Raw genomic sequence first — 71,325 nt, 5'->3', positions numbered from 1 at the left:
CTCTGGTTAGTTTGTAAGCTCCTTGAAGGCATGTACTGTTTTTGTCTAACACAGGCATAATAGAACCTAAGAAATCCTAGCAAATGCTTGACTGATTGCCATTAATGGCCCTTCCAACCTTAAACTCCTGTACAACTTGTGATTTCATCTAAGAAGGAAAAAGTAAGTGGTATTATAATGCCGTTTGGGATGAGTGGATTAACTCCAATGCTGAGGAAGAAAACCAAATTCTTTTTTAGCTTGCAGAGAAAATGCCAGCCAGAAATGTGGAATTCAGTAAGGTGTTACATTCCATAGACTGGTTAAACTTCTTTCCAAAGTGAAATCATATGTAGCCAGATTGGAACAATTAAGTCTAGACAAGTTACATAATCAGAATCTTAAGTCAACTTGTATGATCATTATCACTATATTAAGGAGGAAATAGAAATTTCCTTTTAAGGATGAGAGAAAAGGCATTGGTGTTTCAGAAAGAGGCGACACATTAAACCTAACTCATTTGTGACCTGCTGAGCAATATCCTGGCTGTGGGTAAACAGGGTGATCATAGGTGGTCAGCTTCTGGGTTGTTATTATGTTATTATGTACCGACTCATATTTTCATTGTAATAAAACAGCTCAGGAATAGTTATTGAAACTATACAGTCACCTCTCCAGTCTCAACTTCTCCCTATGCATCCTGATTTGATTAGATTCCAAGGCTCTTTATTTTAGGTCTGACCTGGCATATTTGCCTAACTAGCTTAAAATGATGACAAACTTTATGATTGCAAAGTACTTTGCATATACTATTCTCACTAGTCCCTTAAATCCCTGGTTGTAGAGTGGGGCATGCTTATGACCTTGCTCCTGACCTCCAATCTTGAATCTCCAACAGCCCATGGCCCATCTTGAACTGCATTATTCTGCAAACATTAAACTTAATATGTCCAAAATAGAAATCATTATTTTCCCACGTAAAACCTTCCTTCTTTCTAATTTTCCCATCACTATTATTTTCTATTACCATCTTCCCAGTCACTCAGGTTCAAAACCTAGATGCTATCTTTGATTTTTCATTTTTTCATACCATACTCAATCTATTGCCAAGTCCTTCACAATATCTCTTAAGAACTCTCCTTCCTCTCACACTGCTACCACCCTGGTGCAGGCCTTCAGTATCCTGCACCTAGATTATCACAATAGGTTGCTAGTTGGTCTTCCCTGTTTCAAATCTTTGCTCACTCCAATTGATCTTCCTAAAGAGCAAGTCTGATCATATCACCTCTTCTCAGTCCTTTAACAAACTCTAGTGGCATGTACAAAAAAAATATTTATAGCAGCTCTTTTTGTAGTGAAAAGAATTGGAAATTGAGGGGATACCCATCAATTGGGGAATGGTTGAACAAATTGTGGCATATAAATGTGATGGAACCCTTTGTTCTATAAAACGTCATGAGGAATGGGACTTCAGAATAGTCTGGAAAGATTTATATAAGCTGAAGCTGAGTAGAATGACCAGAACCAGAAGAACATTGTATATACTAACAGCAGCATTGGGTGATAATCATGACTTTTTCATTCCAGCAGTACGATAATCAAAGAGAACTCTAAAAGACTTGTGATGGTTAATACTATCCATAGCCAGAGAAGGATCTGTGGAGTTTAAATGGTGACCAAAGCTTGCTATCTTCAATTTTTAAAAGTTGTCTTATGTATTTTTTCTCCTAATTTTTTCCACTTAAACTTGATTCTTCTTTTACTACATGAGTAATATGCACCTATAATTAGCATGGTTATACCTGTCTAGCCTATATTAGATTGCCTTCTGTTGGGGGCAGGGGAAGGGAAGGGAAGGGAGAGAGGGAGAAAAATGAGAAACTCAAAACCTTGCCAAAAAAAAATGGTTGTTGAAAACTGCTATTGCATGTAATTGGAAAAAATAAAAAAAACCAACTCTGGTGACTTCCTATTACCTCCAGAATCAAATACATATATGCCCTTCAGAATCCTTACACAACTTATTCACTTTCATGTCTCTGTAATCCAGTGATACTGGCCACCCTGCTATTTCTTGAGCAAGATACTCCATCTATCTTGAATATTTTCACTCGTTATCCCTCATACTTGCAATTCTCTCTCTCTCTCTCTCTCTCTCTCTCTCTCTCTCTCTCTCTCTCTCTCTCTCTCTCTCTCTCAATATATATCCACCTCCTAGGTTCTCTGGCTTCTTTAGAGTTTCTGCTGAAGTCCTACCTTTTTATAAGAAGTCTTTTCCTGCCCTTTCTTCTGAGATTATCTTCAGCTTGTCTTATATATATCTTGTTTGCACATAGTTCTTTGCATTTTGTTTTTCCCATTAAACTTTCAACTCCTTGATAGTGAAGACTTTTGCTGTTCTTTGTATCCTCAACTCTTAGGGATAAATTCAACATCCATTTTTAGTTTCAGAAATTCAACTGCACAAAAACAAGATGGGGGAGTCATGTCTAAACAACAGTCCATATGTAAGGTCTGGAAGAAAAATTAAATATGAGGCAAGAATGTAACATGGCAGCCAAAAATGCTAATATGATTTTAGGCTGCATCAATAGAAGCACAATATTCAGAGATAATATAGTATATTGGTAAGAGTGAAAAATTTAGAGTCTGAAAACTTGCATTCAGAGGAAGAAAATAAGCACTTATTAGGTACCTACTAAATGCCAGAAACTTTACTAAGCTAGGCACTTTACGAGTTAATACACTGATCTCACAACCACCCTGAGATCGATTTACAGTTGAGAAAACTGAGGCAGAAGTTAAACCACCAGCCCAAGGCAACACAGCTAGTGTTTGAGGCTGGATTTGAACTCAGGTCTACCTGACTTCTTTCTCACTTACTACTATCTCCATGACTGAGGGTAAGTAGCGATTCTCTGACATAACTCTGGATTTTATTTTTGTAAGGCAAATGGGGTAAAGTGGCTTGCCCAAAGCCACACAGCTAGGTAATTATTAAGTGTCTGAGACCGGATTTGAACCCATGTACTCCTGACTCCAGGGCCGGTGCTTTATCCACTGTGCCACCTAGCCTCCCTGTCTAGATATTCTAAGATGAGGAACCTAGTCTAGGTGCAGGTGTCAACAGACCATAAATAAAGCTATATGTGATTTTCTTTTTTCTTTTTTTAATATTTTCTTTTTCCTTAATTATGTGAAAAATCATTTTAATATTTAAAAAAATTTTGAGTTCCAAATTCTCTCCCATTCCCTGCCCAGAGAAGATTGCTTACTCAACATATTAGTTATATATGTGCAATCATGCAAAATGTATTCCTGTATTAGTCATATTGTGAACAAAATACAGACCAAAAACCCATCATGAAAAAAATAAAGTGAACTGTATGCTATGATCTGCATTCTGACTCCCACTAGTTCTTTCTTTGGAAATGCATAGCATTTTTTCATTATGAGTCCTTTGGAATTGTCTTGGATTATTGTGTTGCTGAGAATCACTAAGTCATTCATAGTTCTTCATTGTACAGTATTACAGGACAGCTAGATGGCACAGTGGATAGAGCACTGACCTTGGAATCAGGAGGATGGGAGTTCTAATCCAGCCTCTGTGTGACCTTGGGCAAGTCACTTAACCCTTGATTGCCTCACATCCAGGGTTATCTCCAGTGGTCCTGATTCATATCTGGCCACTAAACCCAGAGGACTCTGGAGGAGAAAGTGAAACTGGTGACTTAGCATAGCACTCCCTCACTCAAATCTAATTCATATCCTTGTCAAGGCATCACCTCTTTGATATTGTGTTCTTCTTCAAGAAAGAAGGACACACATATATGTACAATATTGCTGTTACTATATACAATGTTTTCCTTGTTCTGCTTACTTCACTTTGCATCAGTTCAATTAAATATTCTAGGATTTTCTGAAATCATTTTATTCATTTCTTAGAGCTAATATTGATTTTATAATTCTATGCAGCTGGCAGGGATGTTTATATATGGTTTAATGACCCCTGTCCATGAATTGGATCTAAGGAAACCCAAGATGCCCTGATGTTTTCACAGCACTCTGCCCCTGTCAAAACATATCTGGAATATTATGTTTAGTTCTGTGTGGGAATGTGCTTGACAAATTGGAACATATGTAGTAGAGTTTTCAGAATCATATCATTAAAAAGTTGAAGAAATTGAAGGTATTCAAACTGGAAAAGACTTAGGAAGAACATGATGATAATATTCTAATATTTGAATGAAAGTCTTCTAAAAGAGATTGGATTTGGTTTTCTTAACTCCTTAGGGAAGTATCAGAATCCCAGGATGGAACTTCTGGACAGATTCCAAATTGATATGAAAAACTTCCTAACCATTAGAACATTTCAAAAATTAAAATGGGCTTTCAACATAGTGAGTTCTCCATCACTGAATCTTTTCAGGTGAAAACTAGATGTCCTATTGTTCATTCCTGTTGAAATTGTTAAAATTCCAGTTGAGTTGGACTAGATCACTCTGCTGAGATTTTGTGATTTATTCTAAAATTATATCCTGAGGGGGCGGCTAGGTGGCGCAGTGGATAAAGCACTGGCCCTGGAGTCATGAGTGCCTGGGTTCAAATCTGGTCTCAGACACTTAATAATTACCTAGCCGTGTGGCCTTGGGCAAGCCACTTAACTCCCCCATTGCCTTACAAAAACCTAAAAAAAAAAAGTATATCCTGAGAGAGGGCAAAAGGAAATCTTCAAAGTCCTCCATTAGTTCCTAGGTTACAGAAAGGCCTAGAAAAAATGCTTTGTACAGATTAAATATTTGGTATTTCTATTACATTGTAATAATTTGTGTGTAAATAGCAATTGTTTCTATTTTGGCCAGAAACCCTGAGAGTCTTCCCCTCCCAGATTGAGTTTTTTAAAGGTCATTCTTTGCCTCATTTCTTTCTTAGCCCTATTCTCTGAATGGGTATTGCCTCAGTCAAACTAAGAGCTAGGAAAGACCTTAGCTTAAAAAGGCCAAGGTGTCCCACTGCATCCTGGGCTGTCTTCAGTGGTCCTGATCTATATGATACCACTGAACCCAGAAGACTTTTGTAAGTCCCCACATCATCTTCCTAATATCATGATTCTCTTTGAGAATGAAGCAAGGACAATAACTTGTTTGAATAAAACAAAATAATAAGAATATATGTATATCAAAAAGATGAGGCTAATGAAAAATTTATGTCAGTATTAAAAGTATACATATGGAATACATGCAGCACCTTGAGCATGTGACAATGACAAATTACAGTTCTCCTTTAAAAGAATGCTGATTGCAGGGACAGACAAAAATGAGAGACTGAATGAGATGATCCTAGGAATAAGATCACTGAGAAAGGAATGAGTATTGTAGGTTTGGAGAACACTAAGAAGACCAACTGTACTGTAGTGGGTATACCTTTTCTGAGCATTGGTAGATAAGATTGGAAACAGTCTATAGGGGGTAGTGATTGAGGACCTGAACATCAGTGAGGAGGGGGAGTGACCCCATAAAAATAATGTTTTAGGAAGATGACTCTATAGGGTAGATCAGAAGAGGTGAGAGTGGAGGCAGGATAGACAGGTAGGAAGCACCACCTTGGGAGCAGCTAGGTGGTGCAGTGGATAGAGTACTGACCCTGAAGTTAGGAGGACCTGAGTTCAAATTTGACCTGAGATACTTAATAATTACCTAGCTGTGTGGCCTTCAGCAAGTCACTTAACCCCATTGCCTTGCAAAAATAAAAAAAAAGAAAAAAAAGAAGCACTACCTCAACATGTTGACATGAGTTGGGACTGAAGTACTAACATTGGTGGATAATGTTTATCCTTCAGTCTTGAAGAAGACCAAGACATCAGGGAGGTGATGCCATGACAAGTACATGAATTGGATTTGAGTGAGGGGGTGCTGGGCTGTCACCAGCCTCACTTTCTTCTCCAGAGCCATCTGGGTCCAGTTGCCAGATAGGAATCAGGACCACTGAAGATGACTGTGGATTCAAGGCAATCAGGATTAAGTGACTTGCCCAAGGTCACACAGCTAGTAAGTATCAAGTGTCTGAAACTGGATTCAAATTCCCATCCTCCTAACTCCAAGATGAGTGATTTATCCACTGCACTATCTAGCCCTAACAGCTATGGAAATGAAGGAAGGAAAATGCCTGGTCATTCTTTTTGTTACACCATGTGGTGGTAGAGGGGCAGGGTTCCAGTAAAGCTTCTGATATTGTGTCATTGGATAAACTATTTGACTGCTAAATTTTCATTTTCACTTCCTCAGTTAACATATCTTACATCTGTCCTCTTTTCTCCACTTTCACAGCTACCGCCCCTTGGTTCACACTTTTGACACCTTTCTCCTGGAAAATTTAAATAACTTCTTAATTGACGTATTTGCAATCCATTCTCCAATCTGTCTTCTACATAGCTGCCAATTTAACATTCCTAAAACACACGCATGTCATCATTCCCCTGCTCAAGAATCTTAAGGGTTGGCCTGTTGCCTTCAGGACATTTAAACTTCCTCAGGTTGATATTTAAAGACCTTCATAGTTTGGCTCTAGCATATCTTTGCTGATTAACTTCACATTATCCCCTTCATGCATTCCTCATCCAAATTAAAATTGATCTACTTCCTGTTCTGATCACTTGTACCTGTTTTTGCCTCCATTCTCTTCCACAGGTTGTGGAAGAGTTGAAATGAGCTGCAAGTTTAAATGACCTTCTTTCCTTCAAGGTTTAGCTACTGTTCCATCTCTTACAAAAATCTTTTTTAATTTGTTTGCTTTGCTTTGCTTCTGTTTTTGCAAAGCTATGGAGTTAAGGGATTTGCCAATGTCACACAGCTACTAAGTATCAAGTAAGACAGGATTTGAACCAAGGTCCTCCTGATTCCAGGGTCCTTGCTCTATCCACTGCACTACCTAGCTGTCCCAAGATTTTCTTTTTACTTTTTTTAAAATAAATTTATTTATATTCATCTATATGTACATGCATATTTCCAAGTTACAAAATCCCCCCCCCCAAGCAGGGAACAGTCAGGTTGGCATTTTACATACATATTTTGTTAAATGTGTTTACAAATTAGTCATTTTTGACATGACGAATTAGGATTAAGGGAGATACATAAGAGATAATTTTTATAAAATGTTCATCAGATTCAGAAGGGTTTTTTCCTTAGTGTTTTATTATGTTTAGTTTTTCTTCCTCTGGTTGGGGATAATATATCCATCTCTGAACTGTTGAGAGGAGCTGCTTCCATCAAGGGTGATCATCTCATAGTATTTTTGTTTTGTTCTCTTGGTTCTACTCCCTTTGTTCAACATCAGATCCCATAAGTCAGTCCAGGCTTCTCTAGAGTACAACCCTTCACGGTTTCTTATAGAACAATAGAATTCTATAGTATTCATGTACCATAACTTGTTTAGCCAATCCCCAATTGATGGGCATACCCTCAATCTCCAATTCTTTGCCACTACAAAAAGAGCTGCTGTAATATTTTGGAACATGTAGGATTTTCCCCCTTTTTTATTATTCCTTTTGGATATAGACTTAGAATTGGAATTTCTGGGTCAAAAGGTATGAACAGTATTATAGTTCTTTGGGCATAGTTCCATATTGCTTTCCAGAAAGGTTATATCCGCTCACAACTCCACCAGCAATGCATCAATGTTCCAATCCTCCCACAATCTCTCCAACATTGATCATCTTTCCTTTTTCTCATCTTGGTTAATCTAATAGGTGTGAGATGATACTCATTGTTTTAATTTACATTTCTCTAATCAATAGTGATTTGGAATATTTTTTCATATGATTATGTGAGGGGCAAAAATACTGACTTTTCAGAAACATAGTGCTAAATTAGTCTAAGCCATAGGCTTCAGTTTCTATTTCTCAAGAATCAGGTGAGCATGAGAACCTGGATCTCCAGCTAGAAAAATTATGTCACCCTAACCATATAAGGTGTAAACAAAGATAGACTCTTCTGGGAAGGCTTAGGTACACCCCCCTTCTCTTCGGACCATCACGTTTGACCAATTGTTGTAAGGGTCAGCAGAAAAGAGGAGGGGAAATGGGTTGTGGTTTTTGTGGTTTTTTTAACTCTGCTTCAGGTTCTGTAATTCAGCTTTTCCTGCTCTCTCTCTCTCTCTCTCTCTCTCTCTCTCTCTGAGTTAGGAACTGCCCCACCTCTTGCAAGAACCGAATTAAATTTCAACTCTTTTTTTTTTTTTGCAAGGAAAATGGGTTAAGTGGCTTGCCCAAAGCCACACAGCTAGATAATCATTAAGTGTCTGAGGCTGGATTTGAACTCAGGTATTTCTGACTCCAGGGCTGGTGCTCTATCCATTGCGCCACCTAGCCTCCCCATTGAGAGTGTCCCAAAAGCTCAGGAAGCACCCCCCAAAACAGGCTTAGTCTGGGAAAATGAGCAAGCAGAGAAAAAAGAGAAACACCATTGAGAAATATTTTGCATATGAGCCCAAGAAGGATCAAAACACTCAGTCTGAAGATAAAGAAGTACAAGCTCCTGCATCTAAAGACTCCAAGAAAAACAGAAATTGGGCTCAGGCTATGACAGAGCTCAAAAAAGACTTTGAAAATCAAATGAGGGAGTTAGAAGCAAAACTGGGAAAAGAAATGAGAGAGATGTAGGAAAAACATGAAAATGAAGTCAGCAGCTTAGTCTAGGAAATCCAAAAAAATGCTGAAGAAAATAGCATGCCAAAAACCAGCTTAGGTCAAATGGATAAAACAGTTCAAAAAGTTATTGAGGAGAAGAATGCTTTCAAAAGCAGAATTGGCCAGATGGAAAAAGAGATAAGAAAGCTCTCTGAGGAAAACAAATCCTTCAGACAAAGAATAGAACTCAGGGAGATTGATGAATTTAGGTGAAATCAGGACTCAATACTTCAAAACCAAAAGAATGAAAAATTAGAAGAAAATGTGAAATATCTCATTGAACAAAACAACTGATATGGAAAACAAATTTAGAAAAGACAATTTAAAAATTATTGGAATACCTGAAAGTCATGATCAGGAAAAGAGCCTTGACATCATTTTCAAAGAATTACTACAGGAAAATTGCCTTGATATTCTAGAATCAGAGGGCAAAATAGAAATGGAGAGAATCCATCGATCCCCCCAAGAAAGAGATTCCCCAAAAAACCAACCCCCAGGAATATTATAGCCAAGTTCCAGAACTCCCAAGTCAAAGAGAGAATATTACAAGCATCCAGAAGGACACAGTTCAAATATCGTGGAGCTGCAGTCGGGATCTCACAGGACTTAGCAGCAACTACATTAAAAGATCATAGGGCTTGGAATATAACATACTGGAAGGCAAAAGAGCTTAGAATGCAACCAAGAATCAACTACCCAGCAAAGCTGAATGTTCTCTTCCAGGGAAAAAGATGGACTTTCAATGAACCAGGGGAATTTCAAAGGTTCCTTTTGGAATGGCCAGAGCTGAACAGAAGGTTTGATCTTCAGATACAGGACTCAGGTGAAGCATGGAGATTGGAGGAGAGGGGGGAAATATGAGGGACATAATGAGTATGAACTGCATGTATTCCTGCATAGAAAAATGACACTGATAATACTCATATGAACCTTCTCAGTTAATAGAGCAGGTAGAGAGAGCTTTTATAGTTGAAGCACAGGAGAAAGCTGAATTTGAAGATAAAATATGGTGTAAAAATGGAATCAATAGAAAAAAAGGGAAATGGAAGGGGAGAAAGAAAAAGGAGAGGGGGAATAGTCCAAGATATTTCACATAAGATTTTTTTTATTACAATGAGCTATTGCAATGATATGGAAGGGGGGAGGCAAGGGGGAATGAGGGAAACTTTGCTCTCATCAGAGATGGCTAGGAGAGGAAACAGCAAATATACTCAATGGGGTATAGACATCTGGAGTAAGAAGGAGGGGGGGAGCAGGGGGAAGGGGTGGGGATGTGAATAAAGGAGGAGAGGATGGACCATGGGGGGAGAGTGGCCAGATATAACATATTTTCTTTCTTACTTCTTGCAAGGGGCTGGGAATGGAAGGCCTGCCCAGAATCACAGGGCCAGGTGGATGCTGGGCCTAAGGGGTGGTATGGAGGCTTGGGGCCTCTTGGACCCAGGACCAGGGATCTGTCAGCTGCACCACTCAGCTACCCTACAGCAGAGTCAGTGAAAGGAGAGAGAAAATATAGCACATAGTAGTGGAGAAATATGTAAGGAGGGAGTTGCAATCAGTAATGGCAATGGTGGAAAAATATGGAAATAACTTTTGTGATGGATTTATCATAAAGAATGAGATCCACCCATGACAGAGTTGTTGGTGTTGGAACAAAGACTCAAGCACATTTTTTGTTATTATTATTTGGGGGAGGGTGCAGGGCAAGTAGGGCTGGATGGCCTGCCTGGGGCCACATAGCAGGGTGATCTTTGGGTGTCTGGGGCCGGCTTTGGACCCAGGTGTTCCTGGCTCAAGGGCCAATGCTCTGTCTGCCACCCAGCCACCCCTACTATTATTACTATTTTATTTTATTTTGGGTCTTTCTTTCTTTCTTTTTTTTTTTGGTTTTTGCAGGGCAGTGGGGATCGATCGGGTGGCTTGCATGTCACACGGCTGGGTGATTGTTGGGTTTACGAGGCTGGATGTGGACTTGGGTGCTCGTGGCTCCAGGGCTGTTGCTTTGTCCACTGCGCCACCTGGCCATACCCACAATTATTACTATTATTATTTTTTTATTTTAATTTTTTTCCTCTCCCCTTTACTTTTTTTGCCCACACAAGTCTATCTATATTCATGGGGGAGGAGGGGTATTTTGTTTACTTGTAAACAAGAATATTTTATTAATGTAAAAAAACATTTGTACAAAATGAGAATAAAAAATAAATTTAAGATAAAAAAAAAACTCCTGTTGTGAACAATGTCTCCCAGCTTTCTGCTTTTCTTAGAATTTTGCAGCATTGATTTTTTTTTTTTAGTTTTTGCAAGACAATGGGGTTAAGGGCCTTGCCCAAGGCCACACAGCTAGGTAATTATTAAGTGTCTAAGGCCAGATTTGAAGTGACTCCAGGGCCAGTGCTCTATCCACTACGCCATCTAGCTGCCCCAAAAGCATTGACTTTTATTAGTGAAAAAACTTTTTAATTTAATGTAGTCAAAATCATTCATTTTGCACTTTATAATGTACTCTAATTCTTGTATGGTCATAAATTTATCCCTTTTCCATAGATCAGATAAGAGTATTTTTTGGTCTATTAATTTATCTATGGTATCGCTCTTTATGTCTAAATCCTGTACCCATTTTGACCTCATTTTAGTATAGGGTGTGAGATGTGGACCTATGCCTATGTTTTGCTATATTATTTTTCAGTTTTCTCAATAATTTTTGTCAGATAGTTTGTTCTTATCCTAGAGCCTGATGCCTTTAGATTTGTCAAATAGATTACTGTAGTCATTTACTGCAATTTCTTTTGAATCTATCCTAATTCATTCATCCATTACTCTATTTCTTTTATTTTTTTAAATTTATTTTTAATTTTACAATTTTCCCCCTAATCTTGCTTCTCTCCTCCCACCTCCCACAGAAGGCAGTCTGTTAGTCTTTACATTGTTTCCATGGTATACATTGATCTAAGTTGAATGTGATGAGAGAGAAATCATATCCTTAAAGGAAGAAAAATAAAGTATAAAAGATATCAAAATTGCATAATAAGATAATTTTTTTTTAAATTAAAGGTAATAGTCTTTGATTTTTGTTTAAACTCCACATTTCTTTCTCTGGATACAGATGGTATTCTACATCGCAGATACCCCCAAATTGTGCCTGATTGTTGCACTGATGGAATGAGTAAGTCCATCAAGGTTGATCATCACCCCCATGTTGCTGTTTTGGTGTACAATGTTCTTCTGGTTCTGCTCATCTCACTCAGCATCAGTTCATGCTAATCCTTCCAGGCTTCCCTGAATTCCCATCCCTCCTGGTTTCTAATAGAACAATAGTGTTCCACCACATACATATATCAGTTTATTAAGCTATTCCCCAGTTGATGGACATTCACTCGATTTCTAATTCTTTGCCATCACAAAGAGGGCTGCTATGAATATTTTTGTGCAAGTGATGTTTTTTACCCTTTTTCATAATCTCTTGGGGGTATAGACACAGTAATGGTATTCCTGTATCAAAGCGTATGCACATTTTTTTGTTGCCCTTTGGGCATTACTCTATTTCTTAACCAGTACCAGGCAGTTTTGATGACTACTGCTTTATAGTATAGTTTTAGATCTGGTAGAGCTAGGCCACCTTCCTTTACATTTTTTTCCCCATCAGTTCCCTTGCTATTCTTGCCCTTTTGTTCTCTAGATGAATTTTGCTATTTTTTCTAGCTTGGTAAAGTAGTTATTTGATAATTTGATTGGTATGGCACTGATTAAGTAATTTAATTCGGGTAGAACTGTCATTTTTATTATATTAGCTCAACCTAACCATGATCATTTAACATTTTCCCAATTTTTTTTTTAGGTTTTTGCAAGGCAAATGGGGTTAAGTGGCTTGCCCAAGGCCACACAGCTAGGTAATTATTAAGTGTCTGAGAACGTATTTGAACCCAGGTGTTTTCTCAATTATTTAGATCTGTCTTTATTTGGGTAAGGAGTGCTTTATAATTATGTTCCTACAGTTTTTAGGTTTGTCTTGGGAGAGAGATTCCCAAGTATTTAATGTTGTCTACAGTTATTTTTAATGGAATTTCTCTTCCTATCTCTTGCTCTTGGGCTTTGTTGTTCATATATATATATATATATATATATATATATATATATATATATATATATATATATACTGATGATTTATATGAGTTTATTTCATTACCTGCTACTTTGCTGAATTTGTTAATTGTTTCAAGGAGTTTTATAATTTTCTCTGGTTTTCTAGGTTTACCATCATATCTTTGGCAATGAATTAAATTTTTGCATCCTCGTTGCCAATTCTGACTCCTTCAATTTCTTTTTCTTCTATTATTGCTACTGCTAGCATTTCTAATACTATATTTAATAGTAATGGTGAAAATGGGCATCCTTGTTTCACCCGTTTTTATTGGAAATGCTTCAAGTTTATTCCCATTAAATGTAATATTTTTTGATTTTAGATACTAATTATTTTAAGGAAAACTACTTTTATGCCTAGACTTTCTAGTGTTTTAAATAGGAATGGATGTTGTATTTTATCAAAGGATTTTTCAGCATCTATTGAGACAATCATGATTTCTGTTGATTTTGCTATTGATATGTTCAATTGAGCGTGTTCCTAATGTTGAACCATCCCTGTCTCCCTGGTATAAATCCAGCCTGATCATGGTGTATTATCCTAGTAATTAACTTGTTGTAGTCTCTTTGCTAAAATTTTATTTAAGATTTTAAGAAATTAGTCTGTAATTTTCTTAGTTTTGGTATTTAGGTATTAGGCACCTGATTTAGGTATTAGGCACTATGTTGATGTCATAAAAGTAGTTTGGCAGAATTCCTCCCTCTCCTGTTTTTAAAATTATGTAGAATAAGAATTGTTCATTAAATGTTTGGTAGAATTCTCTTGTGAATCCATCTGGACATGGAGACCTTTTCTTAGGGAGTTTATTGATGGTTTCTTCAATTTCTTTTTCTGAAATGGGGTTAAGTAATTTATTTCCTCTCTTGTTAATCTGGGAAGTTTGTATTTATGTAAATATTCACCCATTTCAATCATTATCCAATTTATTGGTATATAATTTGGCAAAGTAGCTCTGAATTATTTTTCTCCTCACTGGTGGTTAGTTCACTCTTTTCATTTTTGATACTGGTAATTTGGTTAACTTTTCTTTTTTAAAATGAGATTAACCAAAGGTTTATCTATTTTATTGACTTTTTCATAAAACCAACTCTTACTTTTGAGATCAATGGTTTTCTTGCTTTCAATTTTATTAATCTATCCCTTGATTTTCAGAATTTGGTATTAATTTGGTATTTAATTGGAGATATTTAATTTATTCTTTTTCTAGCTTTTTTAGTTGCATACCCAATTCATTGATCTCTTTTATTCATATTAGAGATAAAATGTTTCCTCTCAAAACTGCCTTGGCTGCATCCCATAAAATTTGGTATTATGTCTCGTAATTATCATTTTCTTGGATATAATTATTTCTATTATTTGCTGTTTGATCCACCCATTATTTAAGATAAAGTCATTTAATTTCCAATTAGTTCTTGATTTCTTTCCCTGACCCTTTATTACATGTAATTTTTATTGTATCATGGTCTGAGAAGTGTGTCATTATTTCTGCCTTTCTGCATTTGATTATAAGGCTTTTGTGCCTTAGTACATGGTCAGTTTTGGTGAAGGTTCCATGTACTGCTGAGAAAAAGGTATATTCTTTTCTATCCCCATTAAGTTTTCTCCAGAGGTCTATAGTCTCTAAGTTTTCTAAGATTTCATTCACCTTCTTAACTTCCCTCTTGATTATTTTGTTGTTAGTTCTGAGAGAGGGAGATTGAGGTCTCCCATTGTTAAAGTTTTCCTATGTCCCCTTGTAATTCACTCAGCTTTTCCTCTAGGAATCTGGATGCTATGCTACTGGGTTCATATATGTTTAGTGGTGATATAACTTCATTAACAATGTTGCCTTTTAAGATGTAGTTTCCATCCTTATCCCTTTTAATGAGATTGATTTTTGCTTTTACTTTGTCTGAGATTAGGATTGCTACCCAGATTTTTTTACTTCCAGCTGAGGCATAATATATTTTGCTCCAACCTTTTACCTTTACCCTCTGCTTCAAATGTGTTTCTTGTAAAAAACATATTGAAGGATTCGGGTTTTTAATCCATTCTGGTATCCACTTCTGTTTTATGGGACAGTTCATCCTATTCACATTTACAGTTAAGATTACTAATTCTGCATTTCCCTCCATGCTATCTTAGTCCATATAAATTTCTCTTTCCTTTTCTCTTATTCCTCCTCACCAAAATTTTACTACCTTTCTCCTTTAACTTTTCTTTAAAAAATTTAACTTTATTTTCATTTACCTCCCTTCCCTTTAATCAGTCCCTTCTTCCCTTATCTTTCCCTTTCCCAGTTCTCCCCCCCACCCCTTGCTGTAGATTTAGTTAGATTTTAAAACCCAAGGTGAAATGGATCTAATTCCTTCACTGGGCTAAATCTATTGAAAAGAATTTGCTCAGCATTCACATTCTCCCTTCTTTCCCTCTATAATTATAAATCTTTGTACCTATTCCCTTGGTGTTATTTATTGCTCTAATATTATTAATGAGGTATCATCAATCATTGTTTATTTGATTGCTGGATAAACTATTGTTATCAAGATATCACAGATTATTTACTTGATTGCTTGATAAGCAGCATTGACTCAAATTGCATCAAATTATAATTAGAACCATTTTTTACCTTACCCCCTTTTCAAATTTGTTTTTCTTTTAGGTTTTTGCAAGGAAAATGGGGTTAAGTGGCTTGCTCAAGGCCACACAGCTAGGTAATTATTAAGTGTCTGAGACTGGATTTGAACCCAGGTACTCCTGACTCCAGGGCTGGTGCTTTATCCACTAAGCCACCTAGCCGCCCCATCTTTCTTTTTTAAAAAAGATTTTATTTATTTTGAGTTTTAGTTTTCCCCTTATTCTTGCTTCCCTCTCCCCAACCCCACACAAGGCACTCTGTTAGTGTTTACATTGGTTCCATGTTATACATTGATCTCAGTTGAATGTGATGACAGAGAAATCATATCCTTAAGGAAGAAAAATAAAGTATGAGATAGTAAAATTACATAATAATACAATGCTTTTTTAAAAATTTGGCTGTAGTGGTCTTTGATCTTTGTTCAAAGTCCATAATTCTTTCTCTGGGTACAGATAGTATTCTCCATTGCAGATAACCTAAAATTGTCCCTAGTTGTTGCACTGAAGGGATGAGAAAGTCCATCAGGGTTGATCATCACGCCCCCCCATATTGTTGTTAGGGTGTACAGTGTTTTTCTGGTTCTGCTTATCTCACTCAGCATCAGTTCATGCATATCTTCCCATCCTTCCTGGTTCTATAGAATAGTGTTCCATGATATACACATACCACAGTTTGTTAAGCCATTCCCCAATTGAAGGACATTGGCTTAATTTCCAATTTTTTTGCTACCACAGAGCTGCTATTAATATTTTTGCACAAGTGATATTTTTACCCTTTTTCATCATCTCAGACCGAGTAGTGGTATTGCTGGGTCAAAGGATATGCACATTTTTTTTTGCCCTTTGGGAATAATTCCAGATTGCTCTCCAGAAAGGCTGGATGAGTTCACAGCTCCACCAACAATGTATTAGTGTCCCAGATTTCCCACATTCCTTCCAACATTGATCATTGTCCTTTCTGGTCACATTGGCCAGTCTGGGAGGTGAGGTGGTACCTCAGAGAAGTTTTAATTTGCATTTCTCTAGTAAGTAATGGTTTGGAGCAATTTTTCATATGACTATGAAATCCTTTGATTTCCTCATCTGTAAATTGTTTTGCATATCCTTTGACCAGTTGTCAATTGGGGAATGGCTTGTTTTTTTGAAAATTTGACTGTTCTCTGTATATTTTAGAAATGAGTCCTTTGTCAGAAATACTAGTTGCAAAAATTGTTTCCCAATTTACATTTCTTTTGATCTTGGTTAGAGTGATTTTGTCTGTGCAAAAATGATGCCCTGGCACATCATTCAAAATTATCTAATTTGTTTTGAATGATGTTCTCTATCTCTTCCTTGGTCATAAATCAAGTATCTTTCAAGTACACACAATCCTCCTCACAGTCAAAATATCTTCCAAAGTCATATCATTTCTTGAATTATTTGTGCCCCTCCTTCCCAGGCCTATTCTCTCTTCCACTTTACCCCCCCATCCAGGGTACTTAACCCCTTGTTAAGTCAAGCACCCATTAAGTCAAACTCTGATCTAATTAACTATAAGATTCTTAGAGTGCTCTAAGTACTGGGAAGTTTTGGAGCTCTGAGAACTTTACAAATGATTCTGACTCAAAAACTCTAAGTTTATGATGCCCTCATTAGACAAGGTTCTGAGCACCTGTGATTAAGGTGAGTCAAAGGATAACGAGACACTTAAGCTTACAGCTAACACCCCTACTTTTCATCAGGGCTTTTTGTCTCAAACATAGTGATGTGATCTTGTTCCTCTACAATGGAAAGATAAGATCCAGTTATATCCACATCCTTTATGTTTATTCTCTTCAATTATATTCAATTATCTTTGGAGAAGGAAAGTTCTAAAGAATTAGAAGTGTTAGATCTTCCCTTTTAGGGTTTTGTACAATTTGATAGTGTTGACCAACATTTATTTTATTTAGTTTTTTTCCTTCCCCTTTTCATTTACCTTCTTTTACTGCAACTCTTGAGTTGTGTATTGAATTCTGTGTTCATTTCTGGTCTTTGTGTCAGGAAGTTCTGGAAATCCTCCATTTGGCTGAACATCCATCTTTTTCCCTGACAGTATATGCTGAATTTTGCAGGGTAGTACATTCTGGGTTGAAATCCCAGGTCCTTTGCTCCCTGAAATATCCTACTCCAGGTCTTCTGATCCTTCAATGTTGAGGCTGATAGGTCCTGTGTGAGTCTGATTGTTTCCTTTATATTGATTTTTTTTTTTGCAGTATTCTCTCCTTTGAGAGTTCTGGAATTTGGCTATTAAACCCTTGGAATTTTTATCCTGGGGGGTCTCTTTCTGGAGGGGTTCTCTCCATAGAAAGAATGATTATATTTTTATTTTGTAGATTTGGATGGTTTCCCCTTATAATTTCCTATATATTTTCCAGGTTCTTTCCTTGATCCAGGCTTTCTAGTAGTCCTATGATTTGTAGATTGTCTTTTCTGGATCTATTTTCCAGGTCATTCATTTTCTCTAAAAGGTACTTTACATTTTTTTCAATTTTTTTCAGTCTTTTTATTTTGTTTGATGGAATTTTGTAGTCTTGTAGATTCATTGGTTTCTATTTGTTCAATTCCAAGTTTTAGTATTTTATTTTCTTCAATTAGCTTGTTTCCTTTTTCCAATTGGTTATTTTAACGGAGTTGATTTCTTTGGTCAATTTTCCATAATTTTCTTGCATGACTTTTTTTCCATTTTTCTTCTTCCTCCCTTGATTTTTAAATTCTTTTTAAAGCTCTTCAATGAGCTTTTGTATTTGAGTCCAATTCAAAGACTGTTTTGATACTTCCCGTGAGTGATTTTTCACTGCTTTCTTCTTCAGACATGGCATCGTTGTCATCTTTATCTGTAAAGTAGTATTCTATAGTGAGTGGCCTTTCAGCTTTTTTTATTCATCTTTGTTGTTTTAGTTCTACTCCTGGGTATTGGGAGTATAGATCCAAGCTTTTTTTATGCTGGGGCCTGATCCCTGTCTTGTTGGCCAAGATGTTGCTATGCAGTCCAGGCCTTGTCTTTTCAGAGGTTCTTTCCCTCCTTTATGTCCAGTTTCTGAGTCAACAGTGGTTTGTTCCCAACCCAGTCCTGTCTTCTTTCAGGATTCAGACTTTGTTGGGGTTGGAATCCTCCCTGTGGCTTGCTATCTAGCTGCTGGGACCTCTGCTGTTGTTAAACTGTTGGTACCTGAATTGCACTGTGGCTAAGAGCCTCCTGCTGACTTTCCAGCTCTTTGACCTCATGGAGTTTACTTCCCCCTTTCCCCAAAGAGACAGACCTTCACTGAAGATCCTCCATAATGTCAACAGTTGAAAACTTCTTTCAATCTTTTGTTTTTCTTGGTGGGATCTGTAGTGTGAATGTTGGAGTAGAGCCTTCATTTATCTTTGGTAGGGAAAAGCTCCCTGGGGCATGTTAGCTTCAGGCTACAAGCTTGGCTCTGCCCTGGAATGTCCAAGAATTTCTTTATAACACAAAGACACAAATGAATCTAATATTACAGTGACTATATCTCCAATGTGTACTATATTCTGCACTCATGATCCCTCATCTGTCTGTTCTGCAATCAAGAATGGCTATGACATTTTAAATGAACCTGTGCTGCTTCTATTTGCATAATCTGATCAATTCTTTGCTATTGTGGATCTTTTTTCATTCGGTATCAACTCTTACAAGCCCTCCCATGTTTCTGAGTTCCTTGGTCTTCTTTACAGGGCAATATTATTAGAATATCACAATTTACCCATTCTTTCTCCAATCAATGGGGCACCCACTATTTCCAGATTTTCCTGCTCTACATTTCCATGTTTAAAAAGGATGTTTTGGAAGAGTTTGTTTCACTCTTGACAAAAGCCTTGTAATTTTTCCTTCATTTTCAAAGAGATCAATGGCAGGGAATCTGTTCCTTGGAGTATTCTAGAGATAAAGGACTCCCAAACATCCTAAAGAGAACTTGGAAGCATACAGTGTTAAGCACCTATTAGGTATAAGAAACTGGCTAAAAGAGTAGCTACAATGGTGGTTGTGTCCTTTGTGTTTGAAGAGAACCCAGGGCATCATTAATGCCTTGGCTTTCCTATGAACTGGATTTAAGGGAGGCAGAATTGCACAGAACGTTGGCTCACTCTCCCTTGAAGTCCAGGGTCCAGACAAAAAGCAGAAAGGATGCACGGGATGGCCTTGACAGCTATAATGACCGATCAGCTCCAAGGGATCCTGCTTTAACCACCTTCCCGGCACTGGAACAAACAAGGCCTTCACCGCCTCCCCCCCAGGTTTGTGATGCTGCTCAGGTAGGAGCCGCAGGTGGGCACCGAAGGGGGCTGTGGACGCCGCCCCCCCCGTTTGAGGCCTGCCCACTCAGGCTGCAGCTGTGCCTCACAGCTGATCTTTGGGGAACGCTCCCCCCAACCTCTGCTGGGGCAGAGTCGGCTTGGGAGACGCTGACGGCTCTCTGGCTCTCCGTGCCCGGGGCAGGTGCGCAATGCGCCTTCGTCCACTCGTGGCTCGGGGGCGGGAAGGGCCTGGCGGGCCACTCACGGCAAAGTCCTGCGGGGAAGGAAGCTGCCTAGGGTGGGGGGGCGCCCCGGGAGGCCGGCGCGCGCCGCTGCTCTCGCGAGAATCCCGGCGAGGCCGCCGCCCGCCCCCCCCGCCCCCTGCCGGTGCCGCGCTCCGGGCCTTCGAGCTACGCGAGAACCCCCGGCCGGCGCCTCGATCCTCGGCTGGGCGCGGCGCGGCCCGCCCCGGGCCCCTTCCTTCCCTTCTTGCTCCTTCCCTCCTTCCCTGCCTCCCCGCCCCGGCTTTCTCCAGGCCCAGGAGGCGCCCGGCTTCAAACGGACCCGCCCGGGCCATCTTGGCCCCGCCTTGTTGAGCGCACGCGCACGCGCTCGCACTCGCGGCCGCGCTCGTGCTCGAGTGACCCAGAAGAGGAGGAGGAGCCGCGAGCTTGAGTGAGCATGCGCACCGCGCGATCCCCGAAGAGGCGGGCTTGGGGAGCGGAGGAGTGGGCGGAAGGATGCCTGCATGAGCGCGGAGAGCGCGGGGCCGGGAGGGAGGGCCGGGGCCCCAGCAAACTGCAATTCCCAGCATGCAACGCGGAGCTTCCGGCTTCCGGCGTGAGGGCCAGAGTGAGTGTCCGCCCCGGCGGCTCCGCGGCCGGGCTGCTCCCGCGGGACGGGTGAGGGGACGGGCGAGGGCGCGGGCCCCGGGTGGGCTTTCTGCAGCGACACCGACGGCGGCCCCCGCGCTCGCTCCCTCCCGGACCGCTCGGCCTCCCCCGCGAGCCCCGGGACTGAGGATGATGATGATGGAGCTGGACCGTGCAGGTCATCGGCTCCCCGGGGAGGGCCCCGAGCGCGGGGGATGCTGGGCGCCCTCCGACCCCCCCCCCCGCGGACCCAGGGGCCCATCCCCCGCCCTAGCGCCCCCTGAGTCATGGGACGTGTGACCTCTGACATTTGGGAAACCCCAGCTTTGTAGGCGGAAGCTCGGGGGCCCCCCCAAAGGCTCGGCCCCGCCAGGGCTGGGGGTCCCGGGGGGCCGCGTTCCATCCCGACTCTAGGGGGAAGAAGGCGGAAGTGACGTCACACTCATGGTCTGACCCGGTGGGGGGAGAGCGGCCGCAAGGAAGGGGCCCCGGGGACCCCCAGCGCGGAGCGGCGTCCGCAGGGAAGGGGGCCCGGGGACCCCCAGCGCGGAGCGGCGGCCGCAGGGAAGGGGCCCCGGGGACCCCCAGCGCGGAGCGGCGGCCGCAGGGAAGGGGCCCCGGGGACCCCCAGCGCGGAGCGGCGGCCGCAGGGAAGGGGCCCCGGGGCCCCCCAGCGCGGAGCGGCGGCCGCAGGGAAGGGGCCCCGGGGCCCCCCAGCGCGGAGCGGCGGCCGCAGGGCGGGGGGCGGCGGCTGCGCCTCCAGGGTTGCCCGGTGAGAGGCGGCGCCGCTCTGGTTCGTTCCAGGGAGGAAGCGCGAGCGGGAGAGAGAGAGGATGTCCCTGTCGGACTGGCACCTGGCGGTGAAGCTGGCGGACCAGCCGCTGGCGCCCAAGTCCATCCTGCGGCTGCCCGAGGCCGAGCTCGGGGAGTTCTCCCTGGGGGCCTACAGCATCGCCTTCCTGAAGCAGCTCATCGCCGGCAAGCTGCAGGAGTCGGTGCCGGACCCGGAGCTGATAGGTGAGTCTGCCCTGCCCGCCTGCCCGCCTGCCCACCTGCCGACCTGCCCGCCTGCCCGCCTCCCAGGCACCGGTGTCAGGAACCCCGATGTGACCAGCAGCCTGAGCCCCGGGGCTCCGGGATTCCTCGGGCGCAGTGTTTGTGACGTCATCTGTTTGGGTTTGGCCTTTTGTGAAGAGCCTGGGGTCAGCGGTGGATAGAGCCCCGGCCCTGGAGTCAGGAGGACCTGGGTTCAAATCCGGCCTCAGACACTTAATAATTACCTAGCTGTGTGGCCTTGGGCAAGCCGCTTAACCCCATCTGCCTTGCAAAAATCTTTTTAAAAAAAAGGAGCCTGGGGGACAGAGGGTCTCCACTTAGTTTACCGGGACAAATCTCATACATGCTACCTTATCTCCATCATGTATGTTGCTTTACTAATCCAAACCCATAGATGTCTGTTATGATCATCTTAGATGATCTTAGGTCTGAGAACTCACGTTTTTCCAATGCTTTAATTTTATAGATGAGCAGAGTGAAGCTCAGAAAGAGACAGCAGCAGACCTAGAATTTAAGCCAAGCTTCTCTGACTAATTCCAAATTAAAATCCAAATCCAGGCCCTTTTCACAGCAGAATATTGGTGGGGGTTTTTTTTGAGATCTTAGGCGTAAATCAGTGAAAGAATTTATAGTAAAAAAAAAATAGTTGACAAGCAGAACACTTGTAGGACCAGGCTTGTCAATTGACATGAATATTTTATTAATATTTCACTTTGAAATAGAAATTTTTATCCTTTCTCCCTTTTCTTTGCTCCATGGATAAAAAAATGTACTGTGTCAACTAATGCAACTTGTTTGGAATTATTCTTAAATTCCAGTTTTTCTTTTTTGTTCTTTTAGAAAGATTTTTATTAATTTTGAGTTTTACGGTTTTGTCCCATTCTTGCTTTCTTCCCCCCACCCCCCACAAGAAAGCATTCTGTTAGTCTTTACATTGTTTCCATGGTCTACATTGATCTCAGTTGAATGTGATGAGAGAGAAATCATATCCTTTTTTTTTTTTTTAAGAATTTTGCAAGGCAAATGGGGTCAAGTGGCTTGCCCAAGGCCACACAGCTAGGTAATTATTAAGTGTCTGAGGCCGGATTTGAACTCAGGTACTCCTGACTACAGGGCCAGTGCTCTATCCACTGTGCCACCTAGTTGTACCCCCTCCTGTTTTTTTTAAAGATTTTATTTATTTTGAGTTTTACAATTTTTCCCCTAATCTTGTTTCCCTCCCCCCCATCCCCCCACAAAAGGCAATTTGCTAGTCTTTACATTGTTTCCATGGTATACATTGATCCAAATTGAATGTGATGAGAGAAATCATAACCTTAAGGAAGAAACATGAAGTATAAGAGATAGTAAGATCAGACAATAAGATATTGGTTTTTAAAATTTTTTTTGAGAAATCATATCTTAAGAAAAATAAAGTATAAGAGATCGCAAAATTACATAATAAGATAATGGATTTTTGTTTTTCCGATTTGAAGGTAAATTTAAGGTAATAGTCTTTGGTCTTTGTTCAAACTCCACAATTCTTTTTCTCTGGATATAGATGGTATTCTCCATTGCAGATATCCTGATGTTGTCTCTGGTTGTTGCACTGGTGGAATGAGCAAATCCATCAAGGTTGATTATCACCCCCATGTTGCTGTTAGGGTGTACAATGTTTTTCTGGTTCTGCTCATCTCACTCAGCATCAGTTCATGCAAATCCTTCCAGGCTTCCCTGAATGCCCATCCCTCCTGGTTTCTAATAGAACACTAGTGTTCCATGGCATACATATACCACAGTTTGTTAAACCATTCCCCAATTGAAGGACATTTACCTAATTTCCAATTTTTTACTACCACAAACAGGGCTGCTATGGATATTTTTGTACAAGTGATGTTTTTACCCCTTTTCATCATCTCTTCAGTGTATATAGACCCAGTAGTGATATTGCTAGATCAAAAGGTATGTGCATTTTTGTTGCTCTTTGGGCATAATTCCAGATTGCTCTCCAGAAAGGGTTAGATGAGTTCACAGCTTCACCAACATTGTATTAGTGTCCCAGATTTCCCACATCCCTTCCAATATTGATCATTGTCCATTCTGGTCATATTGGCCAGTCTGAGAGGTGTGAGGTGGTACCTCAGAGATGCTTTAATTTCCACTTCTCTAATAAGTAATGATTTAGAGCAGTTTTTCATATGCCTATGGATCATTTTAATTTCCTCATTTGTAAATTGCCTTTGCATATTCTTTGACCAATTGTCGATTGGGGAATGGCTTGTTTTTTTTTGAAAATTTGACTCGGTTCTATATATTTTAGAAATGAGTCCTTTGTCAGAAATACTAGTCACTAAAATTGTTTCCCAATTTACTACATTTCTTTTGATCTTGGTTACCGTGGTTTTATCTGTGCAAAAGCTTTTTGATTTAATGTATTCAAAATTATCTATTTTGTTTTTAATGATGTTCTCCATCTCTTCCTTGGTCATAAACTGCTTCCCTTTCCTTAGATCTGACAGGTGAACTACTCCTTGATCTTCAAATTTGCTTATAATAATGATTTTTATGTCTAAATCCTGTATCCATTTTCTTATCTTGGTATACGGTGTGAGGTATTGGTCTAATCTAAGTTTCTTCCATACTAACTTCCAATTTTCCCAACAGTTTTTATTGAAGAGAGAATTTTTATCCCAATAGCTGAACTCTTTGGGTTTATCAAACAGCAGATTACTGTAATCATTTCCTGCTTTTTCACCTAATCTGTTCCACTGATCCACCACTCTATTTCTTAGCCAATACCAGACAGTTTTGATGACTGATGCTTTATAATATAATTTTAGATCTGGTAAGGCTAAGCCACCTTCTTTTGCACTTTTTTTATTGAATCCTGAATCAGTTTTTCTAAGTGATAACTAATTCTTCTTTTTAGATCTAATCTACTGTGGTCGAAAGTTAAAGGATGACCAGACCCTTGATTTCTATGGCATTCAGCCTGGATCTACAGTTCATGTTCTGAGGAAGTCATGGCCTGAGCCAGATCAGAAAGCAGGTGGGAGAGAATTTGATGATCTCAGAGAGCCTGACACATTTTCAGAAATTGTATTTTGCAAGGGAAATAACATGCTCTGAGTTGATGGGGTCAGGGCCTGGAGACATCACTTTAGGAGATCGTTACAAAAATTCTCTATTATTCACTTCTGAATTTCCCATCACTGAGTCAGACTACATTGACATTGTCCCTTTCGGTAATGTCAGTCCCTTCCTGCATTCCTATCATTTCTGGCCTCTTGGGCAAGGATGTACTTGACATTTCAAATCAACTGACAAGTTTTTAAGTGCCTGCTATGTGATAAGTGCTGGGGATACAAAGAAATTATAAGTAAAAACAAAACATATTTAAGTAATGGGAAGATGGAGATTAGGGAAGAATTACCCACATCTTGGGGGATCAGAACAAGTCTTGCACTTGACCTAAGCTTGAATGGCCCTGGACAGTTGAGAATGTGGCAGTGAGGAGGAACAGCCTAGACTGATACTCACAGGTAGAAAATGGGATGTCCTGGATGGGCAAGTAGATAAGCTTCTTTCTGATTTAGTGTCTTTGGTTTTTGTTCCCTAGGGGAAAAAAAAATGGAACACATTTTTGAACTCTTTAATAGCTGTACTTTTTTTTTAGAAAGATTTTATTTATTTTTGAGTTTTACAATTTCCCCCCATTCTTGCCTCCCTCCCCCAACCCCCTCAGAAGGCATTCTGGTAGTCTTTACATTGTTTCCATGGTGTACATTGAATGTGATGAGAGAGAAATCATATCCTTAAGGAAGAAAAATAAAGTATGAGACAGCACAATTGCATAATAAGATAAGTTTTTTTCCCCTAATTTGAAGGTAACAGTCTTTGGTCTTTGTTCATACTTTTTTTTTTTAAAAAAAAGCATTTTTAGGCATAATCTTGACTATAGAGTACACCCATCAGGTGTTAATTTGACTTGTAGATACCATAGGATTAGGATATAGGGAGAATTTATTTACCTAAAGGTTAGAAAATCTGGGTCTCAAGATTTTCTTGTCTAAAAATAAACACATTTCACAGGCACCTTTGACACTATTTTGCAATGCTAATGGCAATGCATAGTTATTAGCTTGAAATCTTCATTCCTCTCGCCAGGCAGAACACATATTCAGTGTTTTCATAAACTTGTTTATTTTTACAAACTTATCTCAGTCCTAATACCCTCCTCAATTGAGCAGTAAACCAAAAAAACAAAACCCTTACAGCAAACACATTCCTTTAGCAAAACAGATTCCTGCAATAACCATGTTCAAAACTACAAGTCTCCTTTTAGATTTTAAGTCCATCCCATCTCTGGCAGACAGTGGGTGGTATGATTCATTTTTATTTCCTTGGACTACTTAAGGATTGCATGAATCTTGTTCCAAGGTCCTTAAAAGTTTGTTTTTCTCTATAATGTTGCCATGTTATAAATCATCTCCAGTTTGTCTCATTTAACTGCATCATCTCATAGAAGTTTTCCCAGTTTCCTCAGAAAACCATCTATTTTGTGATTTCTTAGGGTGCAGTAATAGTCCATTACATCCATCTACCACAGTTTATTTAATCCATTTTCTAATACACGAGCAAGTCCTTAGTTTCTAGGTTTTGATTGCGAGGCCCAAGATTGACTGTACATATTTTTTATACACATGAACCTTTTCCTCCTTTAGAGTATAGGCTGAGTAATGGTATAATTGTGAAGGTATTCACACTTCTCCAGGATGACTGGGCCAAGTCCACCAATACTGCATTCCTTAACGAGTCTGATTTCCTTTAATTTTCTCTATCATTCAGCAAGTATCTGAGATACATGTACTACATGCTGGGCACTTTGCCTGGTCAGAGGTGATACAGAAACAGAAAAAGGGAACTGACATTTTGTCAGGACATGAATATCTCCCCTTGAACAAAGACATGTCTGAAAGCAAATTGAGTCAGCTGTGAAAACATCTTAGACCTATAGTCCTTGGAATATGTTCTTTCAAGAGACCCCCCCCCCATCCTTCCTGATTCTAGATCTCCAGTCTAAGACAAAATGTCTTTTTAAAATGCAAATAGAGCTCCTCATTTTGTGCACTTGGATGTAAAATGTTTTTATTTTTTGTCAAGTCCTCAAAGCAGCCAAAGGTCTAATAATGTATTTGCTAGTGTTATATCTGGTGGGTAGAAAATTTCCCACCCTCTAAATTAGAAACTTTGAAAAAAAAATAGAGCCAATGTTGCTTTTAAACTTTGGTTATTTTGCTTAGAGCTTAGAAATGTCCATATTTGGGGATTGTTCCTGTGCCTGCCTGCTGCAGAGTAAACCAAGCAGTTGGGAGGACTGTATGGTACCACTGTCTGTTTTCTTGTCATAACAGCTCCGTTTACCAATCTTAAAGGTTTTTGCTGTTAATGGCTCTTATAATCTGCTAATAGATGATGATTTTCTAATTTATTCTTTATAAGAGGATCTGCATTCTTGGTGGGTGATGGGGAAATGACCCTGAGTTCTACAACTCCTCACACTTTCTGGAGCCAGACCATTGGGACAGAAGTCCAGAAGGGCCAAAAATCATGATGAATTTGGGTAGGACCATGTGGGGTTGCATATAAGTGGACAAGAATGTAACCAAGGATGAAACTGGGACCTTTGAGATTTGATGATTGAGGCCCCAGTCCAGTCTGGGAGGGAGCCTAGCACATGACTCGGTCATCTCAACCAGGCTCTTTCTTTCTCTGGCCTTACTCTCAAGTGAAGGGCTGGATTGGATGTTCTTGGACACCCTGCTCTAAACTTCTGCCTAGCTCTAATCTGTTGGGAACCTCTCCTCTCCCCCCCCCCCCCCCCCCCAGAGCCGGTGGACAAAGTGGCTGCGCAGAGAGAATTCCGGGTCTTGCACACTGCCTTGCATAGCAGTCCTGCCTACCGAGATGCAGTGAGTATGAGGAGCAGGCCCAAAGTCAGGATTTCCTATGCCCTGTTTGGGATAGGACAGGATGTGAAGTGGATTGTGGAATCTGGGAACTGTTGTTGTAGCAACCAAGATGTCCTTGGGATGGTATTGGCATACCTTTGGGCATCAGGGGATCCTTTGTATTTGTAAGAGATGTCTGATGGAGTCAAGATTAATGACATAGGGCTCTTCTTAGCTGTCTTTTTCTTTTCGACAGGTCTTTAAGATGCTGGGAAATAAAGAATCACTGGATCAGATCATTGTAGCCACTCCAGGCCTCAGCAGTGATCCCATTGCACTGGGTGAGCATTCTCTGTTGATTCTTTATCATGGAATCAGAGTGGGTAGAGGGGAACTTGGAGCTAGGAAGATGTGGGTTCTTGTGCTACACCAAATATGCACCATGTCTCACATTTGTTTATAAAGTAAGGATAATACTTTGCTCTTGGTGCTTATGCTCACAGTAGCAGTTGGAAGCCTTGAGCCTTTCTCCAGCAGATGACCTCATACCTTACTTCATTGAATAGGGAGAAGCTTTCTAACTATAGTGATCTTATGGTCTTCTGTCCTCTTCATCTACCCCCTTCACTGGCCTGTGCTCTCCATATCACCCTCTCCAGGCTTCATTTATGATCCCCATTGTTTTTATCAACTTTCATATCTTTCATACTAATGATGCCTTCTTTGCTTAGAACCCCACTGGGCTATCTCCTGTATAAAAGCAAGCAAGACTGCTTAGCCTTGATCTCTCTATCTCCTTGATCTCTATTTTCTGTTTTTCTTTTTCACTATAGTCTGATATAAAGGGTAATAAGCACTCCCTGCCACTTATTCCTCTCTACTTATTCTTCACTCCCTGCAATTTGGCTTTAGTTGTTTCCCATTATACTCCTAAAACTACTCTTTACAAAGTCACCACGGACTACTTCATTAATACTCAATGACTTTTCTTCTTGGTTTTGTCTCTTTTTGGTCTTCTATGACATTGTTTTCTTCTGGTATTCTTTCTTACCTTTCTCCTTTTTTGGTTATGCTTTAACTTTTTTTTTTCTCATAACCTTCATTTCCAAATATATCCTTCCCCATTTCTCTATTCAGAGAACCTTCCCTTGAAACAAAAAAAAAATTGAAAAGATTTTGAACCATCAAAATCAATGTAATGAGGATAAGAAGAAAAGCTGTTTATTGGAAGGAAATATTGAAATATCTCTGATCAAGGTATGATTTCCAAGATCAGTAGGGAAATAACACAAATATATCAGACCAAGAACTTTCACCTTTGGACAAGTAATCAAATGTTGTGAACAGATAGGTCTCAACAGATAGATCTCAAAAGATGATTCCAACCCTTTAACAACCATGTGAAATCTTCAGTTGCTTCAAATCACTAAATAATAAGTGAAATGTAAATGAAAACAACCATGAGGTTGTACCTAGCAAACTAATAAAGATGACCTAAGATAGTATTAGTCAATGTTGACTGTGGAAGGAGCACATTCTTATAGAGTGGGTTCTTTTGGGACCAAGGTCAGCCTGTCTTTTTGTTGAAGTTCTATGATTCTTTGGAGCTCATTATGAGCTTAGGTTATTGGAGAAGAAGTCTTGAGACCTGGACATTGGGGGGTATATGATTGACTTGATGACATCATGGGCTTTGCAGCATTCAGCACAAAGCCTTGCCCAGAGTCAGTGCCCACTGTTTTTTTTTCTTTTAGGGTTTTTTTTTGTAAGGCAAACGGGGTTAAGTGGCTTGCCCAAGGCCACATAGCTAGGTAATCATTAAGTGTCTGAGACCAGATTTGAACCCAGGTACTCCTGACTCCAGGGCCGGTGCTTTATCCACTATGCCACCTAGCCGCCCTCCACTGTTTTTTTTTTTTTAATTTTTATTTAATATTGTTCTCATTTTGTACAAATAATGTTTTTATACATTAATAAAATATTCTTGTTTAAGAGTGAACAAAATACCCCTCCCCCAAAAATATAGACTCGCTTGAGCAATAAAGGGGAGAGAAAAAATTAAAATTAAAAAAATAATAGTAATAATTGTAGGTATGGCCAGGTGGCACAAGGGGTAGAGCACCAGCTCTGGAGCCAGGAGCACCCGAGCCCACATCTGGCCCCATATACCCAACAATCACCCAGCCGTGTGACATGCAAGCCACCCCAACCCCACTGCCCTGCAAAAACCAAAAAAAGAAAAAAAAAGACCCAAAATAAAACAGTAATAATAGTAGGAGTGGCTGGGTGGTGGACAGAGCGTTGGCCCTTGAGCTAGGAGTACCCGGTCCCAAATCCGGCCTCAGACACCCAATGGTCACCCTGCTATGCGGCCAGGCCGCCCAGCCCCATTTGCCCTGCACCCCCCCCCAAACATAATAATAATAATAATAATAATAATAATGAAAAATGTGCTTGAGTCTTTGCTTCAACACCAACAACTGTCATGGCTGGATCACATTATTTATGATAAGTCCATCGCAAAAGTTACTCCCATATTTTTCCACTTGCCATTGCTGATTGCAACTCCCTCTTTTCATATATTTTCTCTCTTCTTTCACTCTGACTCTGCTGTAGGGTAGCTGAGTGGCGCAGCAGACTGATTCCCTGGCCCTGAGCCCCCATACCACCCCTCAGGCCCAGCATCCACCTGACTCTATGGTCCCAGACAGGCCTTCTAATCCCAGCCCCTTGCAAGAAGTAAAAAAGAAAATGTGTTATATCTGACCACTCTCCCCCCATGGTCCATCCTCTCCTCCATCACTCACTTCACCTTCCTTTCCCCTGTCCCCCCCTTCTTACTCCAGATGTCTATACCCCATTGAGTATATGTGCTGTTTCCTCTCCTAACCACCTCTGATGAGAGCAAAGATTCTCTCATTCCCCCTTGCCTTCCTCCCTTCCATATCATTGCAATAGTTCATTGTAATAAAGAAAAATCTTATTATATGAAATATCTTGGCCTATTCTCCCTCTCCTTTTTCTTTCTCCCATTACATTTCCCTTTTTTCTATGACTCCATTTTTATACCATATTTTATCTTCAAATTCAGCTTTCTCTTGTGCTTCATCTATAACAGCTCCTTCTACCTGCTCTGTTAATTGAGAAGGTTCATATGAGTATTATCAGTGTCATTTTTCTATACAGGAATACATGCAGTTCATCATCATTAAGTCCCTCATATTTTCCCCTTCTCCTCCAATCTCTATGCTTCACCTGAGTCCTGTATTTGAAGATCAAACCTTCTCTTCAGCTCTGGCCATTCCAACAGGAACATTTGAAATTTCCCTGGGTCATTGAAAGTCCCATCTTTTGTCCTGAAAGAAGACATTCAGTTTTGCTGGGTAGTTGATTCTCAGCTGCATTCTAAGCTCTTTTGCCTTCTGGTATATTATATTCCAAGCCCTATGAGCTTTTAATGTAGTTACTGCTAAGTCCTGTGTGATCCTGACTACAGCTCCACGGTATTTGAATTGTGTCCTTCTGGCTGCTTGTAATATTTTTCTCTTTGACTTGGGAGTTCTGGAACTTGGCTATAATATTCCTGGGGGTTGGTTTTTTGGGATCTCTTTCTCGGGGAGGGGGGGGGGGATCGGTGGATTCTCTCTTTCTATTTTGCCCTCTGCTTCTAGGATATCAGGGCAATTTTCCTGTAGTAATTCCTTGAAAATGATGTCAAGGCTCTTTTCCTGATCATGACTTTCAGGTATTCCAGTAATCTTTAAATTTTCTTTTCTAAATCTGTTTTCCATATCAGTTGTTTTTTCAATGAGATATTTCACATTTTCTTCTAATTTTTCATTCTTTTGGTTTTGAAGTATTAAGTCCTGATTTCTCTTAAATTTGTCAAACTCCCTGAGTTCTCTTCTTTGTCTGAAGGATTTGTTTTCCTCAGAGAGCTTTCTTATCTCTTTTTCCATCTGGCCAATTCTGCTTTTGAAAGCATTCTTTTCCTCAATAACTTTTTGAACTGTTTTATCCATTTGACCTAAGCTGGTTTTTAGCATGCTGTTTCCTTCAGCATTTTTTGGGGATTTCCTTGACTAAGCTGCTGACTTCATTTTCATGTTTTTCCTGCATCTCTCATTTCTTTTCCCAGTTTTTCCTTCTAACTCCCTCATTTGATTTTCAAAGTCTTTTTTTGAGCTCTGTCATAGCCTGAGCCCAATTTCTGTTTTTCTTGGAGTCTTTAGATGCAGGAGCTTGTGCTTCTTCATCTTCAGACTGAGTGTTTTGATCCTTCTTGGGCTCATATGCAAAATATTTCTCAATGGTGTTCCTGTTTTTTCTCTGCTTGCTCATTTTCCCAGCCTAAGCCTGTTTTTGGGGGTGCTTCCTGAGCTTTTGGGACATTCCCACAAGGATCTCAGTGTGTGAGGCTCTGTCCTCCCTTCTGGTCTGTGAATGACCATAAGTGCCCCCCTCTGCCACGGGGCTGAGGTGGGGGGGGGGCTGCTGTTTTGTTGGGTGGCCTAGACTGCCATCAGGATCTGAATGTGGTCAGAGCTCTAGACTCCTGTTAGGGGCAGAGCTCTGCAGTCTCTCTCTCTTCACTCCCCTCCCTAGGTTCAATGGGTTCACACCCTGGGGGCTTCTGCTTACCAGCTTCTGCTTCTGTTTCCTGGATCTGGGCTGCGCTGTGTGCCCTGAGGGCTGCCTCCAGGAGGCTGAAATTCTTTTGCTCTGGCGGGCCACCCTTCTGGCAGCCGCCCCTCCAACCCCGGGGACCAGCCTTTCTGCTCTTTTCCAGGTTACCTTGAGTAGGAGAACTGTCTCACTGGGTCCCTCTGTGGGTTCTTTCTCTTGAAAATTTAGTTAGAGTCCTTAATTTTGAAGATTTATGAGCACCTAAGACAGGATCTGTTCTTGTCACCATTTGGCTCCACCCTATTTGGTTTTTTTTTTTATAATTTTTTCCCTAATAACAAGTAAAGTTAGAGAGTATTATCATTTTTCTTTATATTTTGAGTTTTAAATTCTTTCCCTTTCTCTTCCCCTCCTTTCACCCCATCCCTCAAGAAAATAAGCAATTTGATATAGGTTATGCATGGTTCCCAGATTTTATTGACTTGAATTCAGTCAGTTTGATAGCAGCTTTCTGATGTGGGTCAGGGAAAAAATGGAGTCATGGATTCCTTCTGGAGCCATTTCTTGAAGTACGAATTGGATTTGTTCTTGACTGTTCCTGTATATGGCAGATCATTTGCAGTTTATATGTCTTTGTATAAGGTGTCCCCTATGTGATCTCTTCTCTCCCCTTTGAACCCCTTACTACATTTAAGATTTATAGGCTATCTCTAAAAAACAACAACAAAAAAGATCTATAGGCTATCTCTTAACAAGAGGAGTTTCTCGAATCTCCCAGTTGTTAGTGATGCCCTCCTCTTTTTACTTATTTGTGAGCATGTTGTATCTCCCAGTAGAATAAAGTCTTCTTGAAGCCAGGACTGTCTTGTTATATTATGATGCAGTGTTTAGCATAGTGCCTGGCCCAAAGTAAGTGTGAAATGAATATTGGTGAGTTGATTGGGTTCAACAGAGAAGAGAGGAAGGATGTAAAGGTCCCAGACAGAGACAACCATCTTGTGGGCTTTCCGGCAGTGTCACTGCCACCTTGGCCATCGCCAGTTGTCCTGAATTTTTCCTTGTCACTAGATTTTGATGACTTTGGAAGAGAAAGTGAGACTGGCTATTTTGTGCGACTGCCTTATTTAAATCCAGTTCACACACAAGTCAAAAGATCACCCCATGATGTCATTGGTCCTCTTTGAAAGTGAAGGACAAACAGCAGCAATCTGACTACTCCATTAGGCAGTTTCTTATGCTAAAGAGGTGCTTAAGGACCCTTGCTTTGAATAGAACTGTCTACCTCCAAGTTCTCTTTAGGAATCCTCTGAGGACCAGAGCTCCCTGGAGCCTCACACTTCTTCCTCCTCATTGTCTTAATTAGACCTTTAATCTTTGATGTATTTTCTGGGTTTCTTACAGGGGTTCTCCAGGATAAGGATCTCTTCTCTGTCTTCGCTGATCCCAACATGCTGGATACGTAAGTGTGGTGTAGCTCATCCACAAGTTCATTCTCTCCCATTGAGCCCAGTAGAGAAAGGGCTGACTCTGCTCAGAAATGCCATTGAGCTTCTAGGTACAAGTGGCTGAGAAGAGCTAGAAGGGGTCTCATATCAGAGGCCTTTTGTAGTTGTGACTAAACTTTTTTTTCCTAGAAGAATTCTACAAGCTAGTTGATGCTGAAAGTTTATGTGTGGGAGGCCATTCAAGGAAGCAGGAGTCAAGGACAAGGGAAGGGGTGCTAGGATAGCCTGGTGACCCTTTCGAATCCCTCTGTGGCAGTGAAGTGGCCAAGGGGATAGGGGCCTGAGCTTGGAGTCAGGAGGACCTGAACCATCCATTCTCAGACACTTGGTTGGGTGACCCTGAGCAAGTCACTGAACTTTGACTCAGTTTTCTCAACTGTAAAGTGGACAGTAGCACCCCCAGAGTTGTCATGAGGATCAAATGAGATAATTTTTGCAAAGTGCTTAACTCATTATTGACTCTATATAAAAACTAGCTCTTGTTATTGTTACCATTATTATCCCTTTGGGGGTGGAGTGCCCTCCAGATGAGGCTGGAACTGACCCCTTCATGGCAGGAGATGGAGGCTAAGGGCCAGGAGGTGAACAATAGTGGCTACCTTTGGACATCCTTGAGCACAAGGTTGTCTGGGCCATAGCAGGAAAGGGAGCAGAATAGGGTGATTTAGTGGTGATTCCTTGGTCCTGGGGCCACCATAGGGTCATTGTTACTAAGATTTTGTGTGTGTGTGTGTGTGTGTGTGTGTGTGTGTGTGTGTGTTTGTGTGTGTGTAGAGGAAGGGGAGGGGGCAGGAGTTTGCTTAGGGGGCTTTTTACTTTGCTGTTATTCAGATCCCAGCACACTGGTATGTGTGATAGAGAAAAGTTTCCAGAACTGGTGATGACATGCCAAGTACCAGGAGACCCCAGTGAAAGTCTAGGTAGTTTGTTGTCCAGTGATTGGCCAGAGCGGGTACATAATGTATATGCTTGTTGACCAGATGATTAAAAGGGGCAGGAAAAAGGGCAGTTTTTCTCCCAAGCCCCATGAAATGCTGGTTTGAGCTGGTGGTTCAGAATAGCTCTGCACAGCATGCCTGGCTCATGCTCCTTCCTTCCCCTTCTCATCTTAGAGATGAGGAGATTGAGGCCTGGATCAAGACCAACTCGCTGGAGACCACACAGACTCGGGTCTTTTCCAGTGACTTGTGGACTTTTCCTATCCAAACTAGTGTCATCTATACCGACTTGTGATGTCTAAGCAGTTTAAAAGCAACTTTAGTTGCTAGGGGTTTGGGATGGAACCAGGACCACCCAGAACCACCAAAGGTTGAGTGACTGACTCTGACTTGGAATTGTCTGTCCCAGTCCTGTTGTGACTAAGGCAATGAAGAGTGCTCTGTGACTGCCAAAGGTTCCTCCTCAGCCCAGCAGGCAGCTAATGCTTGAAGCAAGATAGACCATGTGTGTCCTTATCCTCTTGATAAGGCAGATCTGTTGGCAGAGGCATAATTATCAGCTCATGTATTATATGTCTGTTAATCCAGGTCTGGGCCAGGCACCTTGGGGAGAGGTAGAGTGGTAGCAGGCAGCTCCTGCCCTCGATATTTGAAAGCAGATGCTTCCTTTGGCGAGGGTAGTGCCTGTTTGGGCCAAGGGGCAGCAGATGTATGTCACATGACAGCAGGACGTGCCAGAAGAGGGCCGAGGAAGGAGAAGAAGGGGCATCTTGAGCTGGAGTTTGAAGGAGAAATAGTTCAGAAAAGGAGCAGAAAGGTTAGATTGAACTAGATGCAGGGACCAGAAGGTGTGCTGTTCAGGTATAGTCTCTTGCCTTTGGAGCTATTGCATCCTGCCAGTCCTTCTGCCTCCCCTTGGAGCAGGAGAAGCACCATCCCATTGAGCTCCTGGCTTCTCCTTTCCAGAGATGAGGGGAAGGCTGTGGCATTGGTTCTCCAACCTGGTCCCCTTCTTGGGGGGGGCTTCAACTCTTGCTCTTGTACTCAGCATTTGGATTCACATATGATATGCCCTCCCAGCCACTCAACCTCACTCTTCTCTACCACAGTGGCACCAGACACGGTCATGATCTTGGTCTTGCTGTCACCCACAAATGCATCACTTCCATATTGGTGAACCTTGAAATTTCCTCATTTGATCACATTTTATTGTCCTCTAATCTTTTAGAACTTTATGTCTTTCCTAGGCCATCACCCCTGCACCAGCTGCACTCTTTGTAGAGACCACTTGGTAAATCATTCAACTGGTTTATACTCTTGGACCCTTTTGTCACTCATCTTGCTTTTCTGAACTTTAGCCTTGAATCTCTCCCACTTTCCTCTGCCTTTGTTCCTACATGTGTACTGCTGAATCCTGGAGAAACTAGGAGACTACTGACCTTGTCTGCTATAGATTTGTTTCATAAAAGTATCTCTTCTAAACCTTTTCATTCCTTCCTCAAAACCTCAAAACTCCTCTCATCTTCTTAGCTGACAACTTTGCTTTATTTTTTTGAAAAAATTAAGACCATTTGCTGAGGGCTCCCTCTTCTCCCTTCATCTCATATCACTCATGTCTCCTGCCATTATCTCCTGACTTCTCCAATAAATTTCCTCATTATCTGCTCTCCCTTCCCCTCACTCTCTCCTTGTCTACTGATTGCTTCTCTACCACCAACAGACATGCTTACATCTCCTCTATCCTTAAAAGACCATCACTTGACCCTTCCATTCCCACTATCATCCCATCTCTCTTCTCCCTTTGACGGCTAAACTTTTTGAGAAGATGAACTGTACTATGCTTCTTTTCTCTCTGTCTCTTTTTAACTGTACAGTTTGGCCTCTGAACTTAAGCAAAAAATGCTTTCTCCAGAGTTACTAATGATCTATTTAAAAATTGTCACATTTCAATCCTCATCCTTTGTAACCTCTCTGCAGTCATCCTCTTCTCCTTGATACCAGTTTCTTGCTAGGTTTCTGTGGACTAATTATCTGGGTTCTCCTATCTGTCTGACACTTCTAATGGTCGGTGTCCCACAGGACTCTGTTCTGAGTCCTCTTGCCCTCTCTATATACTACCTCACTTAGTGATTTTGCCAGCTCCCATCAGTTATCTCTATCATGAAAATTCTGAAATCTACTTATTCAGCCCTAACCTCTCTCTCGGTGTTCAGTCTCACATCTTCAGTACCCTATTAGACATCGCAAGCTGAATGTCCAATAGATAGCTTAAACTCAACATGTCCAAAACTGGATGTGTTCTCTTTTGTCCCATATTTTTCTTCCTTCCTAACTTCCCCATTACTGTCAAAAGCACTGCTAACCTCCCAGTCACCCAGGCTTCCAACTCTTCATTTTCTCTTACCTCTTCCATTCACTCTGTTACCTAGTCCTAGTGATTTTTTTCTTCATGAGATCTTTAGGTATGCCCCCTTCTCTCCTTTGACACTGGCACCCCTTGATTCTTACCCTCATCCCTCACACCTGAATTGTTGTATCAGACCTCCTTCAGGTGTTCGCCTTCTCCGTTCCAACCTCCCCTCATTTTTCAGATGAATCTTCCCAAAGAGTAGGTCTCTTACCATATTGTTCCCCCCCAGTCCAGCCACATTGGCTTCTTCTGGGATCCCTTCTAAAGTCTGTCCTCTGGATTGCCCCTTCCAGCCTCCTTGTGCCTTTTTATGGTCTCCTTGCCATTTTTTCCAGAGTTTTCTTCCACTTCTCAGCAGAACTCTCCATGATTGTCCTGCCGATTCTTTCTCTATTACTTTTTTCCAGTTTCTCCTTTACCACTTGTTTTGTGCCTGGCTAAGGTTTGCATGTTGTCTTTCCCAGAGGATGGAGCACCCTCCCTGAGAGCAGGACACCCTCTTGGCCTGGTGCTTCTCATTGGACTTGGCAGAGGCTTAGTGCTTGTTAAAAGTGATGGATTGGCAGAAGTCTCTTGTGTGGTGAGCTGTAGGTCGAGGAAGTTTGAGCAGCGAAGCTTTGTATGAACAGAAAACTCCATTGTCATATTGGGTGAGGGGAACGAAGAGCTGGACCAGCACACTGGGAGCTCCCAGATGACAGGCCTGTCTCAGATCTGAACCACTTGTCTCCTGGAGCTTTGGCCCCTCTTGTCTTCAGGTTCCCTGACTGTTTGTGGTATCCTTCCCCCAGGCTGGTCCCAGCTCATCCTGCTCTTGTCAATGCCATCATCCTAGTTCTGCACTCCGTGGCGGGCAGCACTCCACTGCCAGGGGCAGAGACCTCCTCTCGCAGCCTGCCTTCTAGTTCCTACAGGGACATGCCAGGTGAGCAAGCTGCCTTTTGGGAAATGGGAAGCCATATACAGTTCATGGTGCAGTGACTGACAACCCCGCAGGATTCTTTGGGTTGCTGGGACGGGGGTGGAGTTATTGGGAACACTCAGCTTGAGTCAGGGAAATGCATCTGTCTGTAATTTTCCAGAGACAGAGAATGAAGTTTATATTTGTTAGAGAGTTACTTAAAATGAATTTTGGAACTAGTTTGGATCTCTGCTGTTCTGACTAAAATCTGTTCTCCCCTGGACCAGGTGGCTTCTTGTTTGAAGGACTTTCTGATGATGAAGACGACTTTCATCCAGTAAGTTCTTTTGACTGCCTGCTGTTAGGTAGAGGAGCCCCTCTAGAAGGAAGCCCTTCACCAAGGGCTGGGGGTTGCCGTTCAAGTCACTGCTCTGTGGCTCATCAAAGCCTTTCCTTTTCCCTGGCTTCAGTGGATAAGGACACCTTAGGAGCTGCTTCTATCTCTGGTGACTTTTTCCATGTTGGGGACCTCCCTGCCCCCAAAGTCTTGTTTGGCATGAATTAACATCTGCCCAGCTCAACTGCAGGCCCTTACTCTGATGCTTGTTCTCTGGCAGAGCACAAGGTCTACACCCTCCAGCAGCACGTCGAGCTCCCGCCCAGCATCTCTCGGCTATAGTGGAGCCGCTGGTCCTCGACCCATCACACAGAGCGAGTTGGCCACGGCCCTGGCCCTGGCCAGCACCCCGGAAAGCAGCTCTCATACCCCTACTCCTGGCACCCAGGTAAGGCAAGGAGAGCAGAACCTCAGGAGTGTCCTGTGTCAATGATTTGAGACTCTTAAGAAAACTCCAGTTTTTAACAGTAGTGAAGAAATCCTAGGCTAAGAAGGGACCTTTGAACTCCAGTCCCAACTCCTCTATTCTTAGGATTCCTTCTCCATCATTTTTGACAGATGATTATGTAGCTTTTGATTGGAGGCTACTGGGGATGGTCTCATTGGGGGTCAGCTCCTAAGGCTTGTGCTGCTGACTGCTTAGCAGGGTTGCCTTCACTGAGAAGAGAAGTGACTAACTCCAAGTGGGAGTCAGAGCTCAAGAGGAAACCAGGATGGGAAGGGGAGGGTTGCTCGGGCAGAAGGATCTGGAGAAGCTTTCTCCTCCAGGTGGAAAGCACTATGGGCTCCTGGCTCTTAAGCAAAGATACACATATACCCTGTTGGAGCAGATGATAGTCATAGGATGGTTGTGGGGCTGGGGTGGGGAGGAAGGAAGTCTACTGGGGCAGCTGATGAACTTTGAGATTGCTTCAAGGGGCCACTGACAACTGAACCGCTTCTAGGGTCACTCCTCAGGCACCTCTCCAATGTCCACGAGTGTCCAGTCCGGTACCCCCATTACTAATGATCTCTTCAGCCAGGCTCTCCAACATGCCCTGCAGGCCTCGGGTCAACCAAATCTCCAGGTGAGTCCCTTGGCTCAGGCTGTCTTTCAGGGGCTATTTCTTAGGGAATTGGAGTGGGGAAAGGAGCTTAGGGGCTGCTGCCCAGGTTGTTTTTGCTATGTCCCCTGACGACTCACTCCTACTCAAAGAGTAGCCCAGAATGTAAAGTTCTTTTCTTCCTTTGACATGGAATTTGCCTCAAATGAATTTCTATGTCCTGGTTTTGATTATGCTTTCTGGGATCACACATAAAAAGATTTGATGTATTTAAGTTTTCCTTTTGTCTTTTCTTCTTTGGGATAAATATCCCTAACTCTTGGCTTTTACTGTTATGTCATATTTTTCAGTCCTGTAATTTTCTGGGTCATTCTCCTCTAGATGTACTCGTCCCAGTGTGAAACATAAACCTTTTCTATAGCTTGACTCGTGGATACATCTCTAGGGTCCTATTGCCTTTCTTGTTCAGGATGCCATAGAATCCTTGTCATTGCAGCCCAAGATCATTTTGGCTTTTTTGCCAGTCAAAATACACTCTCCCATTTTCTTTTTTGAATTTTATTTCTTTTTCTCAATTACATGGAAAGGTAATTTTCTATATTCATCCTTTTGCCAGCTTTTGTGTTCCATATTTTTCTATAACCTTCCCTCCTCCCATGGCAGTGACCAATCTTGATATAGGTGGTACATGTACAGTCATGTTTTAAAATATTCCCATTATGGAAGAGGAATTAAAACTAAAGGGGAAAAAAATCATGAGAAAGAAGAAAAAAACAAAAGAAAATTTAAAAATAAGCTCATTTTTTAATAAAAGAAAGATTTTATTTTGAATTTTGCAATTTTCCCCCAATCTTGCTTCCTTCCCCCATAACCCACAGAAAGCAGTCTGTTAGTCTTTACATTTGTTTCCGTGGTATACATTGATCTAAGTTGAATGTGATGAGAGAGAAATCACATCCTTAAGGAAGAAACATAAAGTATAAGAGAGAGCAAAATTACATAGTAAGATTTTTTTTTTTTTTTAATTAAAGGTAATAGTCTTTAGTCTTTGTTCAAACTCCACAGTTCTTTTTCTGGATACAGATGGTATTCTCCATCACAGATACCCCAAAATTGTGCCTGATTGTTGCCCTGTTGATATGAGCAAATCCATCAAGGTTGATCATCACCCCCATGTTGCTGTTGGGGTATACAAAGTTTTTCTGGTTCTGCTCATCCCACTCAGCATCAGTTCATGCAAATCCTTCCAGGCTTCCCTGAATTCCCATCCCTCCTGGTTTCTAATAGAACAAAAGTGTTCCATGACATACATATACCACAGTTTATATGTTGATGGACATTCACTTGATTTCCAATTGTTTGCCACCACGAACAGAGCTGCTATGAATTTTTTTGTACAAGTGATGTTTTTACCCTTTTTTATAATCTCTTCAGGATATAGACCCAGTAGTGGTATTGCTAGATCAAAGGGTATGCACATTTTTGTTATCCTTTGGGCATAATTCCAAATTGCTCTCTAGAAAGGTTGGATGAGTTCACAGCTTCACCAACAATGTATTAGTGTCCCAGATTTCTCACATCCCTTCCAACATTGATCATTGTTCTTTCTGGTCATATTGGCCAATCTGGTACCTCAGAGATGCTTTAATTTGCATTTCTCTCTAATAAGTAGTGATTTAGAGCAATTTTTCATATGACTATGGATTGCTTTGATTTCCTTATCTGTAAATTGCCTTTGCATATCCTTTGACTATTGTCAATTGGGGAATGACTTGTTTTTTTAAAAAATTTGATTCAGTTCTTCATGGAACACTATTCTATTAGAAACCAGGAGGGATGGGAATTCAGGGAAGCCTGGAGGGATTTGCATGAACTGGTGCTGAATGAGATGAATAGAACCAGAAAAACACTGCACACCCTAACAGCAACATGGGGGCTATGATCAACCTTGATGGACTCACTCATTCCATCAATGCGCAACTATCAGGGACAATTTAGGGCTCTCTGCAATGGAGAAAAACATCTGTATCCAGAGAAAGAATTGTGAAGTTTTAACAAAGACCAAGGACTACTACCTTTAATTTAGGAAAAAAAAAACCTGATGTCTTATTGTCTGATCTTGCTATCTCTTATACTTTGTTTCTTCCTTAAGGTTATGATTTCCCTCTCATCACATTCATTTTGGATCAATGTATGCCATGGAAACAATGTAAAGACTGGCAAATTGCCTTCTGTGGGGGGTGGGGAGGGAAGTAAGATTAGGGGAAATATTAAAAAATTCAAAATAAATCTTTAAAAAAAAATTTGATTCAGTTCTCCATATATTTTAGAAATGAGTCCTTTGTCAGAAATACTAGTTGTAAAAATTGTTTCCCAATTTACTACATATCTTTTGATCTTGGTTATAGTATAAACTCATTTTAAAGAGAGATTTGAGTGCATCTGGGTTCAGCCATTTAAAAATTCACATACTTATTTATATTCTTGTCAGTTTTCTCTTTTGTCCATAGTATGATCATGGGAAACTGTCAAATACAAGGCTGAAATTTTTGTAAATGTCATCCTCATTGTAATCTCCTGTATTTTTCAATTTCAGTTACTTTTTTAGAAAAAGAGATGAAGTTAGTGTGAAGTGATTGTTTGTGGTGATCATGCTGAATTAACTTTCTTTCCCTTTTGATATATGTGAAGGTCATTTATCTACTTTCTTTTTTTAAGTATTTGTCCTGATAACTACTCCTTAGAGATTACCAGCCTTTGGAGATCATGTGATCTCACCTCAACTGGAAGTTCTTAAGACTTAGACACAGGAGTTTGATTAGAGCAGCTCCATATTTTCTTGCTGTCTTTGATTTCAGTTCCCTCTTAACTTTTTTTAATATTGCTATCTTTGGTTTTTCTAGTATCTAGCTATTTCAGTTATTCTTCTCTCTTTCTCTGAACAAAACTTATCAAAACAGTTTGCTATGATGTGCAGCTTTATACTTTTGCGAAGAGGCTGATAGTATGAGGAGACCCAGGTTTGATAAGTTTGATTTTGCAGTATTCAATTTTTATGACTGAATTATTGGCTTGTTATTGAGTTGTTATTTCCATTTCTTTTGCTGTGGTCACTGTAAACATGGTTTTCCTGGTTCTTCTAACTGCATTTTCACTTCCTCAGCTGACATTTTTCAACTAAAGGCTATTTCTGTTGACAAAAATTGGAATCAGAATAGATGTTGAGTAATTTTGCTTTTTTTCTATTGCTAATTAATATAAATCATCCCCTTTAAGCAATATGCTTGGCAAGTTCTTATTTTTCTTAGTATAGATTTAAAATAAAAGGAAATAAAAGGAAACCAATACCAGGGATGTGTACTACCATCCCCCCCTTCCCAAAAGTCATAGTAGCACTTTATGGGGTTAGAAGCAAGGTAGATGCCCATTGATTTGGGAAATGGATAAACCAATTGTGAATAATACATTCAAAGGAATATCACTGGACTGTAAGAAAAGATGAGCATGATGAGTTTAGAGAAGCATGGGAAGACTTTGCAGAATGAATTCAGATGAACCAAGAAGGCAGTATACACAGTGACCACAACAATATTAATGGAAAGAACAAATAACCAAAACTGAACATTGTGTTTTTATAATGACTGAGTTTGTCATTATAATTAGAGTAGGGCAGCTAGGTGATTCAGTGAATAGAACACCAGTCCTAGAATTAGGAGGATCCCAGTTTAAATTTGGCCTCAGGCACTTAATAACTAACTGTGTGACCTTGGGCAAGTCACTTAACCCTGAGTGCCTTGCATCCAGACCATCTCCAGTTGTCTTGATCCATATCTAGCCACTGGACCCAAATGACTTTGGAGGAGAAAGTGAGGCTGGTGACATAGCATTGCACCCCTTCACTCAAATTCAATTCACTTGCTTGTCATGCTATCACCTCCATGATATAATAGTCTTATTTGAGAATGAAGGACAAACAATTATATAATTAGAAAAAACAATAAAATGTGCCTTCCTCCCTTCTTTGTAAAGAAGATGGGTAAGGGTTCTTGCCCATGTTACCTGAATATACAGCCAAACTTCAAGTTTGTGTTGGTTAGCTTTGCAGAAATAGGTAAAGGAGGAAAATGGATGGGTGAGGAGGGGATCCTTCCATTTTTGATTTCTTGATATGAGAGACAGCTCTCAGGAGGGAAGAAAAATTATTGGAGGTGGAGATGGAATAAAAACACAAGATATCAATTTAAAAAATAAACAGAATTTCTAAAATTGTCATCATAGTTTTTCCTTGAAAGCATTTTTATGCTCTTTTTTGCTCTTCCTTGTATTAAAGCTCTTCACAGCTTGGCCCCTTCCTGCCTTTCTAGTCTTTAACATTCTTCTTCTCTACATATTCTCCAGGCCTAAAGTTGGGGCCTACCTACATGCTAGTCTTCAGATACTGTAAACCCCCCACGCCTGGGACCTTCTCCCTCTGAACTCCTGCCTCTTGTAGTCCCTGGTTTCTTTAGACACCACTGAGCGTTTCACTTCTAGCTCGTGTCTACTGTGTGTAGTTTGTATTTTTCCTCCTTATTCAACTGGGAGCAGCTTGAGGGCACAGAATGTTTTCCTTTTGTCTTTGCATACATGGTTCCTTGCACCCTGCCCAACTCATGGGAGGTGGTTTTTTTTTTTGCAAGGCAATGGGGTTAAGTGACTTGCCCAAGGTCACACACAGCTAGGTAATTATTAAGTGTCTGAGGCCAGATTTGAACCCAGGTACTCCTGACTCCAGGGCCGGTGCTCTATCCACTGCACAAGCTAGTTGCCCCCCCCCGGGGGGGGGGCATTTTCTAAATGCTTATTGATGATAGCTCCTGAGTCAGAAGCGGCTGTCTTCAGAGAGTGATCTTATTAAAATCTGACTTTGTTGGACTTCAGTTGCCTCAGTCTAGTTGAGGTTCTAAGATGTCTTCTTTGTTTTCATTGAGATCATTAGCATTTTCATCAGACATGCATCCACATTTTCGTTTAGATTCTTTTGAAAACCATGGAACCAAAATTATTTTTTGCTTTGAATTTTTAAAAATCAGTGGCACAGTGGATAGAGCACCGGCCCTGGAGTCAAGGAGTACCTGAGTTCAAATCCGGCCTGAGACACTTAATTACCTAGCTTGTGTGGCCTTGGGCAAACCACTTAACCCCATTGCCTTGCAAAAAAAACTAAAAAAAAGTTATAAAAAAAATCAGTTTAAATTCTAGAGAATTTATTGACATTTCTGACCTTGGTTATTGTGAAGCCTAACCTGCCTTTGTTTCTTTTGTGACTCCCATTGATATCATTTCACCAATTTTACTGGTTAGAATCAAGTCTTCCTTGGTCAGCCTCCTCTGTCTCAAGAGATCAGTCTGTCAGTAAGACATAAAGAATTGGCCACAAATTCAGTTTTTAGCAAACTTTAATTCCCGGGGGCCATGGTGGTGGTTGCTCTCGGAATGCCTTCCTCTCCATCTTTCAGAGTCCAGTTCCAATGGCCATCCTTCAGTTAGGCCTTCCCTCTTATATCACGTGTCTTGTCTCTATAGCCCATACTATGTTCTTATTTTTCTGAATGCTTGGTTGTCTTCTCTCTCGTCTTCTCTTTCATTTGCAGGAAGGAATAGTCCCATTATACTTTTGACACTAAATGCAATCTTGCTTCATATAAGTTGACTTGTTTACAATATTAACAGTGGTTCATTTTCTTGTCTTCCTACAGAGCCAGTGGCAGCCCCAGCTACAGCAACTCCGGGATATGGGCATCCATGATGATGAGCTGAGCCTCCGCGCTCTCCAGGCTACTGGGGGGGACATCCAGGCAGCCCTGGAGCTCATCTTTGCTGGAGGGGCTCCATGACCCCTGTCTGAGGCCATAGTGCATGGGCTGGTTGGGATGCTGTAAAGATAAAATGACTGTAAAGGTCCTGGGACCAACATATTTCCCCAATACACTTTATGTGGAAATTGCTTGCATGTTGTAAAGCCTCCCTAGTCAGTCAGAGTGGGACAATGTGACATGAAGTAGGTGTGCTCTGACTGGTTCTGCCACTCTGGATTGATTGTGGGACTTAGCATTGGTTCTGGAGAGGTTTGGGGTGATGGGCCTAGGGAGGCATCTGTCCCCTAAGAGGAGCCCTTGGCCCTGGGCCTGGCAGTGGGGGGTGGCTCCCCTCACTTCACGAGATCCTTGTTCACCCCGTGAAGTTAGCACAGGATCAAAACTTTGAGGTATTCTGGTTTTCTAGTTCAATTCATGAGTTGCCTATGGAATTTCAGGGAGAGAAGATTAGAGTAGGACCTTCCCAGATCTCTGTATCCCATAGAGGTTCAGAATTTGGCAGCTGTTTCTCCCCCTTAATACTTACTTCCTAAGGACCCTCAGGGGTCCTTCTCTGTCCCACCCTGAGACATGAGCAAGAGGAGCTTGGAGTCAGGAGACAGAATCACAGAATCTGGATTTGAACCCTGGCTTGCCACCCTAACCAGCTATGTGACTATGGGCAAGTGATGTCACCTCTCTGAACTTGAATCTTCTCTGCAAAACAACCAGTGATCCCTTCGGTGATTGAAGGGTTGTCAGGCTCTAAAGTGTGCTCTCTTTTAAGTAGCTAATATTAATAAAAGGTGGCAAGCTCTTTGTGAGGAGTGGCTTAGCAATCCGTAAGCCCCTGGGATAGCCAATGCCTGCTGGCTTAGGCACTAGGGTCCTCTGACAAGTCTTTTTCTCAAAGAATTTCCAGTCTAGGCAAGAAGTCAAGGCATAATTGGAGAAAGTGTTACACAAAAAGAAATGAAGTAGGAAAGTGCTTCAGGAGCACAGAGTAGCAGGAGTTTCAGAGTCAAGGCGATACTTCAACAGCATTCTCCAAGAAGTGGCCATTCATTCAGTCTTCTTGAAGATTTCCCAAAACAACCCTTCTCCTTTGGAGAGCTTAAGTTAGGAGATTTCAGTCAAAATCCACCTCCTTGCAACTTCCCATTTGTTTTTACTTCTGTTCTCCGGACCAAGCAAAATAGGTTCTTCCTTACCTCCCTTCCCATGTGAAAATAGCTTGTGTCTCCCAAGGACTTCTCTAAACTGCCCTGCATTCCTTCAGTAGATTGTTGTAGAGTTTGAGCCTCCCAAGCCTGGCCTTTCTCTGCATGCACCTTGTTCTCCCATTGGCCTTGCTAACTTCTCCTGATTATTGGTTTCCTGCATGATCTGGGGTGGGGGGGCAGGAAAATTCCTTTCTTTGTTCTATGTGGTTTCTTTGGGCATATTGTGTTAATTAAAGGAAATCTATAACTCATTTCTGTTGTACAGCTGATGAAGTGATGGTGCAGATTTCTCTCACTGCTGCCCTCCTTTCAGTTAACATTTCCGTAAGGGTATTTGAGTTGGCAGAGAACAGGGCCAGGAATTCCCAGGACACTCATTACCTGTAAGTAGTCTGGGCAGGGCAGAGTCAGAGAGGTAAAGCGATGAGACTGGTTGTCCAATTCAGCCTCTGCCCCCCTCCTGTTGTAGGGGCAAATGCTGGCTTAGCACAAGGTAACTCATCTCCTCCTGGGCAGATTTAGACACTGGGGCCCCTCAAAGTCTTCCAATTCCCATCTCCCTCTCCAGAGGCTGTTCTAGAAGACCCTTGGCAGAAATTGGGCAGCTTCACTTCCCCCTATTCTTTTGTAAATATGCATAGGAACGTGGATTTTGGATTTGAACAAAACTGGTTAAGTGTGTTATGGAGGTTTGAATAGAGATCGATAATAACTTTGGTCCATGTGTTATTTTATAATTATAAAAAACCTTACATGTGCTCTCTCATTTGATCTTAAATAATTCTTAGGTAGTCAATGCAGATATTATCCCCATTTGCAGATGGGGAAACTGAGGATCAAATGTAAAGGTATTTGCGCTAGATAATAGAATTGACGTGGTTAAGGCAGGACTGGAACCATAGTCCTGATACCCTATTATACTGCCCCACATCTACTTCCCAGGAAACTGAGCTTTAATTTAAATTGTAATAACAATATCCTTTGTGGTCCTTTACACACTTTTTCCTGGTTAGTTTTCATACACCCTTCATTTGAAGTCCTTTTGGGGTGAGAGGCAGTTTTTGGACAACTCATGAGGAATTTTGACAGCTTTTCTAATGACCTTATGTCTTTAAGGGGTTTCAGCCAGTCCTGTGCCCTTCCCTCTTCATTTCATTCCTTTGTTGTCAATAATCATGTTCTTTTTATGTGCAGGCACTATATAATTTGGGAGTACAAAGAAAACTCCAACTGCTTACATTTTAATGAGGGAGCTAGTTAATATACAAAAGTCCATATGATATATTGATGGAGATAGCACAGGCATAAGGTAACCTTAGGTAGGATAGCATCAGCAAAGACCTTCAGGAGAGGAAGGTGTGGATGAAGAACATTCTATTCACTGCAGACAGCAGCCAGTGCAAAGACACTGAGAATGGGGCCTCGGGAGAGTGTAGATAGCTTGTAGATAAAGGGGAATAATAGGCAAGGAAACTGGAAAGGCAGGAAGAGACCTGTTTATGGTCAGATCTGCACTTTAGCCAGCTGAGTGGGGAGTGAGGAGTCCAATAGTAATTAAAAGCCCCTTATATAGTGGCCAGGATCCTGAACTAAGGTGACTGTTTTTGAGAATGAAGTATCAATGAGATTTGATAATCAAGATTTGACAACTGATGAAACAATTTACATTTGGAGTGAGAGTGAGGAATTAAGAATGAGAGCAAGGTGGTGAACCTAGATACCTTGGAAGAAGGTGGTACCCTTTATGATTGGGAAATTTGGGGAAGAAATGGTTCTGGGGACTCCAGTTCCGTTGTTTTGAACATATTGAATGTGAAGCATCTATATGCCCTCCAGGTGGCAGTGTCCAGTAGTAAGTCAGCCCTGGGAGATCAGAAGAGAACTAGGACTGGATGTATTGGGGAGATGACCTACAATGTCACCCAGAAATGAACACAGTACTTAAGTTAATGCTCTCACTAGGGCAAAAGATAGATGACACTCAACCTTGGGAGAACATATTGGTTAAAGTTTCTTGTTTTTCCAGTCACAGTAGGAAGTCTCCAAAGCCAGGAAATTATCTTCCTCTTATCTCTGCACATCTGCGCCATTCTTGTAATTGGAAACCAAATTGTGCTTGAGGATTTGAACTGATTTCTTGATTATCTGTAACTTCATCATCTTGAGTAATTCTGCAGAAGGGCTAGATGGTCTTCATGTTCTTTGAGCTGGAAACCTGATCCCTAGACCTTACATTCATTGGAACATTGTAAGCTGCAGCAGGAAGTTAGGGAATAGAAGAATGTGACACAGAAGAAGGAAGAAAAAGACTAGGGCTATAGGGTGTGAGACTACCTAGAGTTAGAGCTGGATCATCTCTGGACATTAGAATGCAAAATTAGGAACAAAATCAACTCACTGATCAGTGCACCCACTGCCATCCTGGGCAGAGAAGCAGCAGGAGAGCCAAAGAGCTTGATCCAAGTGACTGCTTCACCTCCGTGCTTTCTGGGAAACATTTCCATGGTTAGGGCTTATATTGAAATATGGCAGTAAATTTGTCATGAAGACACACTGTTGTAACCTGATAGATTAAAGCTGTATCTTAGAGGGAGGAAGCAAAGAATAATAATGAAGTGGAGGCTCCCCATACCTGGAATCTCTAAATAATTACACTCATTTCACAGTCTCTACATTTGACCAGGATTCACAGTATGAGGGGAACTGATCTAGCAATAGAGTGGTACCCTCTTCTCTGAACATGTATTAATTTTTAGCCTTGAGAGATCTGTTACTTCCCTTTTTTATCAAGAAGTTTGTAGTCTATCTGAAGTAATCATCAAGAAGTTCCCACTCCTAGGGTAAAGAGCATAAAACTTAGAAAAATGGGGGGTGGCTAGGTGGCGTAGTGGATAAAGCACCAGCCTTGGAATCAGGAGTACCTGGGTTCAAATCTGGTCTCAGACAATAATTACCTAGCTGTGTGGGCTTGGGCAAGCCACTGAACCCTATTTGCCTTGCAAAAAACCTAAAAAAAAAAACTTAGAAAAATTAATTCACCTGGGGATGGGGGAGGGGAAGAGGAAGAGAAAGGAATGAGACCTTGTCATCCCAATCTAGGGACAACTACTATATAGTTAAGGGGTGGAAGACAGACTGAGGAGGGGCTCACGTTATGGGGTGAATCAGGAAACTAGTAACTTCCCTTTTTTTTTGTTAACTTGGTGGTATGTTCAATTTTCTATTCTGTTAGAATGTGCCCTCTATAGAACCCTTGGAGAGACATCCAGTTTTCTCACCTTAGTTATTCCTATTTAGGATTATGTCAAAAGTGAAAAACGGGAATACATTTTCCTTAGTGAGATGTCAAATTCATAAGTTTGTGTGTGTGTAGACACATTTAGTAGAAAAACTTGTGGAGGTAGAATTGATTCATTAGATTCAAGGTGGGGGGTGTTCCACAAGCTATAATCTATATAAATGTAGTTGAGGAAGCAGAGCTGAGAAGTTACCACAGGTAAACTACAAAGACAAGTACTTCCAGAGTTTGTGAAAAAGAATAGTTATTAAGGGAGTCTTTGTACAATAGGCAAATTGTAGGAGAAAGCTAATCCTGACTAGGCTGGAAGCCATGAGTAATTTATAAGAATTGTAGGAGCTGCAGAAAATCCATTAATAGTTCATTGCACATATTTTGAGCATTTAGGCTCAAAACTTCCGTTTTTGTATTTTTCTCCCACTAGCATGTTTACATTTCTCTCATTTGATCCTGTGGGATAAATGGAGAAAGAATCATTCCTGAGCAATTTTACATGTGAGAAAATGAGATTGTAGATTTTTGTCTCCAGAACAGTTACTTTGTCCATGGTTTCCTATAGAGATGAAATAACTTGCCCAAGATCACTAGGTGACTGAACCAGAGTTAGAATCCAGATCTCAGCTTCCATTTCAGAATTCTTTCTATTGTGTCTGACTCAGTTCACACTAGCTCTCTTCTGGAGTGAATGCTGTTCATCCTGTTCCCCTCAGTCCCAACCCAGACATGTTCCAGCCCACCTATCTAAAACAGCAAGAACAAAGCTATGATGGGAGATGAAATCCAGAGAAAAAGTATATGATAAACAGCATAAATTGTTTGCTCTTCATTCTCGAAGAGGACCAAGACATCAGGGAGATGAGTGAATTGGATTTAAATGAGTCAGGGCTGTGCAGTCACCAGTCTCTTTCTTCTCCAAAGTTATTTGGGTCCAGTGGCAAGAGATACTTCAGGATGGCTGAAGATCGCCCCCGCCAGTACAAGCACTCTGCTTTGAAGTCAGAGAATCAAAGTTCAAATCTCTGGCACTCAACTCCTTGTATGAACTTGGGCATGTTGCTTCACTTTCCTGGGCCTCAGTTCCCTCATCTAAAAAATCAGAAGGGTAGATGAGATGACTTAAGTTCCAGTTCTAGCTTTATGATCCTATCATTTTAAGCATTGGTAATAACTGGGATTGTTGCCTTCATGCCATCTCACAAGGATGATGGCTTAACTACCCAGCCTAAGGAAGCTGAGGAACTTCAGTTCAAATCCCCTTGGGGGATAGAGAGGGCAGCCCTTCACAAGTGACAGTGAAAATCAAGGCTGAAGAAATGCAGATCATCTCCAGGTGTATCTGGTAGGATTCTTTTATTCCTCAAACATGCTTTGAAGGAGAGCATCATTTAGGAAGGAGGTGAAGACGCTGGAAGGACATTCTAAATTGCAGCAGGAAGTTAGGGAACAGAAAAAATGTGACACAAAAGGAGGAAGTCATTAGGTATGAGGCTCTTTCCCTAGAATTAGAACTGGATCATCTCAAGAGGAAATTGTTTCTTAGACTTCATAGTCCTTTGTGATCAGAAGAACAATGTTTCTTTGTTAACCTGTCAACCAACATCGGGGATTCTTGTCTTCTGGGATGTGTATACAAGTTGAGTAAAAGCCTCCAAAGACTTATTCGATTCAGCTCCCTCACCCCAGGTCAATTAGAATGAGAATAGGTAATAGCATGTGGTGGAACCTAGAGGAGAAGGTGACATAGAAGAAGGAAGAAAAAGACTATGGAGCTATTAGGTATGAGGCTCTAGAGTTAGAGCTGGATCATCTCGGGACATTAGAATGGAGAATTAGGAACCAATCTGGATCAGTGCACCCACTTCCATCCTGGGCAGAGAATAGGTCGTAAATAGTATGTGATGGAACCTAGAAAACATATGATCAATGTGCCCTTGATAGACAGTGATTGAAAAGGAATGGTGAGGAAAGGAAAATAATGGAAATTTAAGGGGGGTACATGTGCCCCCATCATTTGTGGAATGGCTGAAAAAATATGGAATATTGTTGCACTATAAGAAATGAGACTATTTCAGAGAAATCTGGGTAGTGTGAACTGATGTAGAGGGAAGTGAGTAGAATCAAGAAAAAAATTATGCAAATGTCAAAAGCATTGTAAAATAAGACATTTTGAAAGCCTTGACTGATCAGTGCAGTGACTTATGAAGAAACAAATATGCCAGCTCTTTTTACATGTGAGAGAGAGGCATCCTTTTTTTAAAACATGGCCACTATGTAAATTTTATTTTACTATGGTGATGTTTTAAAAAAGGGCCAGTGAAATATATATTTTAAATGACATAGAACAGAAAAAAAACAAGCAGTTCAGGAAAAATATGTGTAATCTATTATAAAGAAGCACAAAATGGCGACTTGGTTTCCTACACAATCCTGAAATCTGAGGATTCATTTGGGGTGACCTAAATTCAGAATAAAAAGGTTTTTTTTTTTAAATCTTTTCATTTTTTTCCTACTTATTAACAGGTATATCTTGGAGATATTGCAGGTTTGGTTCTAGATCACTGCAATGAATGTTGAAATAAAGTAAGTCACATGAATTTTTTGGTTTCCCAAAACATTGTTGTTATTCCTTTTTTTAAAAAAAAGAACCAATGACATCATTGTGATGTCTTCATTTGTGAGTGAATTAGATTTAAGCAAGGCAAGAGTTGCATAAAATCATCAGCCTTTCTTCCTAAATCATTGAAGTCCAGTGGCAAGACAAAAGTCAAGATAACTTTCAATGGTCTAGGATGCAATGGATGACCTTGGCACATATCTGGCCAATTACGAGGGCTATAGATTATGAAGAGCTTTGAAAGTCAAACAGGATTTTGTATTTGCTCCTGGAGGTGATAAGTCACTGGAGTTTATTGAGTGTGTTTGTGTGTGTGTGTGGGGGGGGAGAGGAGTGACACGATCAGACCTGCATTTTAGGAAAATCATTTTGATGACTGGAGGATGGATTGGAGTGGGAAAAGACTTGAGACAGGCCAACTTCCCCACTAGCAGCTATAATAATAGTCCAGGTAGGAGGTGATAAGCATCTTCATCACGGGTGGAGGCAATGTCAGAGGAGAGAAGGGGGCATAATGGAGATAGTGAAAAGGTGGAATAAGCAGACCTTGACAGCAGATTGGACATGGGGTGGTGGTGAGAGATAGTGAAGCATTCAGGATGACTCTTAGGGTGGGAGCCTGAGGGACTAGGAGGTGAGTGTTACCTTCTGCAGTAATAGGGAAGGTGGAGGGATAGTGGGGAAGATTTAGAGAGGAAAGATCTTGAGTTCTGTTTTGGTCATATTGGACTTAAATTCTTCCATCTAGGCCATTCAGTCATTAACTGTCATTTGAAGGACTTGCTACCCTTCATCTTTCTCATTTAGAATTCTACTTTTACTTAGAACTTCATTATTTTTGGCTTTAGTATTACCTTCTTCAGACCCATTCTGGAAGTACATTCAGACTTTCATATCTTAGCGAAGATAAAGCAAATACTTTTCTTTCTTAGGCTTATTTAGGACAGTATCATTTGGAAAGGTAGGGAGAAGGGGAAGTGGAGACAAAGTCAAGCTTAATTAATGTCAACTTTGCCTAGTTTGGTAAATGAGGAGAGAGGAAACCAGACTTGGCTCTCCTAGGACAGGACTGGAATTGAGCATAGCTGTGCCAGACATCAAATGGCTCCCAGCTCTCCTCCAGTCCCTGACCTTCCCCTAGGCTTCTTACAGCCAGTGTCTCAAAATTCACAAACAATGAAGCAAGGCACTGTGCTAAGGATGCAATTAAAAAACAAAAATGGCAGTCCTACCCTGAAGTAATTTACAGTCTTATCTCTGGGAAACATCAGGTGGCATTAGAAACTTGGCTAAACCTACCCAGAAACACACCTAGGCAATGCTTCCAGATGAAGGGTCACGTATATTTAACTGGCTGTGAGACTGGGCAAGTCACTTAATCTTATCTATCTCAGTGACTTCATCAGAAAAACAGGAATAATAGTACCTACTTCCTAAAGTTGTTATGAAGTTAAAATGATATACTTGTGTTGAACTGCAATAACATTTGTAAAGAGTTCTGTAAACATTTAAACTATATACATAAGTGTTTGGTATTTTAAAGGTCATGATGTCAGCCATCACACTGGTTCATGGGTTACAAAATAGTCATTATTCAGGGCTAATCGAGCTGTGACACAACTCTGACATAGGTGGGTAGAGTTAAATACAAACAAAGGGAATGCAAACAAGTCACTTGGGGCACCCCAGCTGCACTTAATCAGCTTCTATATGTCACAGCCTTTGGCTAGACAAGAAACTGAGACATGGCCCCAGCCCTTGGGGTGCTTAGGTCACAGGTAGGGTGGGGAAGAAGACAGACAAGGTTGAAATGTGAAAAGAATCAAGTTGACTCAAGTGCCATAGGAAGAAGGATCATTGGTGAGATCAGATTATATCTTGGAGTGTATGTGGCAAGTGAGGGAGAGGGGATAAGAACTTGGGCTTAGACTTAGAAGACTGACCTTCCTGAGTTTAAATCTGGTCTCAGACATTTATTTATTAGCTGTGTCACCCTTTTTGTCCAATACCACTGAAAATAGATGTACTATAGCAATGTAGGGGGGTGACTCAATCCTTAAGCACTTGTTTTTCTTAATACTAAGATACTCAATTGTTTAATACTGAGATACAAACACCAAGTACCCCCAGAGTGTTTAAATTCTGTAGGCTGTACATAAGAATACACAAAATATTTTCAAAATAAATTCAAATAAATTTCAGGTAGGGGAAGGACAATCATGTGCAAGGTAAGAAGAGTAAGCAGATAAACCTCTGGTCAATTTGATTAAAAAAAAAAGAAAGAAGCCAAATTGCTAGCATCATAAATGAAAAAGGTGAACTCACCACCAATGAGGAGGAAATTAAAGTAATAATTTGAAATTATTTTGCCCAACTCTATGCCAATAAATTTGATAATCTAAGTGAAATGGATGAATATTTACAAAAATATAAGTTGCCCAGGTTAAATGAAGAAGAGATTAAATACCTAAACAACCCTATCTCAGAAAAAGAAATTCAACAAGCGATCATTGAACTCCCCCCCAAAAAAATCTCCAGGGCCTGATGGATTCACAAGTGAATTCTACCAAACATTTAAGGAACAATTGGTTCCAATTCTATATAAACTCTTTGGAAAAATAGGGAAAGATGGAACTCTTTCTATGAAACCAATATGATACTGTTACCTAAACCAGGAAGAGTTAAAACAGAGAAAGAAAATTATAGACCTATTTCCCTGATGAATATAGATGGAAAAATCTTAAATAAAATCTTAGCAAAATGATTACAAGTCATCACTAGGATAATACATTATGATCAAGTAGGATTTATTCCAGGAATGCAGGGTTGGTTCAATATTAGGAAAACTGTTAGTATACTCAATTATATCAACAACAAACCTATTAGAAATCATATGATCATATCAATAGATGCTGAAAAAGCTTTTGACAAAATACAGCATTCATTCCTATTAAAACACTAGAGAGTGTAGGAATAAATGGACTGTTCCTTAAAATAATTAGCAGTATCTATCTGAAACCATCAACAAGCATTATATTCAATGGGGAGAGGCTAGAGGCATTCTCAATAAGATCGGGGGTCAAACAAGGGTGCCCATTGTCACCACTACTATTCAATACTGTATTAGAAATGTTAGCATCAGCAATTAGAGAAGAAAAAGAAATTGAAGGAATTAGAATTGGGAAGGAAGAGACAAAACTCTCACTCTTTGCAGATGACATGATGGTCTACCCAGAGAATCCCAAGAAATCATCCAAAAAACTACTGGAAACAATTAGCAATTTTAGCAAAGTTGCAGGTTATAAAATAAACCCTCATAAATCCTCAACTTTTTCTATATATGTCTATCAAGAAACAGCAGGAAGAGCTAGAAAGAGAAATCCTATTCAAAGTAACCTCAGACAATATAAAATACTTGGGAGTCTTTGCTAAGACAGACTCAGAATCTTTTTGAAAACAATTATAAAACACTTCTCACACATTAAATCAGATTTAAATAACTGGGCAAATATCAACTGCTCAGGGATAGGTAGAGCTAATATAATAAAAATGACAATTCTACCAAAGCTAAACTATCTGTTTAGTGCCCTACCAATCAAAATTCCACAAAATTACTTTAATGAGTTAGAAAAAATTTTAAATAAATTCATATGGAGAAATAAAAAGTCAAGAATTGCCAGGAGCTTAATGAAAAAAAGTGCAAAAGAAGGTGGCTTAGCCCTACCTGATCTAAAATTATATTATAAAGCATCAGTCATCAAAACTGTTTGGTATTGGCTAAGAAATATAGTGGTGGACCAGTGGAATAAACTAGGTGTAAAAGCAGGAGATGATTATAGTAATCTGCTGTTTGATAAACCCAAAGAGTCCAGCCATTGGGATAAAAACTTCTGGGATAATTGGAAGTTAGTATGGAAGAAACTTAGATTAGACCAACACCTCACACCCTTTACCAAGATAAGATCCAAATGGTTACAGGACATAGACATAAAAAACAATACTATAAGCAAATTAGAAGATCAAGGACTAGTTTATCTGTCAGATCTATGGAAAGGGAAGCAGTTTATAACTAAGGAAGAGTTGGAGAACATCACCAAAAAACCAATTAGATGATTTTGATTACATTAAATTAAAAAGCTTTTGCACAGATAAAACCAATGTAACCAAGATCAAAAGAAAAGTAGTAAATTGGGAAACAATCCTTACAACTAATGATTCTGACAAAGGACTCATTTCTAAAATATACAGAGAACTGAGTCATATTTTTAAAACAAAAAGCCATTCCCCAATTGACAAATGGTCAAAGGATATGCAAACGCAATTTACAGATGAGGAGATCAAAGCAATCCATAGCCATATGAAAAAATGCTCTAAATCATTAATTATTAGAGAAATGCAAATTAAAGCTTCTCTGAGGTACACCCTCACAACTTTCAGATTGGCCAATATGACCAGGAAGGATAATGATCATTGTTGGAAGGGTTGTGGGAAATCTGGGGCACTATTACACTGTTGGTGGAGCTGTGAACTCATCCAACCCTTCTGGAGAGCTATTTGGAACTATGCCCAAAGGGCAACAATGTGCATACCCTTTGACCCAGCAATACCACTACTGGGTCTATACCCTGAAGAGATGATAAAAAAGGGTCAAAACATTACTTGTACAAAAATATTTATAGCAGTCCTGTTTGTAGTGGCAAAGAATAGGAAATCAAGTAAATGCCCTTCAATTGGGGAATGGTTTAGCAAACTGTGGTATATGTATGTCATGGAACACTATTGTTCTATTAGAAACCAGGAGGGATGGGATTTCAGGGAAGCCTGGAGGGATTTGCATGAACTGATGCTGAGTGAGATGAGCAGAACCAGAAAAACACTGTACACTCTAACAGCAACATGGGAGTCATGTTCAACCTTGAAGGATTTGCTCATTCCATCAGTGCAACAATCGGGAACAATATTGGTCTGTCTGCAAAGGAGAATACCATCTGTATCCAGATAAGGAGCTGTGGAATTTGAAGAAAGTACAAGGACTATTCCCTTTAATTTAGGGGAAAAAAAGCCAGATATCTTATTGTCTGATCTTGTTACCTTTGAGACTTCTCATCACACCCAATTTGGATCAAGGTACAACATGGAAACAAAGTAAAGACTGACAGAGTGCTTTCCGTGGGGGGGGTGTGGGGAGGGAAGCAAGATTGGGGGGAAAATTGTAAAACTCAAATAATATCTTTAATAAAAATAAATTTCAATAAAAAGGGATATGATTTCTCTCTCATCACACCCAATTTGGACCAAGGTACAACATGGAAACAAAGTAAAGACTGATTGCTTTCTGTGGTGGGGGGGGGGGGAGTAAGATTGGGGGGGAAAATTGTAAAGCTCTAATAATATCTTTAATAAAAATAAATTTCAAAAAAGAACAAAAGACAAAAAAAAGAGTAAGCAAACAGATTAGAGTAGGAAAGGTCTAGAAATCCAGGTTTAATAATTGTTCAGTTTTTTCATCTTGCCTGACTTTTGTGACCCCATTTGAAGTTTTCTTGGCAAAGGCCCTGGAGTGATTTGCCATCCTGCTTCTGCTCATTTTACAGATGAAGGAAGCTGAAGGAAACAGGGTAAAATGACTTGCACAGGGTCACACAGCTAGTACATGTCTGAAGTCAAACTTGAACTCAGAAAGATGAGTCTTCCTGACTTCAGGTCTGGCGTTCTTGGCCTCCACACCATCCAACAGCCCTTCAGTTCCAGGAGGGCTATTAGACTTTGTCCTGATTGACCCATTGGGGAGCCATTGAAAGATCTGGCAGGTAGAGGAGACTATTGTAGTCTTGTCACTTTACTAAGCTGTCTGAATTTCAACATCTAAGCCCAGGTCAAGGAAGTAAGTGTTGATCAGGAAGATACCTTCTTGCAGTGCTGCTGGTCCATCCTGACCAACTCTCTATCCTCCTAGGGTACCAAATCTGTAGGTCATGACCACCGTGGGTCCCAGAAGACATTCAACAAAACATATTCCATTCCTTATTCCCAGTCACACATAGTCTCCTTGTCCACCTGGGGCTCATTACCACATTCATGTAGCTAATGCCTTAAAAATGACTCTTGCTTAAGGGGTTTGCAGGTACAGAGGAACAGGTTTCAGAGCCCAGGGTCAAATCTCCTGCTTGCCCCAACTGCTTATACGGAAAAAGACCATGGTAACCACTCACTGTAGTTCCCACAGCAACTAGCCTCTATTGGGGTAGGAGGAGAGGCCTAAACAAAGTCCCAGATAGCCCAAGGGAGGATCTTAGTCTTGACTCAGACACAATTCTGTGTAGCCAGAGTAGGAAGACAACTTTCAGTTTGGTTTTCTGGTCTGGGAATACAAAAAGAGAGAAAAACAGTTTCTGCCCATTCAGTGTCTGGCTGTCTCTGTCTCTCTGTCTCTCTGTCTCTCTGTCTCTCGTCTCGTCTCTCTCTCTCTCTCTGCCCTTCTACCTCTCTCTGTCCCTACTTTTCTCTGCCTCTCTTCTTTCTGTCTCTATCTCTTTCTCTGTCTCTGCTTCTTTACCTCTCTCTGTCTCTTTCTGTCTCTGCTTTTCTCTGCCTTTGTCTCTCTCTCTGTCTGTCTCTCCCTGTCTGTTTCTCTCTCTGACTCTTTCTATCTCTGTTTCTATCTGTCCTTGATTCTATTTCTGTTTCTGTCTCTGCCTGTTTTGTCTGCTCTTCTCTGCCTCTTTACCTCTCTCTGCCTCTCTCTCTCTCTCTCTCTCTCTCTCTCTCTCTCTCTCTCTCTCTCTCTCTGACTCTCTCTGTCTCTTTCTGTCTCTGCCTTTCTTTGTCTCTCTATGTCTCACCATCTGGCTTGGTTTCCCTCCCCCACACCCCAGCTAAATCTGATTTTAATCCCAGCATAAGCCTCAAAGAGGAAAAGAGGAAGTAAGAGAGTGTGTGTGTGTGTGTGTGTGTGTGTGTAAGTTTCACCTTTCCTAACCAGCTTTACTTTCACTTTCTCCTTCACCAGACAGGATTTTCTGTTCTGCCACTGTGTGAAGGTCTCAGTCCCAGTTCCAGTTCCAGTCCCAGCCCATATTAGTCACAGGTTGGAAACCAAGACTCCTGGGTTCTCTGAGTAGGTGGGGCATTTAGGTATCATATGAATAGTTATCCCTGTCTTTACACTTTAGTTTAAAATATTTTAATTTATTGAAATTTTATTTTCTCTTTTTCTTTTTTAATTAAACTTTTTTTAACTTTGGCTTTTTAAGTTGACTTAGTATTTTATTTCCCCCAGATAAGTGTAAAAATAATTTTTAGCATTCATTTTTAAATCTTTGAATTCCAAATTCTCCCTTCCTTCCCCTCTCCCCCAAACTCCTCCCTCATTGAGAAAGCAAATGATTTGATATAGGTTGTGCATGTGCAGTCATACAAAACATTTCCATATCAGTTATGTTATAAAAGAAAACTTAGAACTCCCCCTCACAAAAAAAAACCCTCAAGGAAAAATAAAGTAATAAAAAGTATGCTTCAATTTGTATTCAGATACTTCAGTTCTTTCTCTAGAGATGGATAGCCTTTTTTCATCATAAATCCTTCAGAGCTTTCTTGGATCATTCATAACTGATCATCTTACAATATTGCTGTTACTTTGTACACAAAACATTTCACTTTGCATCAGCTCATGTAAGTCTTTTCTTATTTTTCTGAGAGCTCCCTGCTTTCATAGCAAAATTGTATTTTATCATAATCACATATCATATTTTGTTCAACCATTCCCCAATTGATGGACATCTTAATTTCCAATTCTTTGCCACCAGAAAAGAGCTGCTATAAATAATTTTATATAAATGGTCCTTTTTCATTTTGCTTTATATCTTTTGGGATATGGACTTAGGTCAAAGTCTATACATGATTTTATAGCTCTTTGGACGTAGTTCCAAATTGCTCTACAGAAGGATTGAATCAGTTCACATCTCCACCAAAAATGCATTAATGCCTCATGTTTTTCACATTGCCTGAAACATTTGTCTCTTTTCCTATTAGCAAATTGAATAAGTATGGGAACTGTTTCAACTTGTATTTCTCCAATTAATAGTCAGAGTGTTCTTTCATATGGATAGCTTTGATTCCTTCATCTGAAAACTGTTGATATTTCTTTACTTATCCATTAGGGAATGACTCCTATTATTACAAATTTGATTCAGTTCTTTTAAAAAACTTTTTATTTATTTAAGGCAATGGGATTAAGTGACTTGCCCAAGGTCAGTCAGCTATGTAATTATTTAGTGACTGAGGTTGTATTTGAAATTAGGTCCTCTTGACTCCAGGACTGGTGCTGTATCCTCTGTGCCACCTAACTGCCCCTGATTCAGTTCTTTATATGTTTTGAGAAATGATGCCTTTATAATAGAAGTTAACTTAAAAATTTTTTCATAGAATTGCTAATAGTATTTCCTGTCTTTCTCTCTCAGTTTATTCTCTCTTCTTTCACTTGTCCCGCCTCAAGAGTGTTTTGCTTCTGACTACCCCCTCCCCCAAACTGTCCTCCCTTCTGTCACCTCCTCCCCCTTTGCTTTTCCCCTTCCTCTTCTGCTTTCATATAGCATAAAATAGATTTTTATAACTGAGTGTGCATGTTATTTCCTCTTTGAACTAATTCTGATGAGAGATAAATTTCACTCACTCTACCTCACTGCCCTCTTTCCCCCTCCATTGTAAAAGTTCTTCTTGCCTCTATTATGTGAGACAATTTACAAAATTTTACCTTTCCCCTTCCCTTTTTCCCAGTATAGTTCTCTTTCACCTCTTAATTTCATTTTTTAGATATCATCCCTTCATATTCAACTAACACTTATGCCCTCTCTCTCTCTATATATATATATATAGATTTCTTCTAACTACTCTAATGAGAAGAAAGTTATTATGAGTTACCAGTATCATCTTCCCATGTAGAAATGTAAACAGCTTAACCTTATTAAATCTCTTATGATTTCCCATTCCTGTTTATCTTTTTATGCTTCTCTTGAGTCTTGTATTTGAAAGTCAAATTTTCTGTTCAGTTCTGGTCTTTTCATCAGGAAACTTTGAAAGTCCCCTATTTCATTAAATGTACATCCTTTCCCCTGAAAAAGTATGCTAAATTTTGTTGTTGGTTGATTCTTGGTTGTGATCCAAGCTCATTTGCCTTCCAAAACATCATATTTCAAGTCTTCCAATTCTTTAATGTAGATGTTGCTAAATATTATGTTATTCTGACTGTATTTCCATAATACTTGAATTGTTCCTTTCTGGCTGTTTGCAATATTTTCTCCTTGACCTGGGAGCTCTGGAATTTGGCTGATTCATATTCTGATTTTTTTTCAGAGGGGACCAATGAATTCTTTCAATTTCTATTTTACACTCTGGTTCTACCATATCAGGGCAGTTTTCCTGGATAAATTCTTGAAAAGATAATGTATAGGCTCCTTTTTTGATCATGGCTTTCAGGTAGTCCAATAATTTTAAAATTATTCTCCTAAATCTATTTTCTAGGTCAGCTGTTTTTCCAATAAGGTATTTAAAATGTCTTCTAATTTTCATTCTTCTGGTTTTGTTTTATTATTTCTTCATTTCTCATAAAGTTGTTCGGTTCCATTTGCTCAATTCTCATTTTTAAGGAATTGTTTTCTTCACTGTGCTTTTGTACTTTTTTCTTGTTTCATTTTATTTTATTTTTTCACAATTATATAATTTTTATTTTACACAATACTAAGATATGCTTGTTGTAAGAGTAAACATAATCCCCCCTACCCCCACCAAAATATAAAATCTCATGAGAAATAAAGTGAAAAGAGAGTGAGAGAGAAAAAAAATGTGCTTCAGTCTGTGTTATGATACCATCAGCTCTATCTTGGGTGGATCACATTCTTTATCATAAGTCCATCAGAGAAGTTATTTCCATATTTTTCCACAGTTGCTGTTTCTGATTGTAATTCCTCCATCCATTCTTCTCCACTACCATCTATTATAGTTTTCTCTCTTCTTTCACTCTGTCCCTCTTCAAAAATGTGCTGTGGGATAGCCAAGTGGCAGAGTGGACAGGAGGCCCCAAACCTCCATTCTACCCCAGAGATCTAGTAACCACCCAGCCCCTTGGGGCACTAGATGATCCCCCCAAAATCTCTCAGGGCTCATATACATTTATAAAACATTCTATAAGTAACAGTGATTCATATTTTTGTAATAACTTAGCAGTTTATGAAGAATTTTTTTGCAAAAACTTCCTGGGTAGGTAGATAAATTTTAATTGGATGATTGATTTGTTAAACGCCCTACCCTGAACATTTCCTGCTGGAGCAAGAAAGGAAATAGAGTCCAAAGATCAGTCAGATAAATGCTTGTTGACCAAGAGATCTGGCAAGATAGGTCTAGACAACAATTAACGGCAAAGAGATAGGGGTACAAGTGCTTAGTGGGCAGCAAATGCAATAAGAATCAGCCTGGATCACAGCAACTGAAAAAACTAACGGGATTATTTTGGAAGCAGATGGATGAACACCTGTTTTGTGATTTAGTCTTAGTTGTTTAGTTGCCTAGGGTAACAAAAGGTTGGATGACCCATCCAGGGTCACAAAGCCAATATGTCAGGTGACTGATTTGAACCTAGTTCTGATCCTGACTCTGAGTTTGACTTTCTATTCTCCTTACTTTACAACTGTCTATTAATGTAAACGTAATATGCATTTAAGAAAATGTTTATGAACAGCTTTCATGTCCACATAACCTACATTTTCCATTATAGCTGTCTCCCAGAGATTCATCCATTATAATATAGGAAAAAAATGTAGGTTTTAATCAACATTAAAAAGTCCAGTGTTAGCTACAGTCTTGGGGACCTACTCTGCAAAGAAGGGTTAGGGGAGATAGGTCTTCTCATGTCTCATCATGGGAGCCAGACTTGTTCATGCTAATATCTCAGTGTTGGTGGAAGTCCCTTAGTGTCTAAGGTCCTAAGGGATTCTGTGGGCAGCCAGGTGGCACAGTGGATATATCATTGGCCTTAGAGTCAGGAGGACAGGAGTTTGAATCCAGCCTTAGATACTTAATACTTAATAATGTGAACAAGCCACTTAATTCAGGTTGCCTTGCATCCAGTCTGTCTCCAGTCTTTCTGATTCAAATCTGGCCACTGAACCCAGATGACTCTGGAGGAGAAAGTGAGGTTGGTAACTAAGCACAGCTGCCCCCCCCCACTGAAATCCAATTCATTTGCTTGTCATGATATCACTTCCCCTGAAGTCATGGTCTTCTTGGAGAATGAAGGACAAACATCAGTGGATTCTATCCTGGTCAGTCCAATCTGGAGTAATGCTTTTGAGGTCAAGAGGCAACATTTTAGAAGGGATATTAGTGAAAGGAAATAAAGATGTTTATAGTTCTGGTGATAAAAGCACCTAGAAGGGGTATGATAACTCTCTTCAAGTATTTGATTGTCCCAGAAGAGAGAGTAAATGTCTGCCACTTGACCCTAGAAAGTAGATCCAGGGGCAGCTAGGTGGCACAGTGGATAGAGCATCAGCCCTGGAGTCAGGAGGACCTGAGTTTAAATCTGACATTAGACACAATAATTACCTAGCTGTGTGATCTTGGACAAGTCACTTGACTCCATTGCCTTGAAAAATCAAAGAAATCAAAACAAGAAAGTAGATCTAGGAGCAAAAAATAGAAATTACAAAAAAGAAGATAAAAACAATAGCTAACATTTAAATAGTGCAAAGTATCTGATTTTATCTTTGCAATAACTCTGGGAGGTAGTACCTCTATTTTACAGATGAAGAAATTGAGTCTGAGAAAAGTTAAGTGACTTGCCCAATGGCACATAGCTAGTGAGAATCTGAGGCTGGATTGGAACTTAAATCTTCCTGACTGCAAATCCAAAGCTCCTTCTACTAGGCTATCCAACTGCTTATTCAGTTTATGATCTCAGTTCAGTAGGGAAAAAACATTCCTAATAATCAGTGCTGTCTCAGTAAAGTATTGAGTTACCCCAGCAAAGTCTATAAGAGCTCCGACTGAATAGATTGTAGTGGGGATTTCTGTTGAGGTGTGGGTTCGATTTGCTGACCTCAGATTTCCGCTTGAATTCTGAGATTGTGAGTCAAGCCTTGGGATTTCACCTTCAATGCCTCATAATTAAGTTTCATTCATTAAGAATTTACTATACTTATGAGTCAGGAATAATTTCAACATGGGGGATGGATTAGAGAAAGCAGTGTATGTGGAATAGTCTTACATTAGGAATCCGACTTTGGGTTCCAACTCAGCCAATGACTCATTGGATAACCTTGACCCTTCCTTTTCCAGGTCTTTAATTCTTCATCAGGAAACTGAGGAGGAAGGACCAGACCATACACACCCTGCTACTCTGAAAATCTATGACTCAACGGGATTGGTGTCATCCAGAGAAGGGCAGAAGAAGGTGTGGGGCTAAATTTCAGAAGGTGTGTTTAGCATACCTTATGCAAGAAACTGGGTTTAAAAGCTTTATATGTAACCTTGATTGTTTGTATAACAACATATGTTTGCTTGTTTGCCTTTTCAATAAAAGTGACTCGGTAGTAGTAAATGCTAACCATTCTTGAGTGTTAACTGCTTTACAATTGTTATGTTATTTGAACCTCACAGTATTGTTATTATTATTACTATTATTCTTCCCATTTTTATAGTAGGGAGAACTGAGGTATTTAAAGGTTAAGTGACTTCCCTAGCCCAGACTAGGGAAAACCTTTATTCACCTTGGACAAACAAAAAACAGCCGTAAGAATAAATGCATGGATGGATGGATGAAACAATTATAGGCAGTCATCCTATGGCACTCAACCCTGGAGATGCAAATAGACAAGCCAGACAGTCCCTGCTCTTAAGAAGCTCACATTCTAATGGAGGAGACAAGACAGAGAAAAGATTTCAGAAGCAAGTCAGATGAAAAATTCAGCCATTTCAACATAATGCTCTTCAGGTTAGTTTACCCAATTAATCCAAATTACACATGTCTCAGAACTAGCCACCAGGTGGCGCCCTGGGTCTAGGTTCAAGGGTCCATCACAAAGGCCTGTTTCTTCAAGGCTGTATGTTTGAGGATTGCACTTTTGCATGGTGGACAAAGGCCTCTCACTTTCTCTCTTTACATTTTTTTAATTTATTTAAGGCAATGCGGTTAAGTGACTTGCTCAAGGCCGCACAGCTAGGTAATTATTAAGTGTCTGAGGCTGGATTTGAACTCAGGTCCTCCTGACTCCAGGGCCCGTACTCTATCCACTGTGTCACCTAGCTGCCCCTCCCTGACTTTCTCTTATGCAGGACTTTGGGTATGACTGCATCAATGCAGTGTACTAGCTTTGGTTGTTGTTCAGTCATTTTTAAGTCATGTCTCACCCTCCATGACCTTTTTGGGTGTTTTCTTGACAAAGCTGTTGAAGGGGTTTCCAGTTTCTTCTTGAGCTCATTTCAAAGATGAAGAAACCGAGGCAAACAGGGTGAAGTGACTTGCCCAGGATCACACAGTAAGACTGGATTTGAACTCAGGAAGATGTGACTTCCTGATTCCAGGCCTAGTACTCTTTGCACTATGGTGCTCCCTACCTATTCACACTGATTCACCCATTCCCTTGTGAAACCAGTGACAATTTTTGATTTGTTTGAGACAGTTGGTCAGCCAGAAACCAGTGTAGACATCTCTGTGAGGCCAAGATTAGGTAGGAGTCAAGGTTTAGAACAAGACAAAGGGATAATCTCCTCTATTCTTAACACCAAGGTTGAGGGGAAAGTGCAGTGACCCCCAGAGGCAGAAGGACTGGGTTCAAATCCCACATTCGCCACTTTCTGTTTCTGTGACTTGGGGCCAATCTTTTCAATTTCCTAGGTCTGGGGCGGCTTCTGCTACTATGACTCCTGTTACTGCTGCTGCGGTTCCTACAGCTGCTCCTGCTACTGTTACTATAGCTGTTAGTCATGCTGCTACTGTTGCAACTGCGCTGGTGTAGCTGCTGCCACTGCTACTGTTGCTGCTACTGTTACTTTTTCTGCTCCTGCTCCTTCTCCTGCTGCCTCTGCTGCTGCTACTGTTGCTACTGAGACCATTGCTGCTGCTGCTCCTCCTCCTCCTCCCTCCTGCTTCTTCTGTTTCTTCTTCCTTCTCTTTCTCCTTCTGTTTCTTCTTCCTTCTTCCTCCTCCTCCTCTTCTTTTCTTCTGTTTCTTCTTCCTTCTCTTTCTCCTGTTTCTTGTTTCTTCTTCCTTCTCTTTCTCCTTCACCTTCTGTTTCTTCTTCCTTCTCCTTCTCCTTCTCCTTCTCTTTATCCTTCTCCTTCTCCTCCTTCTCCTCCTCCTCCCCTCCTCCTCCTCCTCCTCCTCCTGCTCCTTCTTCTTCTCCTCCCTCCTCCTTCTTCCTCCTTCCTTCTCTTCCTCCTTCTGTTTCTCCTTCCTTCTTCTCCTCCTCCCTCCTCCTTCTTCTGTTCCTTCTTCTTCTTCTTCTTCTTCTTCTTCTTCTTCTTCTTCTACCTCCCCTTCCTTCTGTTTCTTCTTCCTTCTCCTTTTTGTGTTTCTTCTTGTTTCTTCTCCTTCTTTCTCCTATTTCTTCTTCTTCCTCCTCCTCCCTCCTCCTTCTTCCTCCTTCTGTTTCTCCTTCCTGCTTCTCCTCCTCCCTCTTCCTTCTTCTGTTCCTTCTTCTGTTCCTTCTCCTTCTGTTTCTTCTTCTCCTTCTTCTTCTTCTTCTTCTTCTTCTCCTTCTTCTCCTTCTTCTTCTTCTTCTTCTTCTTCTTCTTCTTCTTCTTCTTCTTCTTCTTCTTCTTCTACTCAATGCCGCTCTGCTACTGCTGCTCCCACTGCTTCCTTTTCTACTACTACTGCCTCTGCTTCTACTGTTTCTAGAGTTACAGTGGCTGCTATTGTTGTCACTGCTGCCACCGTTACTATCTCTACGACGACTACTATTGTCATTATTGTTGGTGCTTATTACCTTGAACGTCAGGAACTATTAGTTTTGGATGGAGAAACAGTACAAGATCCACCGATGCCCCTCTGCTTGGGGTGGAGCTGAGATAAGGCCGGACTATGGAATAGATAATAAGTGGGATTTAAATGCTAAAATGCTGGTGGTACAAGCAAGATTGTTGGGTTTTGGAGGGAAGAATTTCTATGGATGAGATAGGGGGCATCAAGGAAGGTTTCCTACCAAAGGCAGAATTTTAGCCTGCTAGAATTTGCCTAGGTAAAAGGAGGACAGGAGGTCATTCCAGATGTGAAGAAAGATTCCAAGCAAGATTGACCAAGTCATGGAAAGGGGAGGAGAGGGGAGAGATTAGAGGTTGTGGTTATGGTGACGCCTCACCAGTCAATACTTCCAATGACTGCCATTGCCAGTGGGTTCCAGATCCCTAGGTCAGGTTGTGCAAGACCCCAAAGGATCATAGATTTAGAACTGGAAGAAGCCTTAGAGATCACTGACTCTGAAATCCCTGGATGAGGAAGCTGAGGTCCAAAGGGGTTCAATTTTCTACCCCCAAATCCCATAGATAATAGGCAACAGAGTTGGAATTTGAAGCCAAGTTTATTTAATCCTGAATTAATATTCTTTCTATGATACACCATGCCTTTGGGTTCACGGGAAGCAGATTTCTGGGTCTGGCAGACAAAGAGAATTAGTCTAGTATCTGGCCTTTATTTCCTGAGGATCAGAAGACACTATTGCACTCTTGGGGACCTTGTTCTCTGTGAGAGAGAAGATTCAGGCATAGAAAAATGTCTTCAAATTTGAAGCTACAGGAGGAATTAGACTGGTTCTATTTGAATCCAGAAAGGAGAATTAGGAGCAATGGGTTGAAAATACTATGAGGAAAATCTGTGAATAAACCCATTTAACACTGTTCAATAATTAGAGATACCCCTAAATCAAATAGGTTACCTTGGGAGGGAATGAGTTTCCATCCATTAGAAGCTGACTGTCACAATCATAATTATAATCATACGGTCATGGGTCATAGTCTTTGTGTTGGAAAAGACCTCAGAGGTCATTTTGTATTTTTTCTGAGGATTAGCAACAGCAACAATAACATTGTATTAAAATCTTGTGGGAACAAAGAGGCTCATTGCATCCCTGTCATCCCGTGTACTACAGGAACTCTATCTAAGATGCTTTCACTGAATCTATTAAAGATGAGTTGATACCTTAATATCTTTTTTCGGCTCCAGAAAGTAGTTATTTTGTCCAACTGGATTATAGTTCTTTATACATTAACTATTAAATATTAAAACCATGATGGTGACTTTTCTAGAGTTGTTTCTATCCAAATCTCAAGAAAAAGATGAGCATAATAAGACAATAGAATAGTATAATGTTTTGTCCTTCATTTTCAAAGAAGACCACAACATCAGGGAGATGATGCCATGACAAGCACATGAATTGGGTTTAAGTAAGGAGGTGCTAAGGCACCAGCCTCACTTTCTCCTCCAGAATCATCTAGATCCAGTGACCAGATATGAATCAGGACTACTAGAGATGACCCTGGATGTAAGGCAATCAAGGGTTAAGTGACTTGCCCAAGGTTACACAGCTAGTAAGTGACAAGTGTCTGGGACTGGATTAGAACTCCCATCCTCCTGACTCCAAAGGTTAGTGCTCTATCCACTGCACCACTTAGAATAATATATCTAAATTATAAACACCCAATGTTTCCTGGAGAATTCAAATTGTCTGTACTGAGGATTATTAACAGAAAGCACTGTTACCCATTACTACTTATATATAACATTGATATATAAAAATTTAAGAACAGTTTTTGATAGATGCTGTCATATTGAATGTAGCTAGGTGACAGTCACCTGATATGGAATCAGGAAAATTCATCTTTATGAGCTCAAATCTGGCCTCAGATATTTAAGAGCTCTGTGATCTGGGTAAATCACTTAACCTTGCTTGCCTCAGTTTCCTCATCTGCAAAATGAGCTGGAGAAGAAAATGGCAAACCATTCCAGTTTTTTTGCCAAGAACAATTCAACAAAGAGTTGGACATTACTGAAATGGCTGAATGATAATAACATCATATTGAATGCTTATATTCCATGAATCATGTGTAAAGAAAAGCTCTAAAAATATGTAGACATTGTAAGAAACCAAAGCCCTCTAGGGGTGAGTTGAGATGTGTCTATAGTTCTGCCTGCCCTGAGGATACTTTTGGTGAGTCCACAGAGAACTTGGAGCCAGTAAGACCTAGGTTCAATCAAGCCTCAGACACTTACTAGTTGTGGGATCCTGGGCAAGTCATTAATTACTGTCTGAATTAGTCTCCTCAAAAGCAAAACAGGAATAATAATAGCACCTACTCCTAAGGTTATATGAGAATCAAATGAAGTATTTTTTTTAAAATATGGTGCTGCACAGTAGGTGCTTCATAACTCTAATTTTAGCTTATATCTCAATCCCTTGTTTAAAAGCATTTACTAAAGTAGTGGTTAATTTTTCCACCTGTGCAGAGGTCTGCAGAATATAGCAACTTGTCCTTGGATCACTTCCCTGGCTTAAGTTAGAGGATCTGTATCCAGAGCCATCCTCTGATATTCATCACTTGTGTCTACATGGGTAAAATTCTTTACCTCCCTTAGTCTCAGTTTCTTCATCTATCAAATACAGGGTTTGGACTAAATGGCCTCTGAGGCTACTTCTAGCTGCAGAGCCAAGATCCTGCAGAAAAGAGATGAGAAGAATGGGAGACTGATGATGGCCGTGGTTGGGGTAGTTAGTACTTTAAGTTTGCCAGGCCCTAAGCACACACTGTTGAATTAGATCCTCATTATGCTGTCTGATCTTGGCTGCTGGGGACATTGTACAAGTTGGGGTTTCTTGTGTGAGTCTAGTGGGTGCAAAGGGGGGCAGCTCTCTTGGGGTCATCCACCTATGAGAATTTATGGTTCTGTGAACCAGAGAGCAAAAGGAGGTAGGAGAGAATTCCAGAGCTGTATTATGGTATCTAGACAGTAAGCGTTATAGGGCTCATAGAGGCCTGTGATGATCAGGGAATACTTGAAGGAGGTGAAATTTGAGGTGATACCTGAAGATTTGGAAAGGCAGCATGGTTTACTGGATAGGGCACTGGACCTAGAGTTGGAAAAATCAGAATTCAAATTCTGCCTCAGATGCTTACTTATGTGACCCTGTGAAAATTAGATAACTTTCTTGTGCCTCAGTTTCCTCATTTGTAAATGAGGACATTTGAACTTAATGGCCTTTAAAGTAATCTCTGATACTATGGTAGTTGTTTTGTTTGAAATGTTTGTTGAATTGTTGAATAGTTGAGTTATTTCAATAGTGTCTGATGCTTCATGACTCCCTTTGGGATTTTCTTGGTAAAGTGATTTGTCATTTCTTTTTCCAGCTCAATTTGTGGAAGAGGCAATTGAGCCAAACAGGGTTAAGTGACTTGCCTAGAATCATGCAACTAGTAAGCATTTAAGGTCAAACCTGGAGCTCTATCCACTGGGCCACTCAACTGCCCTTGATGCTATGGGAAGGGAGAGGCTGTTTCCATCCTCTTAACTGGAATAGACTTGTCTGGCATTATAATGTCTAGCAAACTCTATTGTTCTTCTGGGGCCCTTCTTGCATACAAATCCTGTCTTATTCCCTCTGGCTCGGGAAATGACTCCAATCCTGCTGGTTTCCCTTTTTCATTCCTTACTAAATAGAAGGTGACACAGCATTATAGCTTCAGCCCTCAACCATTCCAGGCAGCATTGGAGAGGAGGATGGGCATAGAGCTGGGGAGAAGACCAGGAGTCCTACTCTTCCTGAATCTTCCTGTATTTGGCCTGGTCACCTCTCAGTTTCCTAACATGCATCCTCTTCTTTGATCTTTGCTTCCCATTGACAGTCTCCAATTGGAGGAGTCTCACTTCCCAGTTCACACCTCTCACCCTTTCCTGGTTTTGACATGGATCTCTCCATCACCATCTCATTTTAA

General features: G+C 40.6%; 2 protein-coding genes across 17 annotated transcripts; one reads left to right on the top strand and one right to left on the bottom strand.

The window, feature by feature from the left end:
• Positions 1-15,644: 15,644 nt before the first annotated feature.
• Positions 15,645-21,710, bottom strand: LOC141520829 (uncharacterized). Of its 14 annotated transcripts, none has more exons than XR_012477754.1 (5): positions 21,424-21,615; positions 19,805-20,979; positions 19,548-19,661; positions 17,377-18,867; positions 15,645-16,054 (listed from the first exon to the last, which is right to left on the bottom strand). XR_012477754.1 is itself a non-coding variant. In XM_074232701.1 (2 exons), exons 1-2 carry the CDS (start codon positions 21,465-21,467, stop codon positions 19,959-19,961), a joined length of 1,065 nt encoding a protein of 354 aa, XP_074088802.1. In that variant the 5' UTR covers positions 21,468-21,615; the 3' UTR covers positions 19,668-19,958. The 14 variants fall into 14 exon arrangements, 1 of the variants encoding a protein (XP_074088802.1); XR_012477752.1 differs by lacking the exon at positions 15,645-16,054 and adding an exon at positions 21,622-21,710 and having other exon boundaries at positions 16,061-18,867; positions 21,424-21,552; XR_012477756.1 differs by lacking the exon at positions 15,645-16,054 and having other exon boundaries at positions 16,061-18,609; positions 18,701-18,867.
• UBL7 (ubiquitin like 7) lies at positions 20,098-45,361 on the top strand. 3 transcript variants are annotated; one of them, XM_074232700.1, is made up of 11 exons: positions 20,098-20,372; positions 21,374-21,586; positions 24,534-24,653; positions 27,494-27,576; positions 27,812-27,896; positions 33,583-33,640; positions 37,826-37,959; positions 38,223-38,272; positions 38,553-38,720; positions 39,277-39,399; positions 45,114-45,361. In XM_074232700.1, the coding sequence occupies exons 2-11, from the start codon at positions 21,403-21,405 to the stop codon at positions 45,249-45,251; spliced, it is 1,143 nt and encodes a 380-aa protein (XP_074088801.1). In that variant the 5' UTR covers positions 20,098-20,372; positions 21,374-21,402; the 3' UTR covers positions 45,252-45,361. The 3 variants fall into 3 exon arrangements, with proteins under 3 accessions (XP_074088801.1, XP_074088800.1, XP_074088799.1); XM_074232699.1 differs by lacking the exon at positions 20,098-20,372 and adding an exon at positions 20,535-20,599; XM_074232698.1 differs by lacking the exon at positions 20,098-20,372 and having other exon boundaries at positions 21,172-21,586.
• The last annotated feature ends 25,964 nt before the right edge of the window (positions 45,362-71,325 follow it).

Source organism: Macrotis lagotis, chromosome 4 (assembly GCF_037893015.1).
Source record: "Macrotis lagotis isolate mMagLag1 chromosome 4, bilby.v1.9.chrom.fasta, whole genome shotgun sequence".
Taxonomy (NCBI): domain Eukaryota; kingdom Metazoa; phylum Chordata; class Mammalia; order Peramelemorphia; family Peramelidae; genus Macrotis; species Macrotis lagotis.
The sequence above is the reverse complement of the archived record's forward strand: the minus strand, read 5'-3'. Positions and strand labels throughout refer to the sequence as shown.

Bases quoted from the DNA above. Each gene is read 5' to 3' on its own strand.
- UBL7 (XM_074232700.1), top strand. From the start codon at position 21,403: ATGTCCCTGTCGGACTGGCACCTGGCGGTGAAGCTGGCGGACCAGCCG. The intron at 24,654-27,493 runs GTGGGAGAGAAT...CCCCCCCCCCAG, and splicing joins TGAGCCAGATCAGAAAGCAG to AGCCGGTGGACAAAGTGGCT. The intron at 39,400-45,113 runs GTGAGTCCCTTG...GTCTTCCTACAG, and splicing joins CGGGTCAACCAAATCTCCAG to AGCCAGTGGCAGCCCCAGCT.
- LOC141520829 (XM_074232701.1), bottom strand. From the start codon at position 21,467: ATGGACTTGGGCGCCAGCGGCTGGTCCGCCAGCTTCACCGCCAG. The intron at 20,980-21,423 runs GTGCCAGTCCGA...TCTTCCCCCTAG, and splicing joins TCCGCCAGCTTCACCGCCAG to AGTCGGGATGGAACGCGGCC.